Source organism: Gasterosteus aculeatus, chromosome 21, assembly GCF_964276395.1.
Source record: "Gasterosteus aculeatus chromosome 21, fGasAcu3.hap1.1, whole genome shotgun sequence".
Lineage (NCBI taxonomy): Eukaryota > Metazoa > Chordata > Actinopteri > Perciformes > Gasterosteidae > Gasterosteus > Gasterosteus aculeatus.
In genome coordinates this window covers 12,608,301-12,666,746 of record NC_135708.1, presented here as the reverse complement: position 1 = coordinate 12,666,746, position 58,446 = coordinate 12,608,301, and the positions used below count along the sequence as shown (strand labels likewise).

General features: G+C 43.4%; 4 protein-coding genes across 20 annotated transcripts; 3 read left to right on the top strand and 1 right to left on the bottom strand.

Annotated features, from left to right (window-relative positions):
* Positions 1 to 666: 666 nt before the first annotated feature.
* Positions 667 to 27,443, bottom strand: relch (RAB11 binding and LisH domain, coiled-coil and HEAT repeat containing). 15 transcript variants are annotated; one of them, XR_013454040.1, is made up of 32 exons: positions 26,895 to 27,378; positions 23,345 to 23,434; positions 21,430 to 21,501; positions 21,227 to 21,282; positions 20,986 to 21,099; positions 20,587 to 20,781; positions 19,959 to 20,053; positions 19,321 to 19,468; positions 19,074 to 19,198; positions 18,262 to 18,337; positions 18,089 to 18,184; positions 17,316 to 17,339; positions 13,433 to 13,545; positions 13,213 to 13,303; positions 12,838 to 12,909; positions 12,607 to 12,747; positions 12,263 to 12,427; positions 11,718 to 11,865; positions 11,459 to 11,615; positions 11,193 to 11,316; positions 10,902 to 10,950; positions 10,531 to 10,610; positions 9,899 to 10,005; positions 9,321 to 9,420; positions 7,876 to 7,958; positions 7,025 to 7,107; positions 5,469 to 5,532; positions 5,213 to 5,351; positions 4,971 to 5,087; positions 3,653 to 3,741; positions 3,107 to 3,177; positions 667 to 2,037 (listed from the first exon to the last, which is right to left on the bottom strand). XR_013454040.1 is itself a non-coding variant. In XM_040166713.2 (31 exons), the coding sequence occupies exons 1-31, from the start codon at positions 27,376 to 27,378 to the stop codon at positions 1,917 to 1,919; spliced, it is 3,606 nt and encodes a 1,201-aa protein (XP_040022647.2). In that variant the 5' UTR covers positions 27,379 to 27,425; the 3' UTR covers positions 667 to 1,916. The 15 variants fall into 15 exon arrangements, 10 of the variants coding, with proteins under 10 accessions (XP_040022647.2, XP_040022648.2, XP_040022650.2 ...); XR_013454044.1 differs by lacking the exon at positions 7,025 to 7,107 and having other exon boundaries at positions 7,876 to 9,054; XR_013454041.1 differs by lacking the exon at positions 17,316 to 17,339.
* On the top strand, positions 27,162 to 36,667 carry pign (phosphatidylinositol glycan anchor biosynthesis, class N). Of its 2 annotated transcripts, none has more exons than XM_040166724.2 (29): positions 27,162 to 27,539; positions 28,398 to 28,648; positions 28,812 to 28,933; positions 29,124 to 29,222; positions 29,414 to 29,520; positions 29,728 to 29,852; positions 29,969 to 30,099; positions 30,204 to 30,323; positions 30,467 to 30,507; positions 30,604 to 30,663; positions 30,792 to 30,884; positions 31,171 to 31,226; positions 31,461 to 31,539; positions 31,736 to 31,918; positions 32,045 to 32,184; positions 32,617 to 32,716; positions 32,903 to 32,995; positions 33,189 to 33,280; positions 33,544 to 33,649; positions 33,741 to 33,849; positions 33,987 to 34,089; positions 34,229 to 34,331; positions 34,513 to 34,599; positions 34,785 to 34,840; positions 34,946 to 35,021; positions 35,128 to 35,201; positions 35,558 to 35,600; positions 35,690 to 35,742; positions 35,877 to 36,667. In XM_040166724.2, exons 2-29 carry the CDS (start codon positions 28,422 to 28,424, stop codon positions 35,995 to 35,997), a joined length of 2,799 nt encoding a protein of 932 aa, XP_040022658.2. In that variant the 5' UTR covers positions 27,162 to 27,539; positions 28,398 to 28,421; the 3' UTR covers positions 35,998 to 36,667. The 2 variants fall into 2 exon arrangements, with proteins under 2 accessions (XP_040022658.2, XP_040022657.2); XM_040166723.2 differs by having other exon boundaries at positions 27,506 to 28,082.
* Positions 36,668 to 37,338: 671 nt separating this feature from the next.
* Positions 37,339 to 39,546, top strand: gpr141 (G protein-coupled receptor 141). Its single transcript, XM_040166727.2, has 2 exons — positions 37,339 to 37,665; positions 38,183 to 39,546. Exon 2 carries the CDS (start codon positions 38,183 to 38,185, stop codon positions 39,083 to 39,085), a length of 903 nt encoding a protein of 300 aa, XP_040022661.2. The 5' UTR covers positions 37,339 to 37,665; the 3' UTR covers positions 39,086 to 39,546.
* Positions 39,547 to 39,682: 136 nt separating this feature from the next.
* Positions 39,683 to 50,433, top strand: hnf4g (hepatocyte nuclear factor 4, gamma). 2 transcript variants are annotated; one of them, XM_040166726.2, is made up of 11 exons: positions 39,683 to 39,966; positions 44,268 to 44,436; positions 44,689 to 44,783; positions 45,323 to 45,429; positions 45,555 to 45,704; positions 46,046 to 46,133; positions 46,815 to 46,967; positions 47,373 to 47,422; positions 47,539 to 47,725; positions 48,550 to 48,669; positions 49,178 to 50,433. In XM_040166726.2, the coding sequence occupies exons 1-11, from the start codon at positions 39,936 to 39,938 to the stop codon at positions 49,297 to 49,299; spliced, it is 1,272 nt and encodes a 423-aa protein (XP_040022660.2). In that variant the 5' UTR covers positions 39,683 to 39,935; the 3' UTR covers positions 49,300 to 50,433. The 2 variants fall into 2 exon arrangements, with proteins under 2 accessions (XP_040022660.2, XP_040022659.2); XM_040166725.2 differs by lacking the exon at positions 39,683 to 39,966 and adding an exon at positions 42,873 to 43,116.
* Positions 50,434 to 58,446: the final 8,013 nt, after the last annotated feature.

Here is a 58,446-nt window from a genome sequence, read left to right as displayed (position 1 = left end):
ACTGTGCCCTGTAGTTCCACCCTGTCGTGTATCAATTATTTGTCCACCTGGAACCTTATCAGATGATGATGGTTGAATATTAGCCTGAATATGCAAATCCTGTTATTTTACCAAGAGGTCACGTCATGTTAACCCACTAAACGGGCGGCGCTCCACAATGGGCGCCTTGATCAGTTTCAATTTTTTTTTAAAAATGTTTTTAAATTTGTGTACATCGGAAACAGAAGTGTGGACACGCCCTTTATCTACATGTCAGTGAACTTGCAACCACTACTTCCCTCTACCTATGATTGAAAAATAAACATGCGCCGTGCTTTAAATCGCCCTGATGAATTTAAGCAAGCCTGAGATCAAGCTTACTTTTTAGATGACGTAGTTCAAAGTTAACCAGATCATTGAGTTTTGACTTCGGCTCTCGCATGCAGCGGGTTGTTGGGAATGTCCCGCGAGGTGGACTTTGGTTTGTTTTACCAAGCAGACAATGGGCGACTTCAAAGGGTTGGATGTGAGGGTCAGGGACAGCAGCAGTGTGCTCGTCTGTGAAATCACTTGGTTTTACAGCCTCCGACACCTGCTGACACTTGGAGCCGTGAGCCACAATCAAACCTCGGGGACACCAGGAAGTGTAACAGTATGCTGACATTCAGTGACGCCACCACAGGTATATTTAAGTACACAACTGATCGCCACCTTTTATTACACCATGACACCGATTTCAAATATACACAATGAGTACCACCCCCCCGCCAGTTCAGTGTATGATACAGTTATTTAGCATTTTTCATTGAGCATATCGGAAAAAAAGAACAAAGATTGAACCAAATACCCACAATTATCTGAGACACTGCAAAAAAGAGACGAGATGCAAAGGAGAGGCTATGATCACGACCAGTGTTCTTGGATTAAAGGATAAACAAAAAAGAAAGCAGTTAACAGTAGTGATGGGACTCTGAATTAAAACAAATGCTATATATATATATATATATATATATATATATATATATATATATATAAAACACAGTACTAGTCAAACGTTTGGACACACTTTCTCATTAAGTGTGTCCAAACTTTTGACTAGTACTGTATAAACAATATCAAAGAACGAAATAGAAAATAGGAAAGTGAAGTGCAAATTTCTTTGGAAGTTGGAATAGTTTTCATAAGACATAAATAAGTTATAAAATAGAAACTGTCAAAACAATAACCAGTGACAGACTTTAAAGAAATAAAGGCAAGACATTTTCTTTCCATAGCTTCAAGTATGCAATACGTCTGAGAACGGTACAGAACACTGCACAAGGCATTCTTAACAGAGACGTTTTGTTGTCTTTCAGTACAAATATTCTAGAATAAATGCATGTTGATGCACGTCTCTTACAGCTCGTTTCTTTGAGATTCTACATGAAATCCAGCAGGCCGTGCTCAGAGTTTTATTTCCTAATAACGAGTATAATCTGATTTCACTGCAGAACTTCTTGTATCAGAAGAAGTTCTGCAGTGAAATCAGATTAGATTCTGGGATATCCAGAAACGAACCCCTTGTTCTCACGTTGGGTGCATCTCAACACTGTTCAGTGTCTCCTTCCGTCTCCCCTCTTTCCAAAAATGACAATGTGACAATTCATAAAAGCAAATCCCTTGTCCCCGACAATGCTTTTGTCATCATTTAGGAGGCGAAAACCTCTGCCGTCACTGCAAGAAAACATTGCTTTTCACACTAAAAGAGCATGGAGTCCTGCTGCGATGGAGATTTTAACACAACTTTCATCAAACCGTCATCTCTTGGAACTGAAGAAACATTACACACATGGTCATGTTCTACTTTAAGCTGAACCGATGCTCTTTCCAGTAGAATGAAATGCTCCAAAAAGCAGCAGGGGATTGTCAGTTAGTTGCAGTCGTCGATCGGTGATCGATCACTTCTTTCTCTGGAAGACGTTTGCCAGCATGGCACCAGAGGTGGTCAGCTGGCCCATCTTGCTTAGGAACTTGGTCTTGGCATCTTCACCCACCAGGCTGGAGGCGATGGACATGGAGCTGTGGGAGAAAAAAAAAAAAAAGAAAGCGCGCGAGGCTTGAATTTGGCCGCGATGAACACGACGAGGTCAACTCGCCTTTAATAGTATTTGTTGTCCTGTGATAAGCTTGGAAAGCTTGGACCCCGCGGCCGTCGCAATGTGGACCAAACAGCCTTCACTATAAACTGGAAATGCTGTTTGCCAATACAGACGCTCCTGATTTTTACAGTCCAACGGCTCCACGGGTTCCTCTTTTAAGTTATCGGATTCACACTGAAACAATCGAGCAGTTGCAAGACTCTGCCCTTCTGTTGAGCAATGCGGCAGCTTGGCAAACATCACCTCGTAACACCAACAACAAACGAACGGAAGTTCATTAAGGAGGTCCGTTGGGTGGTGAACAACCTCTCACAACTTCTAGATGAGAACAGGCACTCGTGTGGCCCTCAACGTCCCTGCAAACCGTTGTACCTTTCAGCATAAATGTGCATAAGCACGTGGAATGTAGGACGGTTTTAGTCCACTGGGTTATAAAATATCTGGGATTCCAGATGATTCCTACATGGGAGTAAATGCAAATGGGACATTCTACAAGTTCAAAACTATAAGAATACAAATGAATCCATTTTGGTAATTATAAGTCAAATAAAGACTTGTGATCCCAAAATGACAGAGGAACAAAAATCTCTGTGCACAGATATAGCGGTCTTAACCGCAAAGGGCTCAAGCAGACATGTGCAGATTTATATCATCCATAAATGCACACTGCTATTCTTAAAGAGCCCTGAACACATGTTAACAAGATGGGGGGGGGGGGGGGGGGCTTAAAAACACACCAACAGCTTGGCGTGTTTCCCGGCTTCCTTAGCTTTAACCTCGAGTTCCTCTGATCTCTCTGTGTGAAGATACCCACATAATGAGTGTGGCTCAACAACCTCTCCTCTGGGGACCATGACCCGGCAATACAGCGTTCCATGACCCCGCCCCGCACAGCAGGACTCCTTCTGCGTGCTGCAAATGACTTTTAATCACCAATAAAGCCATGTCTTGTTGCAATAACGTGAACGGGACGGTTCGTCTCTCCTCACCCTTGTGCGTCAGCCATTCCTCTGTTTTCCACCTTGATTTCACACTCCTTGATCATGGAACTCAGAATAACCTGCAGAGGATGCAACAGAAAAAGATGAAACGTTACCTTTACAAAGAGGATCTTTGAATTGAATCATTCAGTTTGGGTGTTGGTAGAATAGATGTATTTTTGCAAGGCTTTTAATCACTGGAGTGGTACAAGAGTAACGTGTCGTCTGAGCTTAATCACTGATTAAAAACTTCATATGTGCTAATGCGTGGAAGTTCCCGTCTCGTCGTATGCGGACCTGACCGGCAGAGCGGATGTGTACGCAGGAAAAGAAAAATCAGCTGCTCATTCGTCACCGTGGGAAAATGCTCACATGAAAATGGTACACACAAATAAGAATGTGTCACCCAGAGAAAAATCACATCAAAATCACAGTCCATCAGTGGGTGAGAATACGGACGAGGTGCTAAATACATGCGTGCGTTGTGACTGGAAGAGTCACTGTCTGAACATGTGTACGAAGCCCCCCCCGTTCCCCCCAGGAGCGCCTCTTGACCTCGTGCTCAGGAGAGAGCTGCTCCATGTCGGCGCGGAGACACCTGAGTCCAGGCAGGAAGTGGTTGACCATCACCTCCTCAGAAATGACTGGTAACGGAAAGTTAAGGAATGATCCAAAGCACGCGCATGCATGTTGATACAGCAGAAAAAACATTGCTAACTCTTCATGCCATCTGGGTTCCTTTGCAGGTTTGCGAAAATGTGGGAGTTCGCTTGAAAATTGAGAAACATGAAGGAAGAGCACCAAACCAACCTGACATGAACATGTAAAAGCTAGTGTTTGAAAAGTTAATAAGTTACAAATTCAGTTTGGATGGCTCTTCCGGGCATTACCACATGCAGGCTTTTATAGTTTGCTTTAGACTATCCAAAATGTCAATGAAAGCACTTCTATTAAAATGTTTTCCTTTGAATGTACAAATGTATGTATCGCCATAACACATGAGTACTTGGTCCAGGATTGAACGTGGTAGGCCACCTGTCATTGCTAGCTTTCCTACACGGGACGGAGAGTGAAGAAATGATGGTATTTTTAGAGATGGGAATGCACAATGTCAGAGCTGTCGCACTGATTACATTGAAAGACGTGCAGTGGGAGGTGAAGCCTCTGAGGTTAGGCCAGTAGGACACTGCTGCAGAGCACAATAACAGCCTGACAAAGATCCACAGGAATGGACCTCAGGCCAGCTGCACTGTGTGTGTGCGTATGTGCGTGTGTGTCCAGGGTGTGGCTGACTGAATCGCAGCGTAGAGAGAGTGTGTGGGGGGGTTAAAAGGGAGTAAAACAATCAGAGAAGAGACAGCGTTAAATTAAACGCCATTCCTACCCTGGGAACCGTTACTAACAATTGGATGCTCAGCCCTTCGCTCGTTCTCCCTCTCTCATCCTTTCCTTAACCAACCCTGTAATTACTCTAGCTCCAAACTGGAGGCAGCTTATTTTCCCTTTCTCCTTCTGCCAAACGACTGGGAGCCTCTGCCAACACACACACACACACACACACACACACACACTCAGATGCAGGGGCCACGCTGACACTCGGCACATCCAGGAGCACATTTACCAGTGCAGCTAGTATTTGGCTTCCCACTGACTCACTGTTACGATAGCGGATCCCCGAACCCGAAGCCAACCGTGACACGGGCTTGGGATGTAAATCCTTTGGAAATACAAAAAGTGGAGTAAACTGACCTTTTGGGAAACGTTTGGAAAAGTTACCGGGGCGGTTATGTTTCTAAGTGCAGCTGTTATTTAGGACCATAAATGAGAGTAAACCCAAGCCGCCCAGTAGAGCGTGTGACCTATGGAAGGATACAGCAGCAGGAGAGGGCGCTGTAGGCCTCGAACAGCTGGGTGGCAATGTCGATCCTCTTGCTCTCCACCGCCTGGCTGTTGTTGGCCAGCGCCAGCTTGTGAAGATGTGGCAACACGACTAGAGGAGGGATCAACAGACGTGATGTTAGCGCACATGAAAAGCAGGGGTGGGGGGGCGGGGACCAGGGCAACCAGGACGTTGTGCACCATTTTAATCTGTAGGCATTAGTCCCCTTTACGTACACTCATCTCTGAAGCGCGGCTCGGCATTCGGTCCGACTCTTCCAAACGTCCTGATGATCTCCATGTGCAGAGAGTGCTGATCTTGGTACTGCGGGTCTTCCAGGAATGACGCCAGCTGCATTTTTACACGCTCCAGCAGCTACGTACATGTACCGAAAACAATGTTTAAACATGTTTTATAATGAATTGTGCAATGATTACAATTCAAATTCCTACTCTAAATAATAAATAAAGGAAATTTCATTTTGTTCTCTACCTCTTTTTGTGTGACGGTCTCCATGATGGTACCAAAGGCAGGTATAGTAGATATCCTCACTGAGCTAAAAGCAGCAGGAGAGCAAGACAATGGTTTCACCATTTATATTCAACGGCATCACTATTTGGGGTATTCTCACATGTTTATGTGTTCTTTTTTTAGCAGAAAAAAATTGTTTGTGCAAATAGTTTGCACATCCATTAAAAATATATATACTTCAATGATCAGAACATTGGGTTTTAACCACATTAACCAAGACTGAAATGGCTTACGGTCATGACATTTGCATCCAGGCAACAATCCCTGTGGCTATTTTTGGATTTTCCAAAAAATGCTACTAATATAGTAGGATTATGTTTTTCTGCTTTTGCATTGGCCCTTCTAGTGCCCAGAAGGCATTGATTCTTTAACCACAATGAAGTGGGATGTTCTAGTTTTATCCAACACTCATGACTAATGACATACTAATGACCACAAGCCGATAGTTAGTAACCACGGTGATGACTGATGCGGTTGCTCACGTAGCGGACTGCCAGTTTAACGGTTAAAACCTTTGTTGATCTAGTAAGTTCATATTGGACTCTGCAATTTCAACAACGATCATCAGATTCTATTGATCTATAGTTGTTTTTTTACAGGAAAAAATTCCTTGTGCTTAAGGGATCACAGATAAATCCTTCAATTCCTAACAAATATGAAAAAACATAACGCATAAGAATAATATCTGTATTCAATGATTATTATGTGATAAGCAAGATTAATATGGTGCTGTTAGGGTGATGTTAGATACTAGATCATATTACTGTAAGCGGGAGATGGAAATACAAAAAGATACACTTTAGCCGTCTTGGACTTTATCCCAAAGATGTTAAAAATAAACATATGTTGAATATACAAGTTGGGTCACGTGTGCACCCACGAGCATGTGCATTTCAATACAGAGATGAGATGAGAAGGGCTGCATTCCAACAGTGTCACCAGTAATTGCATCATCTTTACTAATCACAAACACGTAAGCCGGATGCACACAAAGCCCAAAACGTTCTTGTTTTGCTCGTAGGAGAGTTGATCTTTAAATAACTGTCACGGCATGCCGTGTTTGTACAGCAGTGAAAAGGACACGTGTGATACGAGATTGAAGTAGGGGAGATTTAAATACCCGTCATGCCCAAAATGTTTAGCTGATAATTGTGGCCCCGGATCAGTGGATCACTGCAGATGGGATACAGGAAGAGAGCCAATTTACTTGAGGCAAACATCCTTTTCTACGGAGTGTCTATGGTAGCTAATGAATCCACCACTTGTGTCCTTAAGAAGTCCTGAAGGCTAATGTCATCTCATGGTCACAAGGTTTTTGCTTTTTTAGTGCACACTCAACACAGGACACTGCTTAATCGCACTAATCGCCAAGACAAATTCCTTGTATGTTTGACATATTTTGGCTAATAAATGTTTCCTGATTCCTGATTCCTGATTCCTGCTTCACACTGTAAGGATGCAGCCCACGAAAATGACAAAGTTCACAGAAAGGTTTCGTTGTGTATCGATTGACTCACAATTCAGGCCCACTGCACAGAGTTATAAGGGCCGGAGCCGCACGGCGATCTACTAATGCTTCACTCATGCCTCGGAGAACCAACTGCAAACGCACCACACGGCATGATGAGAGAGAGGGAGAGGCAGTTGTGGGAGGAGACACACACAGGAAGAGAGAGGGACAGATAGAGGGTGGGAGGAGAGACATGGAGGGAAGGTGTGAAGATGATATTGAGGATAGATAGAGAGCGAGAGGGGGAGAGAGAGAGAGAGAGAGAATGAAGTGATAGGATAAAACTGCAAAAGACGGGGCAAAGATAACCAACCGGTAGCTGACCGATCGGTCAGGAGGAGGGGCCCTGCTTAAAAAGGAGTAGGGTGGGGAGGTGATGTGTGTGTGTGGGGGGGGGGGGTTACAAATGAGCATGCTGGTACTGTGCTATTAGCGCATGCAGACAGTGTGCATCCACCCATCTGGACTGGTTAGTGAGAGCTGGCGTGGGTCAGTGTTGCTGATTGATGATGCGCACATGCAGGGTGTGTTAGTACAAACAGCGGTCGATCCGATGCACCACCACCTGAACCAGCTTCGACCCAAACCGGGGAGAAACTCCAGACACCAACGGAACACTATGCCATTCAAAAGGGAGACTTTGAATGGTTACAAGAGGAATTTGGACTTGTAGAATTGATTTCAAATTAAATGAATTATTTATCAAATAAAGAGTTCCGAGAAATTGTTTATGTGCTGGATTTGCTCCTGGCAGGTACAGACTTGATTCAGTGTGATAGTTCTCAGGCGGCAAAGAGAAGGGGGGAGAGACGCGGCGCGGTTTACTGTTGTTGTTGTTGTTGTTGCTGTTAAACTTACATTTCAGGGTCGGAGGACAGTGTGATGAGAGCCGGCACCACTCTCTGAGCTACCAGCGTCTCATTCACCCCCTTCACCAGCAGCTGATCGGGTTGGACAGAACCAGCCGTGATGTCACAGGGGTGGGCGGGGCATTGGGACAAGAGCGAGCAACACCGCCAATAGATAGAGAGGAAAAAAAAAATAACAAAAAAGGAAGCAAAACAGAAGAGGGGAAAGGAAAAAAGAAACACAAAAAGATAGGAAGAAAGTGATATACAATGACAAGAACTGAGCTGCAAGGCACGGAACGGCACTGCATATATCAAGCAAGTGTGTGTACACACAGACACGCGCACACACACGCACTCACACACAGAAACAAATACCCACACGCGCACACACACATGCACACGCGTGTATGCAGAAGGAAGGACAAAGCCAACATAACTAAACTACACAAATACCTTCACAGTATGGTGAGCATAAAGCTGTGGGCTCTTCCCACAGACTCCAGGTCAGTTTATTATTTAATTCAGGTCAAATTGATAAAACAGTTAAAAGTAAACAAATCTGATCTGGGATCTGTGGTAGATGACCAAATATGTACCCACAGTTTTGGCAATGGTGGACAGCTATTCACTATGGAATGGTTGCAGAGGGGTGGGTTGGGAAACGGTGAGTACCCCACAAAACAAGGGGGGGGGGGGGGGGTGCGGGTGTGACATGAATATAGCCTACCACTCCTCCTCCCCCAAGTTTAGATCAAGATAGGCCTAGATCTACTGCCGTACCGAGATCCTCGTTCTGATATTTGACCTAAAGTGTGCACAGGTCTCAAAGGACTGACGCGGTTTAGGCCACAGAACACAGTGGACGTATTATATTTCAATAAGACTGGAAATACTGAAGAAGTAAAAAAAAGTCTGGTCGTATTATTATTTCCAACAACATTGAGAAGGAACAGAGCTTGGACTCTCGCAACTCAACTTTCAGGTTGCTGACTTCAGCCTTTCTCTGACACGCAGCAGATGTTTTTGTAGTCCGTTGTGAGACCCGTGCATAGTGACCGGTCTTCTAACTCTACGAGGGTCTGAGTATTCAGTTCGAACCAGGGTCGCTTAGAAGCTTCTTTAGCACTCATAAGATAGAGTAGCCAGATATTAGATGCATGTTAAACAGCAGCAATAGCAAGCAGAGCTAGCACATGTACAACAAATAGGTGAGCATAAATATAGAATATATGGTGTAGGATGGCAACATGTGTTTATGACAATCATAGCTTAATAATACAGTGTGTATGATTTAACTTGGAATGGATCGTTTATTTTAACAGAAGCCTGAATTTACACATAGGCAACAAAAACATCTGAACACTAAAATATATTGTATGTATTATTTATAGTTATAACGTGTGATAACAATATGAAAATCCAAGCAACTATGATTATGTGTGTTTCTTCTACCTCAAACATCCGTGCTGCAGTACAGCGGACCAGTGCAGAGGTATGGACCACCCCGTACCACAGCACAGTGAGCAGCAACTCGTGGTACACTGGGTTGGCGCTGAAAGAGAGCATAAGATGAATACTAGGTAGACTATCGTGGCAACAGAGTATATTTCGACAACCGCACTGCAACAATTTGGCCAGAAAGAAGAAAATGTGTGTGTTTTGTGACACAGATGCAAAGCAATCAATCTGCTGCTGTGATGTCATTTCATTACCTGGACTGTAAGAGAAAGTGTGGTGCAGGTAAGGGAAGTTTGGACATCGAGTTTTTTTTCTCTGCCATATTGCATCAATTCACGCTCACGAGCACTTCCAGTACTCTAGCGGGATGCAATCTTAACCAGCATCATTTGAAATCATCTGTGATAGTTTTCATTGAACCGCTTGCTGACCCAGTAACCATATGAGCCACTAGAATGAACCTGCTTGAATGAGGGTCAGCATCATGTTTGTGATTTCATACACATAGTTGTGTGGTAATATTAGATCCTAAAGGAGCTCTTAAAATGAAACCGTTCTTTTTTTTGTCTCACCCCAGCTCTACAAAGGCGGCCTTCAGGCTGTCAAGAGGCGCATGGGACAGAGACAGGGTTGTCATGACATCCTCCAGGAAACCCACCAACAACTTGCGATCCTCGTCCTTCAAATAAATTATAAAATGCTCATCAGTTACATCACGTCGGCGGCAAAAATATTCAAGTTGACATTTTGATATGTACACGTGTGCTAAAGGTCTACAGATTCATAAAAGTATTTTGGGACCGCAAATATCTTTTTACCCATTTAGTATAAGTTGAAATGGGATTTTCTGATGTTTAGTTAACGTGTTAACATTTTAATAAAAATGGAGAACGTGTCCACAGTGTATTTGTAAGTACAGCATCATTTTATCAAAATAGAAACATAGAAACAAATACAATGGTATTTCCCTTGTGTTAAAAAACAATTACCCAAAATGTACTGTGGTTCACAATCTGTAATATAACATACACTAAAGAATAAGGGCCAAAATGCCTCCACATGTAAACTAACTATAAGAGAAAATCCTTGGCTCATTGCCTGTTTACAGATTTCTCCTGCGAGTCAGCGTAGAGTACCACAAGGTACTGTATGACTCTCCACATCCCGTCTGCCACTATTCCCAAGTGGCCCGCTATTTGCTTACCTGGTTATAACAAGTCAGCACTCCAGTGGCATAGATGGGCACTGTAGCTTTGGTGAGAATATCATTCCCGGTTGAAGTATCTGACAAGAAGAATGAAACTAGACTGAAATAGTTGTAAAATGTCTGTTCACTATTACATCAGCGGAATTAAAAAAAGAAACCAATGTACATTTAAATATGACATGCTGAGGTCAGGTGCATTGCACTGCGCATACAACTACATAATTGTTCGTTTAGCTGACTCCGAATAGCTTGTGTACACCAACAGTGTCTGTGCTTGAACTCCACCTACCAACATTCTCAGGGGAGAGCTGAGAAAATCTCACAAGAAATAACAAAGGTGTGTTTGTGCAGGTTTAATCTGCCCTCACCAACATTCTCTTCAGATAATCGCAGGATCTCTTGGAACTGTGGTTTAACCTGAGGGGGGAATGGGAAAAAAATGTCATCACTACATTCGTAATTATAATATATATAATATTTGCTTCAACGTATTATTTAATAGGTGAACAGTTCTCATTAGGTAACAACCACTCAACTTATTTGTAGTCAATAGATCAAGGAATTACGGGAGCTTTAAGTTGAGATAAGCTGAACATATAAAAACCACTCAAACCTTATATAACAGTGTTGTGGAAGCACTATGAGTCACATGTTTTTACCTTAGTGTTGGTAAAAATCTTGCCGAAGGTGCGACAGAGCCTCCAGAAGAAGCGAGAGAACTCATGCACGCAGGTCGATGACGTCACGTTGATGCGACCAACAATCTCTATGAGCTGCGGAAGGCTGGAGACAGCAGACGAGAAGAAAACCAGTTTGTGTAAGCTTTGGTGATGCCATGTACAACGCTGTCTCTATACATATATGACTCTACGTGTGTGTGTGGGGGAGGGGGGGGGGGGGGGGGGGGGGAGAGTGTATTTCTCACAGTTGGTTGACCACCCAGAGCAGGCTGTCCCAGCCAGTGGTTCCTTCGTGCTCCAGCTGGTAGTCGTAGAGTAGCAGCAGGGCACTCAGCATCTCTCTGCTGCCGATGATGGTCGCCACGTCCTGGAGGGGAGATGCTGGCCTCGGGAACCGGGTCACTACCAGCAGGCACAAGGAACCAAATGTAAAAACTAACTGCTTTAAGAGTCACTACTTCTGCATTTGACCTGTGTGTGTGTGTGTGTGTGTGGTTTTCCTACCCTCTATTGTAGGTATCTCTCCGTTGAGTTTGGCCCTGCTGGTGAAGGGTGCGTTCTGCAGCACCACAGCAAACAGCGGCGGGATGAGAGACTGCAGGCCCGACAGGAACATGTGTAGTTTGTGTTCATCCAGAACATGTTCTCCTTGCTACAGAAATAGTAGAGAAGAGAAAAGAGAAGCTAAAGTGGCTTTCTTTTGTTTGTGTGGTGCAGAGATCTGCTGCTTGGGAATGAGGCGGTCTCTACAGATGCATGTAATGCACCGCCAACACAACTTTACGGAGGACCCGTTCAACTCAAACGAGGCTGCCCATATGGCGGGTCCATCAGTTCTCCATAGGATACGATACTCATATTCAAAAAGCACACATCTGTAGCATTGGATTGTTCCTTTCACTGTTTATCCAAATAAATGAGAGCATTCTGGCACATTTCCATTACAACTCTCGAACAAACCCTGTGCATCATGTGTACGTCTTCGGCTCCACCAACTCAAGAGGAGGTTTTAAGCCCAACTAAGAAGTTACGTGCACACAGGCAATTACCATAAGTAGCTTCTCTATACGGGCCAACAGTGAGGGGATGAGGGAGGATTGCAGGGTGCCCAGCTCCGTTGTCCAGGCAGCAAAGGCAGGAATGAAGACTTGGTGGACTGCACCGACCACCCTCTCTGATGGGTCCCCGAGTGACAGCAGCATCAGCTCAAAACCCTGGAAGACACACACACACACGCACACACACACGCACACGCACACGCACACACACACGCACACACACGCACACACACACACACACACACACACGCAACAAGGCTGTTTCAATATTTTACTGTTGTACATGAGAAAACCAAAGCATAACACGTTGTATTACATACATACGACACACCTACCTGGGAGTACTTGTCAGAATCATCTATGTAGCCCATGATGATACCCAGACTCTTGATCACAGCCTCTCTGACCATGTCAGCCTTATCCTCAGCGAGCATCTGTTGCAGCATGGACAACACCAAGGAGCTACGGATCTCCTTCTGCAAAGACAGAGCCGCTGCCTTCAGATCGTATTCTCTTATTCAAGTCAAATTAAATCAAATCTGTGTGTGTGCACAATATGTTCTTACAGGCAGGTACGGTGCTAAGGCTCCACAGGACTCTGCCACTAACAATCTCCTCTCTGGATATTTGTGGTTAATCTGCAGAAGAAGAGAGAAATATTTAGAGGAAAACGTTTTCAAAAAAAAAAATGCAGGAGCAGTAGTTGAAAAGAGTAAAGTAGCAGACTGGAGGGCAGCCACGGTAGAACGTATCATAAACATGCTGACCCTGTGGAAACCGCTATTGGCAAATTCTCAGCCTCCAAACTTCTGGGAGCTTTGGTTGCCATAAATGTGTGCGGTGACAAGCGGCAATGAAAGCAGCGCTGCTATCACATATAGCGCATTGGATACAAGCGTCGGCTAAATGACATGTAATGTAATAAGGAGGGTTTCCTGTACCTGTTCCCAGCACTGAGGAAGTAGCTCGGCCTCGACGCGCGTGGGACCCACGTGCCTCGCGAACGCGACACACCCTGTCAAGATCATTTGTCTTTTGGAAACACAACATTGGGAGAAAGTCATATAGTGCGACTAAACGATGGCATCTCTGCGATCATCATTCATCAAGTCGCTCGGTATACGGACACAAACACACACACACACACACACGCGCACACACCTCTGCTCATCATCGGGTCTCTTGATTAGGTTGAAGAGGATGTGGAGGAGCTGGTCCCTCTCTTTAGGCTCCGGGTGAAGGCAGGCGGTACACAGGATGAGTGGGATCAACTCCTGATGAGAGAAGTGGCATCCGTTCACATGACTTTAAATAGGAGAGCGCGGTTACAAACACACAAGGGGAAAGGATGGTCTGTGGCCAAGCAGGTCTAGACGTCTATGGAGGGGGGGGGGGGGGGGGGGGGGAGAAAGGGTTGATCAAAAAAGGAGGAGAGAATACGGGAAAGTCAAGAGGTAGAAACACGTTTAAAACCAACACGAGTCCGTTAACACCAGAGAAAACGACTTACCTTCAATACCTCGTTGGTGTTACACCAGGACTCATTTGGTTTGAGTCACACACACACACATACATACAGTTGGAGCCATGTACTGTAGAAACTTACAAAGTGCATGCACACACCCAGACACAGCTGCATTAAGACAGACACACACATAGACCTTTTTCTGAACAAATGTTTGTGAGTGCAGTAGCTGCCCGGAATGGTTTGGATCGGCGCTGTAGCCTGGAAACCGAATGGCGCTGAACGGGTCTATACATGCTGCTTGAGTTTCTCCTACTACAACGCGTATCTATGCCAGAGTTCAGATAGAGTTTATGGACTTTCCTGCCCTTGACACAGGGCCTCTATGGCCAAATTGTGGTCCGCCCTGAATTTCAGCAACACACACACACACACACACACACACACAAATTAAAGAGTGTATACGCAGTTAAAAATATAGAGTTTTTCTAACTTTCATTTTTTTTTCTCCCCCAAGAAGAGATCATGGTTTCCTGCCAAGTGCTGGAAGAGCGAGTAAAACCCCAACGCTGGACCGGTGAACGGACCCAGACGAGTTCAATTTGAGTGATCAGTTCAAGTGCGAAAAACCGGCAAACGAACCGCATTCAGGGTAATTTAACGTTACGTTCCATAAGACTCAGCCTCGGCCTCTGAAAGTACCACACTTCTTCTCGCGAGACGTTGGCACCGGCCTGATAAAAACAGAAAAAGAACCTAAGCACAAATCTGAAAATGCCAGGAAACCCACGCTGATCCCCGTTCGCTTTCCGTGTCAACTCGCATGTGATGGATGTGAGGACTCTTTCAGAAGGTTACACATCGGACCGGTCCTGGATCAACATGGTGGGCAGGTGGAGCGGACAGCACGACGCCAGCACCACCGAGGCTGGACGCGTTACTCTAAAACAGCCGAGCCACTGCGCATTCCAGTGAAAGGACGACTCTGTGCCGCATCCGGACGTTGCCCGTTTCCCACAAGAATCGTCCTCTGAAGACCTTTTTGAACCGTGATTTCTTTTGAAACTGCACCACATTTGAATAATCAAATAACATTCAATAGAAAATAAAAGCACAGGAGATTTGCAGATACAACTATCTACTAACTGTCCACACATATGCCTAATAATGCATGTTTATGTATGTTAAGTTCTTGATATAAAAAATGGCAAAAAAAGAAGCCAGGAGAAAGATGGCCTGTACCTCTCGCTGAAGAAATGTATTTGTCTATTTATGCTTCACAATGGTTTAGAATATATATTTATATATTTTTTTTTAATCCATTCTGATTTTCTACTGCTTTATTAGACAAACCGTACTTTGAGTACAAACAGCAACATGTAAATAAGTAATAACTCCTAAATAATTCTTGTAACAGCCATAATAAACCTCTTCTTTGTCTTTACAGTAGTTCGTTAAACATTAAAGTCAATATGGAGAACAAAAAGTCAACCCTTTCAGGATACATTTACTCTCCTCATGGTGAAACCACATGACCTTTGCTGAGATCCTCTACTGTGTCTTAAATTGGATAAAGAAAATAGTAAAGAAGTAATAGGTGTAAACACCTCAAAACAAGCTTTTACCGGAGTGGGAAAAGGATAATACAAGCAAGATGCTACAATGTAACACAGTAAATAGAAAATAAATAAAAAAAGTTGAATGATTAACAGAGTCTGATATTGCAGCCAGGTGGCAAGCACAGTTTTAAAGCATCATTCCACCGTTTCAAGTCAAACACCTTTTGTTCTCCAGTGGGTGTCACATTCAGACGACTAAAAGGTGTGCCTCCTCTCCTGCTTGTGCTGGTAAGAAAGCCTCAAGTTGCAAGATGGAAGTGTGAGCAGCTGTGTGTGTGTATGTGTGTACTCAATGTCACGGTCGGCGGAGCTAACGGACATAGAACAAAGTCCACACCACTCAGACCTGGAAGCCTAAATGCGCTGTGTTTTAATCTTTGTCATCCTCTCCCCCGGTTTGTTTTTATTCTGATTTTGCAAAGAGATTAAGTTCTCCTTAACTGTCAAAGTTTGAACATAACATAACCACCGTCATATGCAAAGCAGCCCGGCTGGGAACCACTCCGACCAGACTTACCTCTTTTTAAAAAAAACAAAAAACACATTTTGCGCCTTATCGGGTTTCAATTCAATGTGTGCAAAATTCAAGCCTGTAGTATTTGTGCACACGTGGAAACACATCGACACAAAGGGCATGCAAGCAGTTCTGTTTGGACCAAAAATACCTGTGCAGGTGTTTGCCTTACTACTTGGAGGGAGTGCTCACTTGTAAATGCACAATCCTTTTACCTACTTTCCTTCTCTCGTCATAGAAAATTAACTCATGAAAACAAAAGCAAAAATGTTGGCTGCCAGCTATTAAAAAGAAATAAATGCTGTTTTACCTTTAGTTAGATGGAAGGCCCTGCAGGCCTCAGGTCATGGGCAAAAAAAAAACACCTTTCTTTGGTTTGATTTAAATATAAGAATATGAAATAAGCTGGTTAAAAAATAGGTGCTAGGGTATGGAGTCAAATCCAGGTCAAAAGTTTTGTTCATCTGAAAAACAAATGTGAACCTGCAAATGTGCATACATTTGAAAAATACAACAATGTATTCAAAATAAAAATAAGTGCATGAAAAATATTTTCGGTTTGAATATAGTTTTCGCAGCTCTAGATTTTCTTTTAATAAACCCGAAAATATCCATCCATCCATTGTCAAACCGCTTATCCTGCACACAGGGTCGCGGGGGGGCTGGAGTCCATCCCGGCCAACTTCGGTCGATAGACAGGGTACATCCTGGATTGGTCGCCAGCCAATCGCAGGGCTACACAGAGACACACAACCATTCACACTCACATTCACACATCTACGGGCAATTTAAAGTCCCCAATTAACCTGATCCCCAGAGCATGTCTTTGGACTGTGGGAGGAAGCCGGAGAACCCAGAGAGAACCCACGCAGACACGGGGAGAACATGCAGACTCCACACAGAAAGGCCACTGGGCGGAATCGAACCCAGGACCTTCTTGCTGTGAGGCAACAGTGCTAACCACCACGCCACCGTGCCGCCCCCGAAAATATTGTTTTATTTATTTTTATTTTGAATACATTGTTATATTTTTCAATGTTCAACAACAAAACAGATTGTTTTTCAAATGAACAAAACTTTTGACCTGGATTTAGCTCTATACTAGGGAACGTTACGAGATTAATCAAAATCACCCCACAGCAGATAAATAAATGCACACATTACATGACCCACCTACTGTTAGGTTAAAACTGCATCCCATAAGCCATCTTTGCATATCAGTTAATATTCTGGGTACAAATGCATTTTGATATTTCCTGTTAAGAAAATGCAAGGAAGCCTCTTAAATAAACTGTCAGTGCTACAGTGCTTATAAATAAAAATTGAATAGTTATGGCAAGTTTGACTGTGGGGCAGCAGGTGTAGCCAACAGGAGGGCACAAATGACGCGTCTTTGGGCCTACAAATCGTTAGAGAACCGTGCAGATGAGTGCGTGAAAGACTCACCTGGCAGAGATGTGCAACCATTCTCTAGAAGAGAGGCATGCGTGAGAGTGAGAGAATGAGTGAGACGAAATAAAAACCCAGTGGAGGCAAAAAGGACAGCATACATGAGTGGAGGACAAATAGAGCAGAGCAGAGATGATAATGGCACCGGAGTTAACATCATAAAAAGAAGGTGAAATTCCCAATCAATGGATAGACACAAGCAGCTGGGTGTTGGCAGGTTGGAAGGTCTACAATTGGCACTGCAAATGTCTGAATGAGCGCTTTTGGATATTGGTTGTTAATTCTTGTGTGGCGATAAATGGCTTCTGATTCTGAAGGAGAAAGATGCTAAGTGAAGCATTAGCACATAAGATTTGATGCTTCAGAATGAATGTATGACACTTTGGAGACCACTGCCACAAAAACACTTGGCGCATCTCCATGCTGTGGAACACTACATTGGATCTTAGTTAGATTTTGGGAGTTCCTTGTGGCACAAACCAAGGACAGGGTGGTGTTCTTCCAAAGCAAACCACACTACATTTTTCTCACGAAAGGGGTCGGAAAATAGGGTGACTCACCAGCAGAGAAAATCTAAGAAGATATTGTTTGGATGGGAATTTTCACCAGCTGAAGGTGACCGTCCACTCTACAGCTTCCCTTAGATTTCCACCTCGCTTTGCACTGCTGCTGTGTGTGTGTATCTATTGGATTGTGCAGGAGTCCTGCAATGATGACAATAATGGAGGAGGAGGAGGAGGAGCAGCGGCAGTAGCAGTAGTGGGCTTTACCTCTCGTTTAGCAAGAAGCACATTCGGGACGATGTGAGGGAGGCAGCGGCCCAGCATCAACAACACACTCTCCTCGCTGTCTGCTATACGAGACACCTGGAAGTGAGAGGGCCGTCATGCACTGTACGCCAAGTGATCACAAAAGCACCCGTCTTCGTTCAAAATGTGCCGACCTCTGCTCCCAGGCGGCTGTCGGAGCACGTTCGGCAGAAGGACAGCAGGGCTTGCTGGAAGGCCGGGGACAGCTTTCTGCAACACCACCACGGGAAAAGGAAAAAGAAAGTGAGCAAATAACAGTCACCCTGCTCTGCTGCACCACTCGATCTGTACTCAACAAGAGCTGTGGAGTTTGGCCTGGTTTAGTTGGCATAACCCCTTGAGACACAAGACTTCTTGTTGTAATATTTACAGGTACGTTACTCTAAATAGAGAGAGAGCTGTAAGCATAAAGGGTTTCTTAGCAGTCGCCTCGGTACACCAGCACCTGTGCTGACTAACTGGATTTTGCCGCTGAATTTTTGGAACGGAGTATAAAAAAAAGGTATACAGGAAACACAGTACTCAATTTACCGGATGCTTCGTTAGATGTGGGTGCACTAAATATACTACAGCACAGGTAGGATAGTGGTAAGAAATGTTTGTACGTGGCCAAGAATCAAAAGTTCTTTCGTTGGGTTACATTTTTACCAAAGAGGGCAGCACATTGCCAGTAAGTGCTGATGTAATAGTCCATTCTGGCTGCAAAGGCAGATAACTACCCTCATCTAGTGGTGACATTCAGTAACTACAGTGAAAGGTAATGAGTAAACAGCATTTCATTGTGATTTGTGTGTCTCTAGTCTTTCAAATACCATCTGAAAACCTGATTTAGAGGTTCTAATTTATTGTTTCTACGATGTAACAGGCAACATCGACAAACACCTCATTACTGACATTTTTTATTGTGTCTAGTTTGTGAGATCCCACAGACTTCTTCAGGACTTACCGGTTAGGTTGAGCAAACTGGACAGGAGGCCGACTCTTCAGCGTATTAAGGGACTGTGGGTGTGTAACGGTTTCAGGCTCTGAAACCCCCCGGATGTCCAGATACTGGTTGTTATCGGTAGAAGACTGAGGGTAACACAAGAGAATGTTAGAATGAATGGGTCAAATGTCGGGCCTATGTTACACTACATGAAAGAAAACGGCAGGACACTGGTAGAATCAGCATGAATATCAAATTGATCAGCTACCACAGAGAGGGGGTTGGTGGAGGAAGTTGTGTTGGTGGTGGTGGTGATGGATGAGGAGGAGGCGGCGGTGTTGGATGTATGGTGGGAGCCCATGTCCAGAGTGGCTGGAAGTGGAGAGGACACGGTCCGCTTCAGGGTCTGAATCTCACTGTGGATTGGAGAAAAGACGACATGTAAGGACACCATCAGAAAATCCAGATAACTCCCAGCAGTGAAGAAGAGAGTCAATACGTCTTCCATCCAAAAGTAGCAGTAAAACTGTTCTGTAAAAATGCCACAAGAATTTTGGACAGCGGTAAAGCCAATCTTTCTGAATCTTATTATTTCATGCATTCATGATTTCCACAAAGGATTTTCTACCTCATGGGCTGTTTTGGTCTCAGTTATGGTAATAAAGTGTACTGAAGAATACATATATACATGATTCTATTTTTTCCCCGTGGTGGTACTGCTAAATGTTCCACTTGTAATGGCATACGACTGTTAATAAATGAATCAAACTGTGTCAGTAAAATAGTATTCTGACATACAAGGACACGTACGTATAAGACACATGCGCAACTCCAGGCAGTGGCTTAGTATTTTTTTGCATTGTGACTGATGTATATCAGCAGAAACATGCACTCAGGCACACGCACCTCTGCAGTTTCTTCATCTGCTCAGCCAGGCTCTGCTTCTCATTGTTGAGGAGACTTATCTGGTATTCCAACTCTTGGATGACTTCTTTCTGCTGCTACGGAGGGATAAATAAAAATGACTTTATTGCACCAGCTGAAGGGTGTGTTCTCTAAAAGGTCACCTCATGAATTGATGATATCTTTATTTAAATATAATAACGTGCCATTTACTTCCACAGCCATTTGAATGTAGAAAGGGCAATTCAGTTTTTCATCATTATCATTCACACTCAGTAGGCCGCCTCCTGTACTTTGTGCAGCAACGACTCAAAGAAATTGACCTTCATGGGACACGGCTGCCGTCCCTCGAAAAGCGCGTGAATGCACATTTTCAGTAAAAGAAGGAGCAAAAAGGGGCTGTTTGCAAGGTCCATCACTGCCACAGAATAGCGACAATTTTGAAAACGCAAAGCTCCTGATGCAGCCAAAAGCAAAATACAGCAAAGCCAAAAATCCAACACTGATGGATGGACGGTACAGCTTGTGGGACTCCCTGAATTGCCTTTTCTTTTGCCTTTATTCGTGTGAAGCACTTTTAATTCCCTTGTTGTTGAAATGTGCAATACGAAATAACACATTAGACACCGACCTGATGCGAGAGGTCAAGCTTCTTGGGGGGCTCTTGGGCCGTGCAGTTTCCCGGAAGATCGGCAAACTCCACCCCTACGGACACGTTAACCATGTCCCGAGGAGAAGGGAGAGGGGCTCCACAGTTTCTGTACAGCATTAACAGGTCGGGGGGTTTCGGGGTGTTGAGGCCGACATCATCCCACAGCTCAAAGTCCTGCAAATGCATTAAAGACAACGGCTGTAAACGGCTTGTGGCAGACGGGTTTTGGGCCTCTGCAGGGACAAAGCAGGAACTCATGCAGGCGAACTGGTCAGCTGATGAGTTATTTATGTGTCCTAATGCTCACCAGTCAGATGCCTCCTAATATGCTTTTTATTAAGAAGCAGTAATAAAGGAATTTGATGTGAAACGGTTTACCTGATCATCATTTTCATCAGAGAAGGTGATGGACGAGAGCTTGCATTCGTTTTTTAATAAATACTCGTTTACAAGGAAGTTCAAGGCTCTTTTCTCCAGCGGGCGTATGGACTCCTGAGGCAGAGAGGGCAGAGAAATTGTGAGATGACTCAGACAAAGTCTAGCAGTGACATCATCACAGGGTGTAAAGGAACACATTTTTAAAAAGTATTTTAATCCTCAACAGTCAAAGATTTCCCACCTGAATCTCAGGACTTGACTTGAAGTTTTTTCTCTCCTGAGAGGGACCTTCGCTCTCTGAGAAATTGAGAAGATTTTAGATGAGTTTCGAAAGGATGCTGAGCGTTAGTCATCTAATGGAATTCCCTCAGAAAAAAAAAGATAGAGTAAAAAGCTGTAACAAAAGAGGGTTCAGGTGGAGAAGAAGTTAAAAGTCCGCCACACCTGCTGCCTGAGTCAAGTTGGCGCGCAGAGCCTGAATGGTCTCCTTTGCCTTCCGTAGCTCAAACTCCAGCACTGGACAGGAAGTGACAACACACACACACACACACACGCACGCACACACGCACACACAGGAAATGCATCCAACCGAAGACAGGAAACAAACAAATAAAAACAAAGATGGACATGAAAAACAAAATCAACCACACAAAAGATTGTAAGAGTCATCAAACAAAACAAAACAAAAAAAAGGGGGTTCATGCAAGTCATGGCACGAAGGAACGCATGCAGCAGAGGATCATGGGAAGCCGGCTCGATGATGGCCTGTTTGACGAGTGTGTGTGTAGCCGAGGAGAACAAATCTACTCGCGCTACCTGAATGTAGCCTCGGAGCTGTCTGACGGAGTAATTAACTATTTGGTTTCAAGCACTGCTAAGAGGGTGTTACTTCTTCTTAGCCAAAAGTAGGCCGTGATAATTCACCCAATGGGGGGGGGGGGGTTAAAACTCAAGATTCAAAATGTAATTTGGAACACGGTGTGTTACTGCAAAAGAAAGAAAATAATTCACAATAAAATGAGCAAGCCGTCTTATACAAATCAGAGGCAGCAAATATTTGGATTTTGGATTTGGACAATTTGGCCAAACTATCACCCACTAAAGAAAGAACACACAATGATCTTCAACACATTAGATTATAAAAAACACACGCAAAAAAAAAAAGAAGGGATGGAGCAGGAAAACTGCGTTGCATTCGCTGTGCACTGAGAATCGGCCCTGTGATGTGATCCGGTTGACCTCCCCAAATCTTTGTCCTTATATGAAGGTTTCGTTCTTAACGTTGCAGTATGGAAAGTGCAGAATGCTACAAAAACTTTCAGTTTCCAGAACTTTAAAAAAATACTATATTCTAGGAAAGTGAAAGGCCAGCATCACATTAAGACAGACTTTTATGACCAAATCCCTCCCACTCTCCCTACATCCTTATCCTGCTAGACGGACGGGGGCAAAAGAGTGCACAGGATGCAAGCGCAACGAATGGAAAACCAAGAACTGAATCAGGAGGATTAATTAAATTAAAAAAAGAAAGAAGCAAAAAGCTAGTCTGGATGGAGTGACTTGTCCAGTATTGGTCACTGGGGTTTGATCAACGTCAGGTGAAAGCCAGAAAAACCTCAGAGTCAGACAGCTGGAGGCCGGCCTCTTGGCAAGAGGAACAGTGTGGGGGGGAGAGAAGTGGGACGGTGCCAATTTGGTGAATAAAAAAACGATTTCTTGTTATTTGGTAGGTGAGAGGGAGCATGTAACCAGCATCTCTGCTGCGTGGTTCCAAACGTGTTACCGTGTGTCAGTATGTTCCCATAGACTGTCAAAAGCCTCAAACCATAAGCAACCTAACAAACCTACCACTTTAAAACACACATTTAGGGACATCTATCATTCATAGACATGTAAATGAAAATGTACAAAACGGGAAGACACGCTTTTCATGCTTGGAATTGATGTACAGTACGGAGGTGGGAAAAAAACAAAACAATCTAATCTCAAAGAAAGAAAACAGAAATACTAAAATACAATCTGTGCTTGCGTGACAGCAATGGCCGTCTGCATTAAAAGGCCATTCACCTGTTGGCTTTCCTTTAGTAAACAGTGGGAAAATACTGCAGATGTGTTCAAGAGACAAACCTCTGCTCATGACTTTGTTATCACCACTAAAGCAGCTCCTATGCACCATTGCCACGGTTACAACGTCAGATCCATATCTTAATTGCGTGATGGCTTGGATTATCCCAACATCCCTATCACACAGGCTTTGATGCGGCTCGTATCGTCTCCCCCAACCCGTCCCCATTCTGTCATTACCCCCCCGATCCTGCAGTCTCTCGCTTTGAGCTCCGGCGGGCGCGGTTCATCTCACCTGCCACTCGCTCGTCCGACTCGCGGTTGCCGTCGTCCGAGTAACGGGCGAAGTCCAGCGAGTCCAAGGTGCTGATGCTGCCGGCTCGATCTGAGCAGAGGACACAAAGACGGAGACGACGGTGAGACGAGCGTGCACTTCACGTGGCGTGACGAGTACTCCGCTGTTGAGCAGCGAACACAGCTCACCGATGGGACAGGAACACTGAGGCTGAAGATGTTTATCTATACAAAATAGGCACCACAGCAGGGAGGGGGGCTGTGGGGTGGGGGGCTCTTAACTACCAAAGCAGGCCAACACATGGCCCCTGTAGTTAGGGGATGGTGAGCAGCCAACAGGTGGAAACTTTTCTTGAATTCAGCTCATACCTTTTGAAAACTATGTGGGACGGTTATAAAAAACATGAGTCACTGCACATGCGGGGAAAACAAATCCATCATAAAATGTGTAAAACGTTCACTTTGCGGAGCCCTTACACCCGTTTCCAAACCAACACCTTGTACCAGCGTAGGCATTGCTCAGTCAAAGAGCGGAGGCGGAGACAGAGGCATATATGCACGCTCCTATTTCACCCAGTCAGGTTGGCCTGGTGCCTCAGCCAATGGTGTTAGTTTCCCTCCATATCGAAGTGCAAGACTGAACTATTTGTTCTCCTTTGCCTCGGATACCGTGGAAGGTCACGCCAAGCAAGGTTTTTGAGCCCAACTAAAACAATAACGTAAAAATATGTAAAAGCCTTCGTCTCAGTTAGTTGTCATGCAGTAGTGACCCTGGTGTTGTTGGGCTTGACCTCAGAGTACGGTGTTGTGTCTCAATGGGACGATTCCAAGCGCCTGCAGAGTTGCTAAAGGCAGCAGTTCCTGGAATGGCCACTAGAGGCCCATTTAAATGATATTTCGGCTTAAGATCGAGTGCCAGGAGGGGCCAGGTCACTATCTGCCTGAAACCTCTGTGTCACCCGGGCCACCTCAGCTCCATCGACCACATCTTTTTTGGACAAGCCGCGAGACAAGACTGCTTTATCACTGCCAAGATGGAGACGACCATCTTGTGTGCGTCATGTGTTCTAACGTTTGTTGCAACCCGTATCTGACTGTACAGTGATTGTGCTCCTGAATTGGCTGAGAGTGTGTCTGTGTGTCATTGCTCTGCCTTTTAAGAGGTGAGGTTAACCCGTCTTTTTTCCCCAAAAGGAGAGGGCCTCCCGCTGTCCTCGCTTCCTGATAATGTCTGAGAATGAAGATGAAATCTCTACGCTGAATTAGTGGAGCGCAGTGGTTTTAGGAATTGCACAAAGAGGAAGAGCATGCACACACATACATGTGCCTAAATATGTACGAAAAACAAGTATCTCTTACTTGACACACACACACACACACACCCTCTCTCAGGAGTACGTGACACTCACAATCACACACTTTGAACTTTATTTGTACACTGAATAAAAGTACACTGTAAATAAGCTTCTTTGCCTTGCCGGGGGTTTGTATTGAAAAATACTGATACTAATCAGTGTTAAAGGGTGCATATGCACCGAAACCTGCACAGATGTTTGTCCGACAATTTCAAGATAACGATAATATATTCAATGAAAGTCAGTAAGCCTCTGCATGAACTGGCCATTATTGTCTCCTGGAACATGGTTGTAGTTTAAAACTACAGTTAATAGCCGACAGGAATGATGATACATTTCAGATTAGTTCCACTGCCACTAGACAGATTGATAACACACAAGCAAGCACAGAAATGTATATGTGAAGCTACAATATGACACATTTCAAGTAGCAGATGATGATGAGCTACACTTTTGGATTCGTGTTCAGGCCGACACTTTCTGGTATTGCCGACAACCTTGCACTTTAAATGACACTCGAGCTCAAATTCTCATTGCATTTTTAGAAAAAAGAGCAAACAGCAACCACACTACTCAACGGAGAGGGGGACTGCTGCTCACTTGCTGCAAATTAGCAAGGTGCTGAGAGGTGCCTCGCTGTGTCATGTGACTTGGAGCAGCTGCAGATATGATGCTGCTTATAACGCAGCCATTGTCCAATCACATGCTTACTGCAATTGACTGTGAATAGCTGACCGCCGCTGGGCATGTGGACAATATCAGATGAGCAGAAGAATCCAAACCATTTCCAAATACCCGATACGATCGTCCTTTCAGCTCCCTGCGATGCTGTGACATTGTGCAGGCCCGAATTGTTTACGATGCAATCAATACATTGACGGCAGAGGTTGGCTCCTCTGCTGGGCGTTAAGTAAAAAGCAAAGCATTGAATGTGTTAATAATGACAGTGAAATCCTAGTAGAACCTGGCTGACCAACTACATCAGAAGGCATTTGATCCCCCCCCCCCATCTCCAACCGTATCTTCCATCCTTCAAAAACCAGGAAAATGATTATTCTAGTGATCACATGAGGCCATGGCTGGATTATGCTGGAAAAGTCCATTGCCTCCTCAGTCAACAACTTCCATCAGCTGCTTCATATGCATCTATCTGCAGAGGGTGGATTTGAATGATCAGCATTGTCGGATTTGATATTTTCATTAAACCTTCGCTCTCGTCAAGCTAATAAGAGGGAAATAAGGTTCTCCGTGAACACACCTGAGAGTTTCACAACAGCGGAGCGGTCGAGTCACGTCACGCTTCATTCTCAAAAACTATTACAGGGTTTGTACGCACAAGCCAGACTATGCATTAGCTTTCTACAGGGTGCAGGTCAGGCAGGGTGCCGAAGCCAACCGGACAGGACAGTGGCCTCGACCCACACAACTCCTGACACACCAGTTTTTGTCCATTTCTACTGCATGTAAATGAGAAAATATCTCTCTAAATTAAGTCCCTATTTTTTCTCACCATGTATATATATATATATATATATATATAAAACATATACACACACACACAATATTTTCATTGTATAAACATTTGGCAATTTTCCAGCAGGGAGGGAACCACACCAACCCTAACCCTTTATCTCGCCAAAGGAGAAAAAGTTACTGACACAGTATTGTGTCATGGGATATATTGAAAATAAGAAGTATGAGGCAACAGGATTCAAACTATTCAAATGAATGACCAAAAATGACCCAGTCTATAAAAACTGTGACAGGCAACACAACATTTCCAAATCGTTTTGCGTGCAGATTCCAACCACACGCACAACGGTCGATGAGGGATAAAGTTCATGGAAACACTTCTCCTGCAGCTCTACAGCGGGCTTCGCTTGTTGCGGCTCGTGCTGTGACCGTGAATACAGTTTCCATGGCGTGTTTGTTGATGCGTGCAGACTTTCCGGTCACCGTACGATCCCGGATTTCTGTAACGACAACGTCAGTCGAGCTGCCCCTCGGAACCCGCTCAGTGACCGCGGGCCCGAGCAGGTGCAGCAAGGTGGATAGCGTCATCTCACAATCTATTGGCTCTAGTGTTATACGATCGCGTTAGTTAGGCGGTGGGCTAACTCTACATGCAGCCGCATTAAAACACGGAGTTAGCCTTCCGCTACGTGGCTAGCACAGGTAGCGGTTAACGTTACTTACGCATTGGTCCTCCGGGTCCGAGTACCTGATCTTTGGCAGGCGGAGTGCCGCTCTGACGCTCGAAGTTGCCAGGGTTGGAGAAATAATCCCGCAGCCTCGGAAGCTCCCTGCCCGCTTCCAAGAGCTCCGTGTGAAACTCCAGGGCCGTAAGGATGTACTGGTCCCGTATTAGCTGAGCGGCGATACCGTCCACAGATATCCGTGTCTCGGCGGTGGCTGCCATAGCGGAGGTGGCCGCGGTCGAGCCCGAGCCCGAGCCCTCACCGCTGGGGCTCGTGCGGTTGCTAGACAGCAGAAGTGTCCGGGGCTCGGTGTCAGCAGGTGGAGAGAAAGGATTACCTGGCGACGGCCCGGGTGCCCCGTCGCTGGGACTTTTCTGCGTGTCAATCGTTTCATTGGGTCGCCGATCAGCCTCCTCCTCAGAATCACTGAGGTTGAACGGGTTGACCGACGCCATTTTTGCACTAAAAGGATTTTTAGCCATCTAAGCTAGCTGAGCTAGTCAGAGCCACTTCTTCCTGAATGGACATCAAACTAGCGATGATAGGTGGCTTTTGGCACGGGGGGCAATGCGAAGGTGTGATTGGACATATTTGGCCCAAAGCCCGCCTCTTTTATGGGATTGTAGAAGATGATTGGATAATGGTAAGAATGAAAAGAAAACCGGGCAGGGCACATTTGACAGCTCATACAGCCTATTCTAGCTAATATATGTGATATAAAAATGACATTTTCCAGTGAAACTGCACTGTAACACTGCAGACTGTAGTTTGATGCTTGAACTCCATGTGATTTAAAAAAAATAGAAAGCCATGTGAAAATATACGTAGAAAGAGCGTTTTTTTAAACTACAGTACCCACAATTCAGCTACAAGGTATAACGCCTAAATAAAGAGACGAAGAAGAAGAAGTCAACGTGCCTACGTCAAAGTCATAACAAGGAAGTGAATGGTGACTGCAATTCCTCCACTAATCTCCTTAGAACGAGGGCGGTTGATTTTGTAGTAGGACGCATTTAAAGATTACGTTGATCTAGTTTTGCGCAACAAATCGCGTCGGGTTCTCTAGACGACTGCGAAGATCAAATGGAAACTAATTCCGGCGAATAGTGGGTAGTTACCTACTTGGATCGATCTGGTCTCACACTCGTACATTAGCCAGCCAGGGACCCTCGTTGACATGTCACAGGTAATGCTCTTTCCATGCCAACAGGTGTACCTGCTTCTCTACGTCAGTGTAATGTCTGCTGGCCCCAGTGGAATGAAATCATTCTTAGTCACATCTTCTGCTCATTTGCTAGTAGCATATGGTGACAGGAGGATTAAGCAATTAAGCTGTTTTCCATTGCCCAAACTATGGCTTAACACGTCTATATATTGCTGAACCTTTCTAATACCTCCTTTTTTTCCATTTGTACTAGCTTTTTAATCCACAATTGTATATTGTGATATGTATGTTTGTCTGTATTTGCCTCAGTCGTCTTTTCTTTTCACCCTTTTGCAGACCTAGCTCGCCCCGCTGAGGAAAATGAGGATGATCACCTTCCTCCTGGTTGGACTAATAGTCCACGTGGTCTTCTTCCTCTCCATCTTTGACATCTACTTCACCTCTCCCCTGGTCCATGGCATGACACCCCACGCCACCCCCCTGGCACCGCCTTCGTCCAGACTGGTGTTAGTGGTGGCCGATGGTCTTCGAGCTGACAGTTTCTTCACGCTCCTCCCGAACGGCTCGTCCAGGGCCCCGTACCTAAGGTTTGGAAACTGGAGCAGTGAGCTTTGAGCTTCCCGTGCAATAATTAGCCCAGTTTAGTCAAATAAAAGTGTATGTGTCTGCCATGACTGTGATTTTAATAGTTTTTCCTGGTCTGAGTAACTTGTTTGTATGTGCACATCCATGTGTGTTTCTCTATATCAGGAGTGTGATTGAGGAGAAGGGCACATGGGGTGTTTCACACACACGCGTCCCCACCGAGTCTCGTCCCGGCCATGTCGCTCTAATCGCTGGCTTCTATGAGGACGTTAGTGCTGTGGCTAAAGGTAGGTAGGTGTGTGTGTGTGTGTGTGTGTGTGTGTGTGTGTGTGTGTGTGTGTGTGTGTGTGTGTGTGTGTGTGTGTGTGTGTGTGTGTGTGTGTTGATACACAAAAGGCCGTGTAAATATGGGTGACTGCTGCTGCTGTAGTGTCAGTTTGTGAGTGAAAGGTCATTGAGCGTTTTTTGTGTCTTTAGGGTGGAAGGAGAATCCAGTGGAGTTCGACTCGGTCTTTAATGAGACCCGACACACCTGGTGCTGGGGCAGCCCTGATATTTTGCCAATGTTTGCTAAAGGTACGCAAACATACACATGCACAGACCGTTACGTGAACCACACAATCAGGACCACCAAACCTAATCGGGATAAACAATCCACATTTATTTTATTCCTCACAAGTACTGCTTACATGTTTTTTGATTTGTTTTTGAAATGTCCTTTTAAAATTCCTACTATTGGGGCTCATTAAATGCTGTGGGTTTTGCAGGTGCAAGTGGAGGCCATGTGTATACCCACACATATCCAGCAGAAGAGGAGGACTTTGCTTCCACAGATGCCTCCAGGCTCGACACCTGGGTGTTCACTCAAGTCAAAGTATGGTAGTGGAATAACCAACTATAATAATGCATGTTGTAATAAATACATTTTAAATAAGTACTGAATAGTTTTTCGGGGTTTTGGATCATTTTGCTTGAGAAAAGCTTTAGTTTTCCACCTTTCTATTCAATGATTCCAACGATGCTGTTTGCACATTGCCATCTTGCATGAATGTTAGTATGCTCATTTTCCTCCCTGCTCTAGTCGTTCTTTCAGTCAGCGAAGTCTAACGCCAGCCTGAGGGCCAATCTGCTTCAGGATGAGAACGTCTTCTTCCTGCATCTGCTCGGCATTGACACAAACGGACACGCTCACAGACCGATGTCACAGTGAGACACCCGTTGATACTACTTATTGATGTTTTTACATCACTCCGCAGGACATAGAGTGAAATGAACCAAGTAACATTGATTTCTTTTATCTTCATCATCTCTCCTTTGTCAAGGGAGTACCTAGACAATATTGGCCTAGTAGACACTGGTGTTGCCGAACTGGTGTCTATGGTGGAAGACTTCTTTGGTCATGATGGTAGAACGGCCTATGTGTTTACCTCCGATCATGGCATGACGAACTGGGGTAAGACTCTTATTTCAGTGTGTGTCTGTATACGATGGAAAACAGACAAGTCTTCACTGGAGTCTTTTCATACCATCTGTCGACGCGTGTGCACGTGTCTCCAGGTTCACACGGTGCAGGTCATCCGTCAGAGACCCTCACTCCTTTAGTGGCGTGGGGAGCTGGAGTCCACAACGCCCGCAGGGCCACCGGACCCAAACCATACAGTGACGGCTTCCTACAAGGTTGTGGACTCTTGTAATACAGGTTTTATTTAGCTTAACTCTAGCAGCCAGGTAGTCCTACATCTACTAAAGACATTTGTTTATTATGTCTAAACTATGTTTTCTCAAAGTAGTTGTGGTTTTTAATGCGTACGGTTTTTCAGATTGGAAACTGGAGCATCTTCAAAGAGTTGACGTCAATCAGGTTATGACATAGTTTGTGTGTGTGGATTTATTTATACAAGGTGTTATTGTACCACAACAACTAGTAAATAATATATATTTTTATTGTTTTCTGCAGGCAGACATCGCGCCCCTCATGGCTTCTCTTATTGGCGTCCCCTTCCCACTTAACTCCGTTGTAAGTCCAGTGATAAAATAAGGTCAAGATAAATAGTTGTGTGATTTGTATCAATCAGTAATGTAACTGAAATGATGTCTTCACACATCTTCATCTTCACTGTACACATGTATTTTCTGTCTCTACAGGGCATATTGCCTCTTCTCTACCTTAACAACAGTGAGCACTTCAAGGCGGAAAGCATGTACACTAATGCTATTCAAGTACTAGAGCAGTACAAGGTATGAAAGTATCAAGTTAATTACATGTTAATTATTTGTGTTCCAAAAAGGCCAAGAAAACAATCACTTGTAGCTTCACTGTTCAACTTAAATAAATCACAAGTAACAACATTAAGGAACAACGTGATCACAATATTACTGGTTTATAACAATATAAATTGTGCTATAGCTTGGACATTTTAATGTTTCAATAGTGATACAGCTCTTGCTGCACATATCTTATAATTCATTCATTTGGTTACAAACGTCTCTGGGGACTGAGCTCTATATATATATTTTTTTGTAGATAAAAATGACCCAGAAAAAAGAGACCACCTTGCCTTTTCTCTTCACCCCATTCGAGTAAGTACAATTTTTAAGTTCATGACTTGCTGCAAATTAGTAACATGACATTCATTCTTTACTGTGTGTTTTACTTTTTTTTTTAAAAGGAATCTTTTTCCGGTGGTTAGTAACAGTGCTCAGAAATATTTTCAGTTGAAACATTGAAGTATTCCTTTTCCGGTGAGCGTATTTCAGACCACTTTCAAAGGCAATTTTACGCATTCTTTATTGCTTTGTCTCACTGTTTTCCAGACTTCTGACTGAGTCAAAACAATCACAGTTCATCAACACGGCTAGAATACTGATTCAGCTGGAGAAGTATGAAGATGCTGTGAGTATTTGGAAAAGTACATTTACAGCTGCCCAAGTAAATCAAAGTGAACTACTCAAACACATTAAGCATCAGCATCATGTGGTAAATGCTGTCTAATATGAACTAACCTTTGAGTCCTTTTTCTGTTTAATGTTCTCTGCTACATTTGATATTGCTGAAGTTGCCCGTTTTTGTCTCCCCTCCCTCTTGTCAGATGGCCCTGTGTCGGACCCTCATAGCCCGTGCTCTGGAGGGCCTGGCCTATTACCACACCTATGACCGGTTCTTTCTGGGTTGCAGTGTGGTGCTGGGATTTGTAGGCTGGACCTCCTATGTAGTCCTGGTCATACTGAAGACTCATGCGAACCTCAACAGAAACCCCAGTGTCCTCCAACAGGTCGGGGAATATACTGTGATCCCTGCTGATCTGCATGTGTAGATTCCTTCCTACCTGACACGTTTCTGGAACTTGAATGATTGATTGAGATGACATTATTGGCGTTGATCCTGTGTATGTGTGCAGATTCCCAGCCATGCTTTGGTGAGGCTGTCTCTGTCTGTGACCGTGGTGATCACTGTGTTCCTGCTCATCCAAAGGAGCCCCGTTACCTACTACGTTTACTGCCTGCTGCCTGTCCCTTTGTGGTACTCTGTGCTGAAGGAGTGAGTTACACACACACACACACACACACACACACAAGAGAGAGTGTGAAACAATTGAAAAAACAACAACATTGAACACAGCCGCACGTCACAATCTAAAGAAACTGATGTTTAAAGGGCATGCATGATGTTCTCTGTGAGTGGTGGAGCATCACTACACACAGACACAGGACGTCAGCAAATATCAAAGCACATCAATGGCAATCGAGTACAACGGCTTTTCATTGGATGTAATTTAACTCTCACACACACACACACAGACACACATTATATCAGGCACAGCATCAGTGAGGTGGTACTTTGATCCCTTTTGATGTGGTCTTGTATCCATTCACGGTTCTCCTCTGTAAATGGATGAAAGGACAGTCCCTGCAGTTTTTTTCGGTCTTTTCTCCCTGAAATAAAAGAACCTAATTACCGATTCCTTTTCAGGTCTGGAATTCTGACCGATTTATTTCGCTCGGCTCCCTCTCTGCCACTGTGGAAGTGTTTCGGCTATTTCGTGCTGGTGTCGTTTGGGATCGAGCTACTGGTAGGAGTCTCTAATGTGTTCTCGTGTAAGGTCAGATTCATAGTTCTGCTCTCGCAGGCTGGCGCAGCCTTGAATTGTCCACCGCGTGCAGTACTCATTACAAAGTGTTCACAATGTACCGGGCTCATTGTGAGCAGAAGAAGTTGCTTGGTAACGCGGATGACCGTGTCACTTTTCTGCCCACAGGTGGCGAGTTTCTTCCATCGCGCCATGCTAACTGTGGGCCTGGCTGTCCTCTCGCTGTGGCCCTTCCTGTCGGGACTCTTTGCCAAGGCCAAGGTAACTATGCATTGGACCACTGATTCCACAGTCACAGTACTAAAACACAAAGAACAGGCATGTGTTAAGTTTTGTGAATGCAAGGCAGAGCTTCTTAAAATATGAAGCGTGATCACAGTAGCAATTTCTGTCTTGACTAATTAAATGCTGAGATCACATGCAGTAGCTGATTATGTCCCCCTCTCTCCTGTAGTTCCGTTCATTGAGCTGGTGTCTCGGCTGCCTGTGTTTGGCTGCTTTCCCCCTGATGCCTGTTGTGGGCAGAGAGCCTAACGTACATCTGGTGTGAGTGTTTATTTCCTTTGACAGTCCACCACAAGGTTTCGCTATTTTGCTTCCCACAGAGCAATAGAACGACTATGACATAAAACCACTTCAAAACAAGACAAACTTAATATGGTATGCATAATGGAGGAGTCAGAGAATCTCAATCAAATCGACTGCTAATCAGCTGCAGCATCTTTATTCAACGTGCGTGCAAAATGAGGCTGCGTGTCAGGAAACACGTTTGTTAATAATAACTTCATATATGATGTTTGTTTGCTCAGTACCTTTGCAGGCGTACTCAGTCTCTTCACTTCCGCCTGTTACCTCTGGTCATCACGACCGAGAACAACAATGCACCTGAGTGACAGGCAGCAGTTTGTGTCCCAGGTAACTACAGTCCACATCATGTTGTTCGTAGTTGTGTTTGTGTCTTTCCTAAAAATGAATGATTTTTTTTTTTGTTTGTTTGGCAAACTAGATGCTCCATGTGGCAGTGTGTGCGTACGTTCCATCGCTGACACACTCCAGCCTTCAGCAGAAACAGGGCCTGCCACTTTTAAATCAGGTCATCAGCTGGAGCACATTAGGTAGGTTCAGATTTACGGCATAAAATTTCATAGGGACATTATAATCCTCATAGATGGATCTCGTCCCGACTAACCAGTGACGTGCACTATTACGTGCCCCTCCAGCACATCTCACCGTGTCTCTGGTCTCTTCTCAGCGTCTTCCATGATTGTTCCGTTGTTGAGCTCAACGCGTCTTTTCCAACGCCTCCTCAGCATATTCCTCTCTCTCACGGCAACGTACCTGCTGCTCAGCACTGGGTAGGACCAGCAGTTACACACACACACACACACACACACACACACACACACACACTTCCTCCAGCTGTACTAACACGTTGAACCTTGAGTTTTAATAATAATATCATAAAATTTCTAATATGTGTTTTCTCCCTCCCAGGTCAGAGGCTTTGTTCCCTCCCGTGTTGGCTTGGTTGATGTTTGTGTGGATCAATATTGAACAGGAAGCCATGCTTGCACAGGGTGTCTCTGGCAGACAAGAGGTAAAACTATGCTTCCATGCTTTTTAATTTTGATGAGCAGCATCACATCCGCTGTATTTACACGTTTTCCCCCAAACAGTCTGTTTCATCTTGTATTGGCATATGTTCACCTATATTTTATTAAAATATGCATTCTGGTGCCTCCTTATGTGGTCCAAAGAAAAATGTATTTCTTTTTCAGCTCTCGACAATTGATTTCTCCGCCAACATCGACATCACCAAACTCCGACAGCTGAAGTTGGACGACATCAGGAGATCGTATTTTTTTGTATCCGTTTTGCAACGGTGACGGCTATAAGCGTGCAAAGATAAAACCCTTTTCTGCACGAGTGCATTTGGAAGGAGTGATTCTGTCTCACGGTTGTTGTTCAGGCCAAACTACATCTAATTAGAATATTGAAAAGGTTATGAGGAAATTGTTTCAATTTTTCCTTGACCATATATGTTTTGTAGGTATTTTTTATAATCACCGCTTTCTTTGGCACAGGGAACATCGCTTCCATTAACAGGTATTACATTTCTACATACATTTATAACTATTTATTGCCCAAAAGTAATTTTTTTTTAGTTTGTAACTTCACTCACATCCTCTGCCTTTTTCAAATTTCTTCCAGTTTTGACCCAGCGTCTGTTTATTGTTTCCTCACTGTCTTCAATCCCTTCCTTATGGGAGGGCTGATGATGTGGAAGGTACGGTACAACTGTGTACCCTCATACCTCACAATTTATAGATATATGTTTGAGAAATGCGTATGTTTCGACCTTGAATACTTTATATGTTCTTTTGTTCTTCCAGGTTGTCATTCCATTCATCATAGTAATGTGCACATTTGAGACCATCCAAGTTGCAACGCAACTTTCATCAAGAAGGTAAACTGCTTTCAAAACGAGACACTGGGCTCGTCTGCTATCGGGGCAGTTCAGTTACAATCCTTTGATCTGTACTTCTCTGGTGGTTGGGGGGACTTGCGTACCCAGTACACGTAAACCACATCTGTTTTTGGTTTCGATGCAGTTGCCTCTTAAACACTTGCGTACAGAAAGAAGCTTCCTCTTGCGCACTATATATAGAGTTGAAACAATGAGTCAGCTCCAATAATTAAAGAGTTTTGGCCGTGTGTGAGGAGGATCTTTTATATAGTGTTTTTCCTATTGCGTATGTTCCTAAGGTAAAATGTCTCGCCTGTAATGCTTTCCTCTGTTCTGTCTGCACTCTTCTTCTACAGCTTGTTCCTCATTGTCCTGGTCATCTCTGACCTGATGGCTCTGGTAAGGCTGTGTGGTTAAAGATGCACTGGGATGTTCTTCCTTTTTTAAGTACTGCATAGTAATTCTGAACTTCCTCATCCTCTCCCCAGCACTTTTTCTTCCTCGTGCAGGACTACGGCAGCTGGTTAGACATTGGCACAAGGTTGGTCGACTCGGAAAATCCATGGTTTTGATGAATTACTAATTATTAACTTGACTCACGTGCGCACACATCGCTTTGAATGCCATCTGTGATGCACACGGTTCCCCATCAAGTTATTTCTCTGTCTCTTTCAGCATCAGCCATTATGTGATAGTGATGTCGATGACCATCTTCCTGATGCTGCTCAGTGTGGTAACACACATTCTCACCTCGCAAAGACTCACTCTGTGGAGACACAAGAAGCACTTCCCCTAACTAGTGTCTCGCTTGTGACATCGACAACTTCACAAGAAATACTGAATTCTCAACAACCGTTGTCTTCCTTGGAACAGCGTAAGAAACACGCTCGCTGTCTAGGACTTAAAACAAAGTCCTGTTACATTGTAACCTCTCGTGTACTCAGTCGCTGTTCCAACAGCATTTTTTTTACATTAATGATTAATTAATTGACTGAGGCCGGTGGAATTTTACTGTATTTTTATATGCTCTTGCCAAGTCGGCCGACTTATGATCCTCTCAAGAAGGCTGACATTGTTTCTTCTGAAGCTGCCTAAAACATCTTCTTGTTGAGAAGGAAGAGGGAGAACTTTTAATTTATTGTGTTTTCTGAACCAGTCCAACTGGGGGAATGGAAAAGGGAATTTTCCATAATGGGACCAGTGTGTTGTATTTACTGCAGCCATTAACAGCATCAAGCTTGGTGTCCAGTACAGTTTATGTGCTCTTTGTTTGTACATCGCGACGTCCCGAAGCTCTAGGCTGAACTTAGAAGCTCAAGGGGGGGGAAATGTGTCGTGTGGCCCCCTGTAGAGCCCAGAACCCAGTGGCCACCACTGGGATTGTGGTTGCAGTTGGAAACGTGTAAATGCTTGATCAGATAAGAACATTGGGATTGTTAGTATGTTTTAATAAAAACAAAACACAACATGGGTTTTTATTTTCAATTCAACCCATAAATCAATACTACGGACGACACATATAACATTAACTGCACGTAGTGACTAAACAGAGGCGTTTTCTCAAAGTGGTTATGAGTAGATCAATACATATCGGCCCAATTGCAGACTTGAACGCCTAAGACGTCCGTCCAGCTGAACGCAAACTGGAGCGGGTTAAAAAGTAAGTGATTACCACGATTTCCGTTGTGTATAAATCATTTACTCGCTACACAATGTATTATTGGCTTACTATATTATATTGATTGGTATGACTGTTCTCAACATACATTATGAAATACTTATTGAGATCACCGGGTGTATGTGCTGTTGGGTTAGATTTCAAACCAAAAAGCAGAAGAAGCAGTGGTGGGAAACAAGCATCTGTGAAATGTGTTTCTTCTTTTCTTAGCAGGGCAGATAGTGCAGACATTCTATGTAAACCTCACGGATATACTTTCTATATTAAGCTTTTAAAAAATATATATATTTTTTTAGTTCTCCATGATTATCAATGCATGCGACCAATGCCACAAAACTCACTTTTTCTTTCCTTTAATGAACGGTTCTATAACCCATTCGCTCAAAACAGTGGGCTCGGGTAGGAGGGGGACCAGAAGGAGGAAGCAGCAAGCCATCTTATGTGTGAACACAACACACACACACACACACGCGCGTATATGCAAACTGGGGGTTTCTAAAAAAACAAAGTCACCCAGACACCTAATTTTCGAAACCTTAAGTGGCACACACACAAAAACCAGAACATCCGCACGTTCAGTTGACAAGAGACAAAGACACACACACACACACACACACACACACACACACGGAGAAGTGCCTTCTGACACAATGGCCTGCAGCACGTTGTGAAAATTGTACTGTCGCTCGCGCAATCTCCGTTAATTCAACGTGGATTCGACACATCAGTTCCCGCCACTCGTTGACAGTCGAGCGGTCGGCGGTCGGTTGCTCTTGGAACCAGAAGGTACGAAAGTCTGTCTTTTCTGTCTTTGTACTGTTTATGCACGAGTTGATTTCCACAGCAGTGTTATTCTCTTTGCTAATTCTCAGCATATAGCCTGAAATACGTGTTTATATCCTACTCGTTTCGTGTTAAACAGGTTGTGTTGTAAAGGACTAAATTAATACGTAGGTACGTAAGTATTCTGTGGTTAAATGTATAACATAATAATAAGCTGTTATTACAAACTAAGAATAAAATCTATTGTGCCGGAGTTATAAAGGAATTCACATAGTTTTAACTGACATAATTTTTCATTTTTTACATCTTTTGTGTTTCCGTTACTTTTCATACGTAAAATACATTGACCTAGAAAAAATGTCAAAACAAACCAATAGCAGCTTTCAATATCCTCCATTCTTAGACACCCAATCCTTCCAAAGCAGCTTTTAACAAAGGCCCAAACTATATTAACCACTTCCTAATGTATCACTTCTGTAACTGATGCGCTCCTCTCTCTTCTTCCCTTTCTTTACTTAAGATGGCGTCCACTGTGGTCCAAAGCACGCTGTCCCCCAACATAACCTCAATGACGACCCCGAGCCCCTCACCTCTTCCCGATGAGTACCGCACAGCCCTCCTGGTCATCTACTGCGTGGTTCTGCTCAGCGGGACCATCAGCCTCAGCTTGATGATGCACATCATGAAGTCCGGCTCCACGTCCATCACCTCCGTAGCTGTTCTCAACCTCATCTTCACCCACTTTGTCTTCCTCCTCACTGTGCCTTTCAGGATTTACTATTACGCCAATAACCAGTGGAGCCTCGGCGTCGGTTGGTGCAAAGTGGTCAGCGGCATGATTCACATCCACATGTACATGTCCTTCATCTTCTACGTCATCATCCTCATCATGCGCCTCAGGGCGTTTTACCGCAAAGAGCAGCGGGAGGCCTCCTTCCAGAGGATCCACGCGCTCGTGGTCAGCGCCGCGGTGTGGATGGTGGTGCTCGTCGTGGTCCCTTGCATAGTCTATTTTGCCTACGGCGGCGACCAGGAGACTATGACACACTGCTTCCAGTTTGGAGTCAACATCAACTTTGGTGCCAAGGTGGTGAACTACCTCATAAGCACATGTATCATAGTGGTGGCCACGGGGCTCGCGGGCCTGCAGGCCAATGCCCTGCGGGTTTTATACAGGAAGCACCGGCAGGGCTGCACGTCTCAGCAGGACTTCGGGGCGCAGCTGAAAAGTCTGTGCTTCGCTCTCATCATGGTGGTCTGCTTCATTCCCTACCACATGTTCCGTCTGCATTACTTATCCGACCTCAATTTGCAGAACATCAATGAGGTGTTTCTGAGTCTGACCACTTTTAACTGCTTGGACATGCTCACCTTCTTGGGGAAGAGAACCTGCTACGTGTGCTTACCGGGAAAAGCTATTTGACAACACTTGGATGTTGGATGTGTGTCACGGGGTCATGGTACAGGAATTGCTTTAGTTAGTAACTTTCTTTATTTCTTTTATCAACTGCAGCTATTTGAGAAGCCTTGTTAAGTGGTAATTGTTTTGTTTGAAAAACCTTTTCCTATTATTCCCAATTATTTGAATATTAAAAGTGCTATGGGAGAAAGAGGTGGTGACACGGACCAAAAATGAACACAATGAACAATTTCTGGCCACCTGCTGGTCATTGTATGTACTACAAGCTTCAAATTTGAGCTTTCTAATGCTATTATGCCATTATTCCAACGGCCTTTACACAATGTCTATACAAATGCTGACTTGTGTGAAAGGTATGTGAGTGGAAAGGAAAATTAAATGCATCACACCTTTTTTTTTTGCTAGCACTTGAGCCATGTATACATAGCTGGATGGAAATAAATACAGTTGTTACTTTTTCACCATCATTGTGTGAAACATTACCTTCAAGCCCCTTGGATCGCTCACGCCGCCCACAGAGGTGGTGTTAGAGGCCCTGGCTGCGACACACACACACACACACACAATAAACACACACCCCTGGTGATCTTTTCCTTTTGGCCTTTATGGCTTTGGGTTACTGTTTAACATCCCCACCCTATTTTGAGTTTGTTTAGTAAATCGATCTAATGGCGGGGCTTCGGTGGCACCATCCAATGTGTCGCTTCGTGAATTATCGGCCGCTCAGCCCTTCAAACCTTCCTTTTTGATGTTGTCAAACAGCTTCAGCGTTTTCCCGGTCCCCAGTGTCACTCAGATCAATGTTGCACTTTCGCACTGCGCGCTACCAGAGTACGACAGCGCGACCGGATAAATGCACATCCCGGGCAGACGCAGAGACACAGGTAAGCCAAAGTCCTGCCGTTAAGTAAATTGTCAAAATATTCACTCCGGCTGTGGTGTAGTAGGAGGCATGCTGTAACTTTTGTGGAGGATGTGAAGCTTACATTTAGTAAGGAAGTTTGGTAACGTGTTCTGATAAATCACGTGGTTTGTACTTTTCTGGTATTGGTTGTTACACATACACTTCGCTTTTTTTTTTTTATGTCCAACACATACATACAGTTTGAGGTTGTTTCAGTCAGTTAAAATGTCATTGTTCAGTTTATTTAATGAGAGCGCTGTTCTCACAGCTCCGTCTGCAGGAAGCATTTAGGGTCAGAACGGATAGACTTTCACGCATGCTTCACTTTTTGGTTAACAAGTTTCGCCTGCACAAGGAACGCGTGACGGAAGCAGAGCATCTATATTGTAATGCACTACCAATATGAGTATTAACTTGGTGTTGAATAAAAAAATAAAAAAACAACACATGTATTTCTAAAATATTTAAAATGATTTATTTTGGTGATGCACGGTTTTTGGGAAATGAAATCCAACAGAAATCTAGTTGTCTGACAAAAACAGCCGGCGAAGGCTAGAATACGCACAGGGCAATACTGACAAATCCACTTCCAGTGGTGAAATAGGCGGGAAAAAGACATGTACGCAGAGCAATATAATACCAACATACGAATTGATCCTTCAATAGCGTTTTAATGGGACCCAACCAACTCTTTCTGCACTGTATTTTCTTTTTCTATTGACCGGGTATCATGAAGTAGTGGGTCACTGGAGTCAGTTGGGGGGGCCGACCATCATTTGTAACTGTTAAAGCCTCTAATGTAAATAGCAGTGGCAGCATTATGGCCGGTTCACACACAGATAGCCTCTTAGCACTCGGCTTTATGGCTTCAAAGAGCTTTCGGTTGCTGGGCGGGTGCAACGTTTCTCCGGCGTGCTTCTTGGTAGTCAGATAAAGAAGTCATTATAGTTTTTTTTTAATGATTTTCCTGCATTCACATAAAACTTTTCCAAATCGGCAGCCTGGTGATTGTACCTGCGTGTGAGCTGTTGAATCCACTTGAATGCGTATTTGCAACGCAGCGTAAATAAGTTTCCAGTGCATTAGTGTGGTGAGCAAAGTTAAAATGGTAAACTGTATGACAGCGGACTCTCTTGAGGTGGTGTAGCGATGCAAAGAAATTAAAGAAGAAAAATGATGTGTTCAAAATGTTGAAAAAAACATAACTAAAGGCAGTCGTTCTGATATCAGGGGCTAAAAAGTTTTTAACCTATTCACCAATAGCTAATAATAATAACAACAATGGATTATTCATTATATTGTATCTGTCGTCAAAGATAAAAAAATAAAAATAAAATAACCGTAGTTTAAGCATAATAATACCATGTGAAGGTAAAGACTGAATCCTTCTTCACCGTCCACACACCTGATGATCAGGAAGCGTGACCTCAAAACTCAGGTTAAAATGTAATCTCTGTCTCTCTCTCTTTACTTTATTTCAGGACTGCATATTAACTAAGATGTCTGGTATTACCAATGTGACCGGATACTAATTGCTTTTCCTGATTTATTGGGCCTCCAGTAACAGTATATAGCACCTATTCTTGCTCATATACTGGAGGTACTTTGCTGACTGGCTCACTCATTACTGATGTCGGGCATCACATATCCCATAATACTGGCTTCTTATCATTTACAGCTCTTTCTAACACAATCTCCCCAGCAGATTGCCTTTAGGCCACACAATAAGATTTAGCGCAATGAAACTCGGCGGCGGGGGGAGGGGGGGGGGGGGGGGGGGGCATTTTAACTGGTTTATGGTTGTGAATTACAGTGTTTTTACAGCATTCCTGGGTGAAAGAGGAGGCAGCTCAACAACAACATTTCCACTTGATAGAACCTCTCTTAACTGTGCATTTCTTGCTAAATATGATCTGTTTGTTCAATAAGAGGGTTAAATGAAGTGTGAGAACCAAACAGTTGTGTAAATATTACATACTGCTCGTCAGGGGGCTATTATTCAGTACTTTTACATACCAGATTGGCTTGTAACTCTTAAAGAAAAATACCTGACAATTATCATTTAGTTCAACTTTTGATATGTACTGACATGTCAGTCATACACAATTACAGCAAAATTGCAATGAATCCAATCACAAAACAATTAGTTTTAAAAGGACCCTCCGGGCAACTAAAAAACCCCAATAACTCAAAATACAAATACCATTACATCACATAACATTATTGTCTCAACATGATTGAGTCTGGTCAGTGAGGTAAATGTTGTTAAGATAAAAGAGATTTAAAAAAAGTTACATGACCAGGTAATTTATTTAGCACCATATATTAATAGCTTTAATAAATAAAGGTTGCATGTATAGAGAAAGGGGGTTAGAGTTGAGTAGTTAATGGCAGTTATCTGTGTTTTGCACATCACGTTGCGTCTTTATAGATCATATCTGCTGAGGTGGTGCTGCTATTACTCTACTATTGATTAGATTAGAATGTCAGGGAAGGACACGAACACACACATAAAGACTAACAAACACACTCACACACACACGGATAAATGAATGTGATTACAAACAAAATGCAGTGCATGCAAATACACAAACACCTACGCTTACCAGCACGCACATAACGTGCAAGCTGTCTTCTAAAATCGGACAAAATCTTGGTGAGAAAAAAAGCGACAGAGGGGGAGAAGGGGAAATATCTCCTTCACCTCTATCGCTCCATCCTTGTGATAAGTGTGAGAGAGAAGGACAGATAAGTGATGTGCAATAAAGTAAGAAGTCTTAGGCCGCAGCTCCTCCCCTCTCCTCGTTTCTGCCCCAATCAGATGGGATTATATAGATCGTTCATGCCAGGGATGTCCCTTGTTATGGCTGTAAGAATAAGATGAACCAAAGACCAGCGGGTAGAGGAAAGGAGAAGAGTAGAGAGTGAACTGAAGAAGAGGAGAGAAGCAAAGGGAGGAGGAAGAAGAAGGGTGAGGACAGCCAAGTTGAAACGGGAATGAAGTATCATTCCGCTCCTCAGAGTAAGTCTCTGTTAGAAATGGAAGAGGCAAACTATTGTGAAGGCCTGGATCCCTCATACAGCACACTGGGCTTTGAGAACGCAGAGGTGCTCTGTGGAGGAGGAGGAGGTAAGTGTGTGTAGCCATCCACGCATGCACCGACAAGCATCAAAATCTTTTTATCATGCATGTTTAGCTGGACATGCTCCTTATAGTATGACACACATGGCAGTGTGGGCCTGTAAAATGTCTTACTGTGGGGAGAGAAGTGGGAGGAGCTTTGCATCTGGTGAATCTGTGTTCCATGCAATGCATTTTGCAGGGAGGTTTTTGGATGGGTATTCTACCTCTGAACTATGTGAAGAGGAGGTCTAGAACTTCTGTGGTTGTTTTAAAAATGAGAAGGGAAGTGAGGCCAGCAGAAGGCACATTTGTTGCTATTAACACAAAAGACAAGGGTTAAATTAAGCAACGGGGAAGTAACAGCATTTTGATGTCGGCCAACAACCCTAACACTCATTTTGAGTTGCATGTTGCTCACACAGAGGAAATATGTGGTAACGAAGGCAGAAAAGGGCTACGTCGGGTTTTTAACGTGTAATATCAGAACGTTAATAAAAGCTTTTAGGCAGGAATTCCAACAGCTACCATAAAGATGTTTTATTGATGAGCATGCACGCATCTCAGTGAGACGCTGATGTCATCTCAGCACGTTAAACGGAGACTTAGTTGAACATTTACTCACCTTGCGTTGGCACTGCCTGGTGTCGGCCCGGGAGAGATTTGTTTCTGGAGATGTGTACGTGTTTTTGTGTTGATGCATCTCGAGGTTTTACCGTTGTTGGATGGTTGTCGTGTTCTATTCAGCATGCTTTGACTGAACCATTAATATGCAGGCAACGATGATGATTATGGTGACAGCGCTCCTGCTGCTGTCGGTAATGATGACAATGCTCATGGCGATGAGGAGGTGGCGGTGACAATAAACACATTGACGGTGACGTTTAAAAGGCCCGCTGATTTATATTTAGTTTGATGTACAAAACTAAACAAATTTCTAAGCAGTTATGGGAACGCCTCAATGAACTCTGCAGTTACAGTAACAGGAACTAGTGGTTTCATGCGTGGTTGCTTCCATGGGAGGAAAGAGTGCAGTGGATCGCAGTGCTGGACCACAGTGGCGACGGCATTCCTGTATGTGCATAGCAATTCTGTGTCCGTGCCAATGTGTGACAACGGAGGTGTGAGCCTGTGTCCTTGCGTTTACCTGTACGTTTCAGACAGCATGCCAATAGAGCCAGGCCTGTCAGTCGGTCCAGACGGAGTCAGCAGTAATTGTGCCATCTGTGGAGACAAGGCCACAGGAAAACACTATGGAGCCTCCAGCTGCGACGGCTGTAAGGGCTTCTTCAGACGCTCCATACGCAAGAGCCATGTGTACACCTGCAGGTACGGAGAGCAAAGTCTGCGTGAGCCAAAACGTACACACAAATGCACACTTCATGCCACAGTTTCCTATATGAGATGGAAATAGAACAGCATGAGCAATCACACGCGCACGCATGAACATGCTGTTGTAAACGTGCACCCTCATGAGCACGAGCACCTGCTAACCGTCGCCATGTCACATTGACTTGCAGTACACTTTGTCACGTCTCGCTCTGCAAAGCGGCATACGTTATTTCTGCCTTCTTTATGCAGGTTCAGCAGACAATGCGTCGTGGATAAAGATAAGAGGAACCAATGTCGTTTCTGCAGACTCAACAAATGCTTCAGGGCTGGCATGAAGAAAGAAGGTGAGCAAACGAGAGAAAAAGTCGACTTTCACGGAAGCTTTACGCAAAGAGATAAAGAATACAAAGTCTGAACCTTGTATAAACACCATCTTATAGTTTATTTAGAGGTTTTCTTTTTTTTTTGAGACAAAGTTTACAATTAAAACTAGTTGCAGGGGAGGATGTCTACACAGAATCTCTGAGCTGCTTCAAGATGGCGGACGTTGGCGCAGCAATAAAATGAGTGATTACTTAGTGTGTGTGTGTGTGTGTGTGTGTTTGTATTTATGAGGGGTTTAACCTTGGCAATGAGTTTTATGACACCTAATCACGTGTTCTTCAAACATGTTGTTCTGGACTGCAACTGGTTAACGTTTGACTCATACGGCTGACTAAATCAAGATAGAAACAAATTCCGAGTTTCGAAGTTATTTCAAACATAAGTACAGGGGGTGCTGTTCCTTTACTCTTGTATTGCTCTTTCTGTTGCACACACACACGCACATACACACACACACACACGCACACACGTAAACTTCGACTGCCTTTCTACATTTTAGCTGTACAGAACGAGCGGGATCGGATCAGCTCCAGAAGAAGTATCCCCGACACCCAGGACATGCCACCCATTACCATTTTGGCCCAAGCTGAATCACTGTCCCAACAGGTGTTAATTTCTTTTTCAAGATATATTTACCAGGCAACACATCATGCGCTGCCTGATTAAAACATGTGCAGGAGAAAACCCAGGGGTCTTAACCCAGGAAGCCATTGTTTTTCTGTGTGTCTCAGATCACGGCTCCACTTGCAGTAGCAGACGCATCAGAGCAGAAGCCAGCGACAGTGGGAGATGCATGTGACTCTATGAGACAACAGTTATTGGTCCTGGTGGAATGGGCCAAGTACATTCCTGCATTTGGGGAACTGCCACTGGATGACCAGGTATCACAGCTCTGATTGCATGATGCATCGACTTTAATTCTGCTGTTGCTTTACAGCGTTGCGTCAAAATTTGCAATCCAAAGGCCTAACTTTAAACCTCTCAGACTTCAATATTAGTTTGTATGTCGTTTGTGAACAAATGTCTTATTCCATTAAAGCACTTAAGCACAATTAAAAGCAATAAAGTGGAGGTTTCTTGATGTGACTGCTGAATATCCTGCCTGAGTCAAAGTATATTCCCTACGTTACGTATGTGAATGCAAAAGGAGAGGCATTCTTCACATCACATTGTTTTTGTTCTTTGTTTGACTGTGTGTGTGTGTGTGTGTGTTTGTTTCCAGGTGAGTTTGCTCAGGGCTCATGCAGGTGAGCACCTTTTGCTTGGTGTCGCCAAAAGGTCAATGCCATTCAAGGACTTCCTGCTTTTAGGTACGACCCGACCAGAAGAATAGCGTCAGATTTACAACTTTGTGCAAACAATGTGAAAACAAACCAAACGTGTAACAATTTACGAGCGAGGTTACAAAACATCATGGACATCATGAATGACCCGATAATGAATGCATCGATACTTTTGGAATAACGGCTGTATATGTAGATTAGTATCGGAGATTTTGATTAACAGCTTGAGGTTGTAAAGACATTCAGCGGGTAATGAAAGACGACTCCGACGTGCCACTTTACTGGGCACAGAAAGGGAAACTACTTATTAACAATTAATTTATAATCAGGTGGTTCCCAAGTCCTGTCTCAGTAACTAAAAACATTTTTGCACTGTATGTGTCAGAGATCAAATGTTGTGCTTGTAGAGAATGATTAACTTATGGTTTCTATTTCTTTGTCACTTCCAAAGTATTTTTGTAAACGGCATTACTCATTACCTAGACGTGTACTAACACCATACTGCAGGCCGGTCTGTCAAAACCACCAGCCCTGAGACGCACACATTGTGCGTTCTTGTGTCTTAGGACCACTGTTATGACCTTGGCTGAAAGTCGGAACTTTTCTTTTTCCAACCTTCCCACGCAAGCGCACAGACGAGCACTTTACCCTACGTCGACCCTACCTTACTTCAACAGCGGCTCTAACCCGCGCTCACTGTATCTGCAGGTAGTGGCTGTGTGATCCACAGGAACAGTCCTGAGCAAGAGATGTACAAGGTAGCCAACCGGGTGCTGGACGAGCTGGTGCGGCCCTTCCAGGACATTCAAATAGACGACAACGAGTATGCAGCGCTCAAGGCTATTGTCTTCTTTGACCCGGGTAATTCAAAAAAATGTAAATGTAAAAAGCATCGTGAGCCAGGAGAAGACATGGGATGTATATTAAGAACAGAAATCCTCTGTGTTTTTACCAAAGCTTCTGAAGCCAGGAAGATATGTATATATAATAGATGTTTGATGTAGATGTTTGTCTCTATAATGCATTTATCTTTTAAGTTGATAATCTCTCCATCACCCTTTTTTTAAGTGCAAGTGTAACTACAGTCCTTCCCCTACCTTGAGTTACATGCCTCCCCCTATTTATCTCCCCTTCAATAAATCCCCTCATTTTACTTTTATTCTTCACTTTGACCATAGTCGTAGTCATTTTCTCAATTCCAATCCTGATCTCTCATATTCCCCCCCCACCATTTTGTGCCCCCCCCCTCCCCTTCCCAATCCAAAGATGCAAAGTCTTTGCGGGACCCGATGAAGATTAAGGCCATTCGTCTTCAGGTTGGTCAATCAATTCACTCTTGTAGCTTAATATTTACATACCTTATTATCCCAAATAGATAGTATATTCATAACTTGACTTATCGTCGTGTGTGTGTGTGTGTGTGTGTGTACAGGTCCAGATGAGTCTGGAAGACTACATTAATGACCGTCAGTATGACTCCAGGGGTCGTTTCGGCGAGCTCTTACTCCTGCTGCCCACCCTGCAGAGCATCACCTGGCAGATGATCGAACAGCTTCAGTTCATTAAGCTCTGTGGCCTGGCCAAGATAGACAACCTGCTGCATGAGATGCTGCTGGGAGGTGAGACTGGGACCACGTCTGTGCTCGTAGACCATCAGAAAGAAAAACAGGCCGACCTTCAGCGAGACCAAACACTGCAGTGGAGCGATTCAGTGATAAATGTGCGCAAGTGGAAAAACAAAAACACACAAACTGTGTAAAGTTTTACCGGATATATATATAAGTAAAAAGTAAGAGATGTTCCTGTGAGGTGGTAACTTTAGGCAAAGCCAAAACAGACAACTTTCATCTGCAAACACAATGTGTGTGTGTGTGTGTGTGTGTGTGTGTGTGTGTGTGAATAAGGAAGTCTGTAGTTAAAGGTAGAGTGCATCAAACCGATTCTAAACAGGGCCACGACAGACAACTCAAGCACAAGATGTGGCATTGAATAAAGTACTAAGTCATCTCCAAAAATGTATTTTTCCTCCATAAATCCTAAAAACATCTCCAGAATATGACAACCCGACTTGGAAGATGGTGCAAAATAAAGTGCCGGGTGTTTTTTTATTAGGAATGTGGTACATAACAAAAAAAAAGGCTATTAAAATATATTGTTGAGATGTTATATATAGTAAAGTGAATGTGGTATTGATAAAACATCGCAATGTTGATAGAGTTTGAAACAAAAAAAGTGCAACGTCCTTCTCCAAGTTATTCAGGCCTAACTTACTTACAAAGAAATAAACTCCCCATCAATTTAGAAAACTTGTTCATTCTACCACGCGAACCACCTGTTGTTCTTTTTGGTCTGATGAGTTTTCCCTTGTTGCATAAAGAACTCTTGCTTCCAGTTCCAGCGTCTAACTGAAGCTGAATATTGGGTTGTTGTGTTGCTTCCTCAGGTCTCACGTCAGAGCCCACACACCTGCACCACCCGGCACACACCCAGCTGGCCCAGGACCCTTTGACCGGACACACACTGGTCATCAGCACCCTGCCTGTCGCTCACACCACACAGATAGGTAAGTGCCAGATACTCGACAACCCCGAGGCGCGCAACACACTCACGCAAACCCGCATTCAGCCAGACAAGCGCAGAGCTTCTGACACGCGCGCTGGAAATATCGAAGAGACATTGATGTATATTTATCTCCTAGGATGCAATTTAACAAAAGTCGGCGCCAGATGTGTTTCCATTAACTCAGTTGAACACGAATAAATAGGCATCGCAAAATGTGAAAAAAACACATTCAAATGTAACACTTACAAGAATTGATGAGCCTCGGCCCTGTTGTAGGATTTCATTTAAAAATGAAAAATATATTTGGCAATATTACCACCACCTAATGGCCACACAAGATTGATGGGAACTGTATCTATAAAGTAGCAGATGTAACACTTCCCAAAGGCGGCAGCGGATACACTTTGCTCACTCGATGCATACAACATTTCTTTTGTTCACGCTAAAAGATATTTTCGGCAAAAATAAACAAAGTCTCTCTCTCTCTCTCCCCTCCTCTCTGTCTGCAGCCTCTCCAGATACCCCCATCCCCTCACCCCCCCAGGGTCCTGCCCCAGAGAAGTACAAACACTTTTCCCATCCTCTTTGTCCTCCGGCCAGCCCCTCTCCTCCTACGCAGACAGATCTCTGACTCCCCCCCCCCCCCCCCCCCCGTCCCCCCCCGCCCCCCTGCACTCTGTCAAAGGAGCGGACACGGGCACAGTTCCCCTGCCACCAATCCATCATCCCAGTCATAAGATTATGAAAGCAGTCCCCGCTCAGGGTCTGTGGTTGGACTTTACCCTGCTCCTTCTCCACGTGACTGCTTGGTGGTGTCGAAACAACAACTGAGACGTAATAAAAGCTGCTCCCTGCAGCACTTTTAAACTTCAATCTGACACTTTCCCGATTCAGTAAACCAATGAAACACCAAACCAGGGTTTAACAAAACCTAATGTGTATTATCGTGGTGGGCTAAAAGTGATATACTTTTTTTTTCAATGCAGTATCTAGATTTTTACAACCTTTTCATGTCAGTTAGGTATATTCTCATGGAAATGACGGCAGTGGAAATGTTAAAATAGTAGTGCTTTTAAGTATATACCTTCTTAAATTTTGTAAGTGTAGTGTTTATTGACTGATGACTTGCTTGATTGGATATAGAAAATGCCCATTTATATCCTTATGCTTATCTGCTATGATAATCCTTATACTGTGTACATTTATGAAATGGTATTTAATTAACAGAAATACAAAAGAAAAAATATCTTTGTTTTATCATCAACAAATTACAGCTGGCCGAGAGATGTGATCCTCTGTTTTGTTTATACATTAGCTCGAGTGGGACCGTTCAGAGCTGTAAACTGGTCTTAGGTCTGTTGTTGTGTTTGAAACAACTGACAAGACATTGTGGCTGATTGCGTGGATTTATATGTTTTACCTAAAAAGACATTATGGGTAATACAGAGGAAGAAAGATTTGTGAAGAAAGTAGAATCAATATATTCTGAAGATACATGTATGCAGCAGCTAAAACATAATAATACCAGTTTGTGGTGAGGATTAACATGAAAAATAAAAATAACATATCAAGACATCTTATTAAATTAAAAAAGAAACGTTGATAAATTGTAATATTTTAACAACTTACTGTAAATAGTCATATAGATGACAGGAAACATTTGAAGTGTCTTTCTGTATTCCACTTTTGGAATCAGTATTATTATTTTGGTTTGTGTAGACTTCTTAATTTATGCAGTGTATTGATTAAAATGCCGTTTTGAGTATTGATTGTTCGAGTGTGTATTTGTTTTTAGAAATGCATAACATACATGACAAAAGTCCGCTGTATGCAACGGTAGCTCCCTCGTGTGGTCCAAAGAGGAAAGTTAACAGGGTTCCACATTTTGCTGGTTTAAAAAAAAAGAAAAGTGAGATAAAAAACAACCACACGAAACCATTTCGATGCATATTGCTAGTAATAAATGGAAATTGACAAAAATTTCACATCTAATACCAAAATGGAAAACAATAGAGACTGACAGGTGGTGATCAATTGACACGGCGCCTTTCAACACAATTTATCCAGATGCAAGAAAACTGATTGTGTTTATCCATCACTTCCGTCATGGAAGTCATCATGCTCCCCCACAGTTCCATTGGGTAGAGATATACGGAGTGTACCCAAAGCTTTATTGGCAAGCTATTGAGACTGCACTGCCGGATGATGCTGCTCATCTAAAATCTAACCAGTTTCTCCCCACCGTCCATCTGAGAAAACACACTTGGAGACAAACCCTAAAGCTGAAATAGATTGTAAAGGGACAATTTAAGCTGAAACTGAGCCGGGACCAACTGTACTTTTAAATCTGTTATTTTGTTTACGTCCATCCAGAGACAATCATTTTCTTGGGGGGGGTGTTTATGTTGTGTTTGTGTGAGCGTTTATGTGCACTGGATAAAAGCGGAGGATAAAGCTGAGAGCTCTTATTCTCCGTATGCGGTTGTGTGACTCAGAGAAAAACACTCAGGTTATTTATGGCAGAGGAGTTGATGCTGTCTAGAATCAACATGACCAAATCCTCCTATCAACTTCATAATGGACCAGCTACCTGGCTTAGGTCAAAACAACACCACCCACAACGGGAGGATGTGTGCATGCATATATACTGTATGGGTGTATGCGGCCTACCTGCAATTTATTTATAATCCCGCGTGTGTGCGTGTGTGTACACTGCCATATGTGTGTGTTTTTGGAAGCGTGTGCCTGTGTGTGTACCCAGGGTGCTTTAATCAAAGGCCTACGGCGAGGAGATGTGGGGGCCCCGGCCCCTTTCTTTTTCCTCTCGTCAGATAAAACTGTGCGTTAGCATGCCAGTCACATATCTCATCTGAGACGCGCCGCTCTCCTCCCCACACCTCGACCCGCTGCCCAAACTGACGGCACGCCATTACACGCCAAGTCGGACGCCCGCCCCGCCTGAGGAGGGCAGCGAGGGGGAGGCACGGAGGGGCGAAAGGATCGAGGGGCGGAGGAGCAAAAAGATGCACTGGGATATGAAAGATATCTCGATTTACGGTACATAAGTTTGACATGTTAATCATGTAATTCTCCCACACGTTTGTGGTTCAAAGACCAGAACTTCTGGACTATAATAATTCTGCTAAATGAGAATACATTTATTAAAAAATGTATTTTTGTGGTTGACTATTTTTAAACACATCCATTTTACCATTATAGAGATGTACCAGTATTAAAGAGCTATTTCCTCTTCTCTGGTCATCTAACCATCACACAGATAACAGTCATCATCCATCTAACCATCATTTATAACCACTAGATGGCAGTATAAGTCTGTGGTTTCACAATGGACATTTACCCTTTAAAGGCTGTCATCGATGCACGTTGTCCCGTCGCTGTCATACTATATCAAAATGATAACAAATGGAAAAAATAAATATAATCAAAAAACACATTTTGTAATATTTGAATTATTTAAGCTTCAAATTCGAACAGTATAATTTAGTTATATATTTGTTTATATTTGCAATCTATTAAATGTGTCATATTACATTTTCTTAACAAAGATGATATTAATGAGTGTGTTTCGCCATTTTCTAAATTTAATTTGACATCGCTGTTTGCAAACTGATGAATAGATTAGTGTCTCAAAAAATAGGCATAAAAGATTGCAAAGTCCCACGCATATGCTCAAGTCTACACCATCCGCGGGGATACTGGCAAGTCTGAAATGAATGGCATGTGTCAGCGATCCCAGATTAGAGCCGGAGATTGCAGGCTATCATTCCTCACCAGTGCATTTACCCATAATTCCCCTCTGTCTCCAACATATCCGATGATTCCTCCTCTAGGAGACAAGGTGAGGCTGTTTGAATCTCTGCCTCCAACTCTGGGACGAATTTAAGACCTCTCCTGAGTGACTTTCCGTCTCTCTGTCCTGCAAACGGTGCGTCTGTGCGTCTGTGTTGCATGCTAGGTTTCTGATTACACCACAGCGTGGGTAACGGGAAGGAAAATACGGTGACAGCTTCATTTCCAAAGCTGAGTTCACATAAATGAGGGATTAAAGTAAGCGAGAGGGTTGAGGCTCACCTTGGCCTCCAATAACAGCTCTTCTCCTTAAAATCACTCTCTTCCTCTCCCTTTTTTACCCTTTCTGTCTCACTATGTGTAACCCTCTCGGTGTTTCATCCTTTTTTATTGCATCATATTCCATGTTTGGGTCACCGGTTTTGTTTTGCTCACTTTGCCTGCAGAGATAACACACGCACAGATAAAATGTTAAAGAAACATCTACTGTACTGTTCACTACAGACGGTAGATTTAAACAATTGCAGGGAGCTGGGATGTGCTCTAAATCCTGATAATGGGGTTCAGGTTAGGGCAACGGGGTTTGGACCAGACAAGGATGTGTGTGTGTGTGTGTGTGTGTGTTAGGGGTACATTAGGGAAATGAAAAGAGGTGGACCACTGATGGCTTTTGCAGATGCAGACTTGTTAGAATAAAGGAATATAAAAAAGACAGCAGCCAGAGGAGATGACAGGGTGGATGATAAGATGAGTAGTACCGTAATGAAAATGGTCCTGTGTACCCCGAGATTACATTGGGAATGAGATTGGAGAGAGAGAGAGAGAGAGAGAGAGAGAGAGAGAGAGAGAGAGAAGGGGGAGAAAGAGAGAGGCGGAAGGGGGTGCACTGTTGAGTGGGTAAAGGGTAAGCAGAAGGATGACGAACCATGGCGAGAGTCAGCTTGCAACATACATGGCACTCGCGTGGAAGGGAAGAGGAGACGAGGTATTACAGCTCTGGACGGAGCGGCCCCATCCTGAATGATAAGTGTCTCACGCACTGAGGGTTATGGGAAGTTCACACAAACAAATGACTCCCATTTGCCAGAGGCGAGGGACACAATTGAGAAAGAAAGGGGCCGGAGAGTGAAGAAGGTGGGAGGGGAGAAGAAGCAGAGAGAGAGAGGACTAAATAGTAGAAGCAAGAGTTCAGAGAACTCCATCTGCATTGAGGAAACCTTTTTACCCCATTTAATGGTTTCGCAGGTTTGCAGCGTGGACAAAATCACCTTCAATCCAAAGGATATTAGGAACCCTGTTGTGTTACATAGTAAAAGTCTCTGGTTCCTTAAATTATAGGGCGCCTGTGAACCTCGGTCAATCACCCTAAATGTGCTGCAAATTGTGGCGTGTAGGTGGGCGATGTTTCGCAGTATAACAAGTGATATCAAATAACAATAAGGGTGCAATAAGGAATAAAAGCGATAGCCATTGAAAATGACTTCACCATAGTGGGTTTTAACCGTGAAGGCCCTTCTTTCCAACGTTTCTGGTTCAAGGCGTGTTTTTAGTTCAATGAGATGTCACCGTGTTTTGTTAAAATTGATATCTTTCTACTCAACCTGCTTAAGCACACGTTGCACACCCAATGGCTTCAATTAGAGAAAAGCATTTGATAATGAGCACTGAACACAAAGTACAGATTCTAGGTAATTGAGTATGTGCATATATCACCAATGCAAGTCCTCCTGAGGGGAACATGAATGTCTATAACAAAAAAGGCCATAGAGTGAGTGGAGTGAGGAAGACTTTACCTCTGCAGGCCGTAGCCTGTAGTTTATTTCTCACATATCTGCCGTTCACTCATGAGAGAAACTGAAAATCCAGCCTTCAGCGTCGGGCCGTGAGCAAAGAGTTGGTATTCCATGAAGCGAACAAAACAAAAAGGAAATTAAACATTTTAAATGATACGCAAAGATGTTCCCAGCAGGCAAAATCATGCTGTATAGCAGGGTAATATACCGTATCTAAAACATCATCTTTAAATCTCTGCTGTTTGTTTTCAGTCAGTGAGGATCAAGGAGGAAGGCCTTTTCACCATTTCCATGTTAGCAATCATGGATAAATCCATCACAGAAGAGGCAGCGATGGCAATTTCCCCAGTGACAGTCACATCAATAGTCCGTGACGTGATAATGCAGTCACAGGACATGTTGTCTCTTGAGTATTTGGTGACCCTCTCTTTTTTTCTCAACCGGAAAAGCTTCCTTGAACTTTCCACTTTCATCACTCTTCCGCCTAACTTTGAAGCCGGATACAAGAAGTTCAAAAACATTGTCGGGGCGTTTCTTAATTTGAAGTTAATTTCTTTCCTGTGTAACAGCGTTGTAAAATAATGTATAATATATGAATATTTAAGAATGCCTGACAACATTAGTATGCTATAGGGAATTGGTGGCGGGATACACGGCATTGCTGAGTTAATGAATTATAATCATGAAACAGAAAACGTTTGAAAATCCACCCAAGGAAGATCAGTAGAATTAGACAATAGACACTTTTATCTCCAGTTCACAAGACTGTTGGGTCTCCTTTTTGGATTATATAATCAGAAACAAACCGAGTGTAAATAATTTGCCTTCCATACAGAAGCAAGGCCTTTCATTTCAAAAAACAGCTCCGGATATAATTATTTTACCCCGAAATTAAAAAGGTTTAAAGGAACTCACTGTAAGCGTGTGATTAATGTCATATCACTATTTACGTCAGTTAATTACGATCTCTATAGACGGGTGTGCTAGAAGCAGAAACACACTCTTTCCGCTATGTACAGGGAGACAGTGATGGTAAAAAGGGTGAATTTTACACACATGACTTCCCGTCCTAATCAAGGGCTTTCTCAACCCCTATCTGAAAGACACACATGACTGACTCCTTCAGAAGGATACCTACGCGCTGTGGATGTGTGTGATGAGACACTCAGTGGGTGTGTGTATGCGGGCTTGCAAAAGCTCACCAACCCAGCAGTGGAGTGGTAAAGGATATTAGGCCGCAATTGAGAAAAGATTGCAAAATGTGACATCCTTAATGGAGAAAGATTACTGTGTGCAACATCGCTTTGATTTGAGCCGCATACATTTTACCCGCACAGACAGGCTTCTGGACACATCTGCACTCTGAGCTCTGCAGAATGAGCGCTTTAGCCTTTTCAGTTTGTGTGTGCAAATGTATGCATGCATACGTATCTGAAAGTAAGGGTGAGACAACGTCCCTTTCGACGATTTTATACCCATCAGGTGTTATTTTAGAGGTTTAATCAAATCATTATTATTTTTTTCTTCCATTTGTCAGAAAAGCAATACGAGATGCTGTTCTCACCACAGTTAGTTTCAGAAATAACGGATTCAACTATTCTCACATATAGCATGAAATAACAGTTAAGTAGCTGTTTGGACCAGTCAATTGACTTTAGTCCTGCTGCTGCTGTTGTTTCAGGCAAGGTGTATTTGTCAATACTTAGACACAGATATAACTTTGAAAGCTGCTCGATTTGATATAATTTAACATCGAACACCTATTTGTTATGTAGATATATGGATTCATTTCTGAGAATGAACTTGCTCTGTGTGTGTTGTAATATTCTTCTGCCTGCATTCATGCCTTTTAGTGCATGGTACCGCGAGTGAACTTGTCCCCCTGGCTCACTCACGCTGCTGCAGATAAAGCCCCCGCCCCACCCCAACCATGTTAGCATTGTTAGCTGCAGGCCGCTTTACTTCATCATTGATTCCCGATCCATAAATGTAAAAGTTAGGTATGGTACGATTTTTAAAAAGTCCAATATGCTTTGTTCTCCTTTGATGCCTTAAAATAAACGCTGTTACCAATCTTCTGCGGAACAGGATGCACAATTTGTCAGTCGCCAGCCCCCTTAAGGCCAAAACATTTGGATTAATTAGAAAACACTTCCTGAAAGGTGTACCTCTCAATTCCACCTCATTGAAAAAAAAAAACAATCTACTTCAATGCAGCTAGTGTCAAGTACGGTGTAAAATCTGGAATTGTGCCAGGGGAGGAGATGTCAAAATAAAAGTCTCCCGCCTTAGGTCGAAATGTTCTCAATTCCCCGCTGTGGGCTATCAGCATCAATCAGAAATTAAGTTTGTTAGTGCAGAGCCTTGGATGTGAGCAGGACAGAAGCACCAGGGAGGTCCTTTATTTAGCTAATTCTCCTCTATTTGAGATGTACATATTTCTACAGCGCTTTGATAAGGCCTTGGGGACACGCGTGTTTTAATTAGACCTGAGCAGGCTGAGCAGCCTGGTTGAACAGTTCAGTGAAAACTTTGAACATTTTCGCTGAAAGCCTTTCTCCTTTTGTGACAGGCAATGTGTAATTAGCGGCATATGTGCATTTGCATATATGCACCCTGTGACATGTTGCATCTTATTTGAATAAGTAGACATGTCTCAATGTGATATCCCTGAAGTGAATACATGAATATGAGCTGCTAATTATACCAATCTTGCAAATGATCTATGTAAATATTAATATCTTTCACTTTGCATTGTTTGCTGGGAGCTTTTTTAGTCAGTGAGCTGTGCGTGTTTGTTTGTATCAGTTCCACCTAGGCTGCGGTGGGTATTGTCCTCAGTGTTGTTTCATGTGTGCGTGCATGTGGGTTAGTGTTGGATCGGTGTACAGACAATGTGTGTTTCTCATTGTCACATAAACAATGAAAGACAATCAGTGAGGCCACATGTAACACAAGCTTTAGAGGAGGAAAAGATGTTTATACAAACTGTATGAAAGTGTGCAGCATCCACCTGGCTAACAAGTTGCCATGATTTCTTGCGGAAACTAGATAGTTGTCGCAATTGTGTTGTGTTACCTGATCGGTTTAATTATTTAAAGTCAAATGAATCCACGTAGCACAAATGAAAATGTACATTTAGCATGTTTTAATCATGAATTAAACATTCCTCTCACAAATGTTATTAACATATTTAACATACTAACATGCTTGGGGGGTGGTCCTCATGGATTGCTATTCAGAAATGTTGCTTGTCTCGTTAACAATAAAATGCTACAAGTCTTATTTTGTACATCTCATGAAAGAAATTTAAACAGATGACATTTTTTTAATATATATATTTATTTATATATATATAAATATATATATATATATATATTTTCTCATTAGAAGAAAAATAAACTTTTATCAGTTGGCTTCTGTGTTGCAATGTTTCCCTACAAAACCCAAAGCTTTTTCTTCAGGCAAAATGGAGTCCCGTTAAAATTGTATTAACACGCAATGTAACCACTTGCAGGATCGGATGGGAGCCGTTTATGAAGGAAACAGCTCGGCGACACTTCAAGGAAGCGTCCAATATTTAAAGTAAACTGGGTTACTAGGTAACTCAATCCATCTAGTCCTGCTGATCCTAAAACTAGTGGCTGTAATGACCGCTCTATATTCATGTGAACAAAAGAGGTAAAGACACTGCGGAATAAGAAGATATCTCAATCATGTGTTACATTTCCAGCAATACATCAGTACAAATGGCAGATTTGCAAATGTAGATTTGGTACAAGTACTGATAAAAATACATTATTTTACAGTATTATTAAGTGTAACTATAACGCGTTTACAATGTGTGAAGGAACAGTTCGAACACACTCAATCACATTAGGACCAGTTTTATTAGATCATACACTTTAGTGTACATTTTGCACTTCCCATTGATAGTATTTCCTATTTTTTTAATGTCTTTTGGGTCAAGCCAGCTGCAAGGCAATAATTCACGGTTGAATAAAATTGTCTTTTTATTCAGAAGTTAAGGGTTGAGGTTTTTCTTCTTTCCCGCAGAGTGGCAATGTAATTGTACTCATCTTTTGATTCTCTACACTGATGTTTGCTGCTAAGTGTGCTGGACAATGAAAAGCCTCTGGACAAAGCGGCGCTAGGCTGATGAACGCTACTCAGCC

Excerpts from the sequence above, each read along its gene's own strand:
- relch (XM_040166713.2), bottom strand. The coding sequence starts at position 27,378 with ATGGCTAAAAATCCTTTTAGTGCAAAAATGGCGTCGGTCAACCCGTTC. Across the intron at positions 20,782-20,985 it reads CTGATGAAAATGATGATCAG|GACTTTGAGCTGTGGGATGA; the intron begins GTAAACCGTTTC and ends ATGCATTTGCAG. Across the intron at positions 12,428-12,606 it reads ATTCTGACAAGTACTCCCAG|GGTTTTGAGCTGATGCTGCT; the intron begins GTAGGTGTGTCG and ends TGTGTCTTCCAG.
- pign (XM_040166724.2), top strand. The coding sequence starts at position 28,422 with ATGAGGATGATCACCTTCCTCCTGGTTGGACTAATAGTCCACGTGGTC. Across the intron at positions 33,281-33,543 it reads GAGCCTAACGTACATCTGGT|TACCTTTGCAGGCGTACTCA; the intron begins GTGAGTGTTTAT and ends TTGTTTGCTCAG. Across the intron at positions 35,202-35,557 it reads ACGCAACTTTCATCAAGAAG|CTTGTTCCTCATTGTCCTGG; the intron begins GTAAACTGCTTT and ends CTTCTTCTACAG.
- gpr141 (XM_040166727.2), top strand. The coding sequence starts at position 38,183 with ATGGCGTCCACTGTGGTCCAAAGCACGCTGTCCCCCAACATAACCTCA.
- hnf4g (XM_040166725.2), top strand. The coding sequence starts at position 42,984 with ATGAAGTATCATTCCGCTCCTCAGAGTAAGTCTCTGTTAGAAATGGAA. Across the intron at positions 45,430-45,554 it reads CTGAATCACTGTCCCAACAG|ATCACGGCTCCACTTGCAGT; the intron begins GTGTTAATTTCT and ends TGTGTGTCTCAG. Across the intron at positions 47,726-48,549 it reads GCATGAGATGCTGCTGGGAG|GTCTCACGTCAGAGCCCACA; the intron begins GTGAGACTGGGA and ends TTGCTTCCTCAG.